This window comes from Rhagoletis zephyria, unplaced genomic scaffold, assembly GCF_001687245.7.
Source record: "Rhagoletis zephyria isolate East Lansing unplaced genomic scaffold, Rhagoletis_zephyria_1.1 Rzeph_scaffold_02490, whole genome shotgun sequence".
Taxonomy (NCBI): domain Eukaryota; kingdom Metazoa; phylum Arthropoda; class Insecta; order Diptera; family Tephritidae; genus Rhagoletis; species Rhagoletis zephyria.
Window position 1 is genome coordinate 19,964 of NW_016159574.1, and position 51,505 is coordinate 71,468.

The following is a 51,505-nucleotide window of genomic DNA, read 5'->3' on the forward strand; positions in this document are numbered from 1 at the left end:
CAATTTCTTCCAAACTTGGCACAGTTGTTGGCCTTGGTGCAGCATACTAAACGGCCGAAAATTTAAAAAATCGGACAATCACCACGCCCATATCCCATATGACGGTAATTTAGAGAAATACAAAATCTTCGTAAATCAGTAAATATTAAAGCTAATTTATTCAAAATTTATGCTTGCATTATTCTTTACCAAGAACTACGTTTATGGTAAAATTTTGGAAAATGGGCGTGGCACCGCCCACTTATGATCACATATATGTATATCGGTAACCGTTCTACCAATTTGTACCAAACTCGGTATTTTTATTGTGCTTGCCACATAAAAGCAAAACGTTGAAAATTATTGAAATCGGACTAAAATTACGGCCGCTTTTCATATAACGGTAAATTTCAGAAATGCTTGAAACTGCAATATTGCGAAATTTAAGGACGCTAATTTACTCAAAATTGATACACCCCGGCTTACCATCTAGCGGTAGCTTTCGGAAAGGTGAAAAAACATATATTTAATACTTGCGCCGGGTATTTAATGTTCGGCTCCACCCGAACTTAGACTTTCTTACTTGTTATTTTTTATTTTATTTTTAAATTTAAGATAACTGTTTGTATTTAAATTTATTGCTATTATATTTTTACGTTAGATTTAGGATAAGTCTGTATCAGACGATTTTGGGTTTTAATTTTGTAATTGAAAGCTGATGATGTACTGCAAAAGACTGAGTCTTACAGGTACAACCTTATTTCTTAAATAAATAAATAAAATTTAGTGAAAGGGGAAAAAACGAGATTTAATATGTGCGCCGGGTATATAAAGTTCGGCTCCGCCCGAAATTATTCTTTTTTACATGTTAAAGTTGGTTTTCGAAAAATCAAAGCGAATATTTGGTTCGTATGCTTGGGTACCCCAATTTTGACAATCACTTATAATTTCGTAAGATATCTCCATAGCAGGATGGTAGACATCTTCGGGCAAAACTTTGTTAATCGTATCGAAATTATCTGGTAATTTTAAATACAAAAAAAAGCTAAAAATCCGTCAAAAAAATTCTCAAAAAGCTGGATTTCCCGCTTCCTGCAATTTCTCATTTCCTGCAGCTAATAGACTTCGAAAAAAGCCAGATTTGACGGGAAAAGAGCTAAATTGGTAGTCCGGCTCTTACGCATTTATTCATTTGTTTTGTTGTTTGTGTATATCAATCAGGGCTGCCAACTATACTTAGCTATGAAGTGCCATATTGAGGATAAAAAAGTGCCAAAATGTGCCAAATAGAAAAATAAAATTACCAAAAAAGGTGCCATTCTTTTTAATTCTTCCCATTTAGCAATAAGATTAGGAAAAGTCCAATGCCAAAGTAAGATAAACCAGTTGTATACACTATAGAAATTAGACAATTTTAGTTGAGAAAAGGAAGTACACGCAAAGGATTTCACAAAAATTATTGAAATATAACTATTTTGTGCCAAATTGAAAAATTAAGTGCTATTTGAAGTAAAATAGGGCCAAAAATGGCACGGTTTGAGCGAAGTTGGCAACCCTGATATCAATGCCGGCCACACAAATACTAAAGCATCTGCATACATATGTAAGTGTGCGTGTCAAGCGTGTGTGAAGCGAAACCATAAATTCGTGCTTAGACATCGTTAGCGTTGATGTAAAAACACGAATGCAAAACTGCACAATGTGCACGGCTTGGCCGGCATTGGTGTATATGTCCGCTGTTCGCTAACTCCACTAAACACGAATAAGTAAGCAAAACTAAAATCAAAAAAGTATGCTCTCTGATTTCTTTATTTTTTGCCTTTTTGTTTTGTTGCCCACAATATTTGTATTTCCCGCTACCACGAAAGAGAAGTCAGGCCAGGGCCGCTTTTGAAGCAACGACGCCCGGGCGTAAATAAAACGATCCCCTCTTTCAATAATTTTCAACGTTTTGCTTTTATGTGGCAAGCACAATAACCATACCGAGTTTGGTACAAATTGGTAGAACGGTTACCGAGATACATATATGTGATCATAAGTGGGCGATGCCCGCCCATTTTCCAAAATTTTATCACAAACGTATTTCTTGGTAAAGAATTGTTGCAAGCATCAATTCTGAATAAATTATCTCTAATGTTTACTGATTTATCGAAGACTTCGTATTTCTCTAAATTACCGTTATATGGGATGTGGGCGTGGTGATTGCCCGATTTTAAAAATTTTCGGCCATTTGGTATGCTGTACCAAGGCCAACAACTGCGCTAAGTTTGGATGAAATTGATGCAGCGGTTACCAAGATATACACATGTAGCCAGAAGTGGGCGTGGAGTGAATAATCTTCAGTAGTTACTAAAATACCGCAGTTTTCGTTTTTCTGAAAAGGCTAAATGGGAGGTAGGCGTGGCTGTTGTCCGATTTTGCCTATTTTCAATACATTCGTTTTTCATATAACGGTATATTTCAGAAATTCTTGAAACTTCAATATTTTGAAATTTAAGGACGCTAATTTACTCAAAATTGATACGCCCCGGCTTACCGTGTGGCGGTAGCTTTCGGAAAGGTGAAAAACATATACAGTGAAACCCGCTTAAGTACCCACCGCTTAAGTACCTAACCCGCTTAAGTAACCAACAGTTTTGGACACCGTGAGTTTTTTAATTTAATCTGAAGAAAATCCCTCTCTTAAGTACCTTCCCGCTTATTTACTAAGTACCTAAATTTTTCGTCCCCCATTTACCATTTTACTTATAATTTTCCTCTTTTAAGTATTCTTTTAAAATTTCTTAAAATATTTTCATATTTCGAAATTCAGTGGCAGCGCTGCACAATCGACATTAATTGCCACCGTCAGTGTAAAAACATTCAAGTTTCAAGTGGCTAAAAATTACCGTAGATTTTTTAGAATTTTGAAATTTTGATGAAAATTTGGTGAATTTTCAGTGCTCTACAAAATTTTAAGCTGAGGTTTATATGGTATATGGTAGGGAATAAAGTCTGTTTTAATTGAAAAATCTTAAAAATTAATAAATATAAGCGGCAAACAATATCATTTTGAATTTGGTCCAAACTGTATGAACATATGTATAAATAAATATGTATAATCAATGACTTTAAATAATAGAATTATTGTAAAAATTATATAACATTGCTTTATCTACTTTTTTAATAAAGTTTTTCTTTATGTGTTTATACTTTTAAATAATGCTACGATCTTGGTTTTAAAGTACGTATACTTCAAATGTTGATGTCATATTCAACAAGAAGATGTTACTTCATCAATAATTGTGTTCGTTTAAGTACCCGCATTGAGGTACTTAAGCGGGTTCTTTTAACCCTCTAGTAGGCAGAACCGCCTCCAGACGGTCGTTAACTAAACACCTTTTAAGTGCACCTATAATAAGTTTTTTCTATATTCGTAAGGCACGATCTTTAGACAAAAATCGTACCCTTACGGCGAAGCAAATTTTAATCCGTTATGTCAATCCGTTTTCTTTTAATCGGCAGTTGAATTACAGATTTTGAAAACACGGTTAAAATTAATTATTTCTTGCTATTTAGTAATTTCGTAATTAAAGAAATTTTTTCTTTTGAAAAATTTTTTTATATAAAAAAATTCGGTGGATTTCGTTGTTAAAAGCACCGTATCTTAATATAAGTTTTATAATTATGTCACCATTCGAAATGGAGAAAATTGCTTTCGAACACAGACCGTCTACAGACCGTCTGCAGACGGCATTGCCGGTTCGTAGGTCAACATTGTGTAAGAGAAAGCTGAAAATATGTGTAAGTATATCGGCGAGCCCGTCTCCAGACGGTTTTAGGTTTTCTCCCCTGTAGGAAAAAGTTACTGTCACAGATTGAAATGGACATCAGTTTTGGATTTCTCGTGCTAAAATCACCCATTCCTGAATTTTTCAACTCATACAAAAATTTGCCTACTAGAGGGTTAAGTACCCAACCCGCCTAAGTACCTCAAAAATCTGAAATTTTTCGTGAGGCACTTAAGCGGGTTTTACTGTATTTAATAACCTAGAATTTCTTACTTGTTAATTTTTATTATAATCTGTTTTTGTTATTTTATAGCTTTATAACAATTATATTCAACAATTTTTATTGAGCTTGAGGCCGTTTATAATGAAAAACTTATTGTGGAAAAGAAACAATAATTTGAAAAAAATGGTAGAAGTGATAGCTATTTCGAAAATCACCACATTTCCTCAACAGACTTCTTTAAGTAGGATTCGAACTAAAGAACTGCAAAATTCAACATTTTCTGTAAAAATGCCTTTTCCAAAAATGTCATGCATTGCTGTCATGTCAACTGAAACAAGGTGTTTTGCCATGTCATTCCATCTCAAACATACTGTTTTAGCATGTCGTTGCTACTTAGCTAATCTGTTGTTCGCTGTTGTGCCACTGTAGCATATTTTCAATACTGTTTGATCCTGCCTTAGATTAAAAAATATACAGGTTTAGACAATAGACAATTAGACATTAGACAATTATTTAATGCATCTTACTACAATAGGTGCTTAAAAAATTTACAAAATATCTTCCCGTATATAAAATGTAATTAATAATGTTGACTATGTCGCATATGTTGCTTGTGCATAGATTTGATGCATGATTTGATTTCAATTATTCGACAGTGTGTTCATATGTTATTGTGAAACATGTATGAGCGACATAATATGAACTGGCACTTGCGTGATGTGAGACATGTCGCTATGTTTCATAGTTCAACATTTGCAGGCATTTAATTCGAACCGACGATCCCACTGACTCAGCCATTTGCCTACGCACTGTGCTTGTAAATTATCGTTGCTTTTTTCCCACATTTTTCATTTGTTAAGCCAACACAATCAAGCGCAGCTATTCCGCTGCAATTTGCACTTGATCATGTGGTTGTTGGTTTTGTTGGTTTTTGTTAATAATTCTATTTTTAGAATGTTTAACTTTTAGGTGTGCTCGTCCTTAAGTTATTTGTTTTTGTTATTTTATGGCTTTATAAAAATTATAGTCAACAATTTTTATTGAGCTTGAGACCGTTTTTAATAAAAAACTAATTGTGGAAAAGCAACAATAATTTGAAAAAATGGAAGAAGTGATAGCTATTTTGGAAATCTCCACATTTCCTCGTCAGACTTTTTTCAGTATGTTTCGAACCGACGATCTCACTGACTCAGCCAGTTGCCTACGTACTGTGGTAAGTTCGCCTTGTAAATTATCGTTGCTTTTATCCCCACATTTTTCATTTGTTAAGCCAACACAACCAAGCGCAGCTATTCCGCTGCAATTTACGCATGATCATGTGGTTGTTGGTTTTGTTGGTTTTTGTTAATAATCCTATTTTTGGAATGTTTAACTTTTAGGTGTGCTCGTCCTTTAGTTATTTGTTTTTTGTTATTTTATGGCTTTATAACAATTACATTCAACAATTTTTATTTAGCTTGAGCCCTAGTATAATCAAAATTTTCAAATATCATTTACAAAAGGTTTACTTTGAGTGCTTTGGCTAGAGAAAATTTTTCGATGGTTTTGGACAAGTCAATCTGAGTGGCAATCTCGTGTTCGACAGATAAGAAGCTAAAGCGTTTAATCTCTCTTGGTAAATAATAGATATATTAATTAAGTACGTCTTGATGGGCTTCAGTTTCGAAAAACTTCGGTACCGGCTGACAACAGTCACTGGCAAAGTCAACAAATCCTGAAATCCAAACATTAGGAAATATATCAATGACATTTTTCTTGACGATAAATTGAAGAATTTCGAGTGGCAGTTTGATGGCTGAAGGTTTAATATGCCGTATTTGTTTTAACCAGGGACCAAAAATAACTGTTATCTCGAACTTACAAACTGAAAACTTTGCCCGAATTCTGAAATTTAAAAAAAAGGTTTCGTGACAATAATTTATTTATTTATTTATTTATTTAGTCAACAGAAATTATTAAATTAGATAAAAATTATTATTTTTTTCGCCAATAAGAGTTATAACCCAAGGTTTATTTTTACGTTGTTGTTGTAGCGGCTACAACAACCCCGCCCAAATCGGCTGATATCTCAGTCGCAGCCCCAAGAAGCGTGCAGCCTCTTTGGGGTCGGTCCATAGGGACGACGCCGTTAGGGTTGTGAGGTTTTCCGGGCATGCGAAGAGATGTTTCGAGTCGTGCGTGGTCTCTTCGCATGCCGGACATTCGTTCGGCACATCCGCATTTAGCCTACTCAGGTAGGAGTTTAGCCTGCTGCAGTAGCCAGAGCGAAGTTGGAGCTCCGTCGCGTCAATGTCCGGTGGTTGTGTGCCTAGAACGGCATTCACAGGTCTTGAGTCTACATAACTCGAGACTGCGTCCCTGTGAATGCCGTTCAGGGCCTGTCTGTGAGCTGACGGGTCCAGAGGCTATTTAATGACCTCTGGACTTCGTCCGTCAGTTCATATAGATGCCTCCTGACGTGCCTCGTCGAGGGCTCCTCTGCAAGCAGTTGTCTATTTGGGTGGCCACATCTGTGGCTCCCAACCAGAAACTGCTTGCAGAGCATCGTGTTGTGCTCCCTAATTGGGCGCATTTTCGCCTCATCGTGGAGGTGGTGTTCCAGTGACATCAGGAGGCATCCGGTCGCTGTCCTAAGTGCTGTGTTTTGTACCGTCTGTAGCTTCGTCCACTTCGTCCTGCTAGTCCCCGGCGACCACACTGGTTCTGCGTAGTTTAAAACCGGCCGGCCTATTGCCTTGTATGTTGCCAGCAACGTTTCTTTGTCTTTGCCCCAAGTACTGCCGGCTAGCGACTTGAGGACCTTGTTGCGGCTCTGTAGTTTATTGACAATAGCGGTTGCGTGCGCAGAGAAGGAGAGCAGGCTGTCGAATGTTACTCCGAGTATTTTAGGATTATTCACAGTCGGAATTGGTGTGTCATCGACGTGAATTCCTAGCGGTAGCCTGACCTCCTTCGTCCGGGTTGTGAACAGGGTCGCAGAGGATTTCGTAGGGGAGAGGGCTAGACACTTTGCAGTGAAGAAGCGAGAAAGTTCAGAGAGATATCCGTTTACTTTCGAACACAGGTCATCAATTCCATTCCCAGTCGCCATGATCGAGCAATCGTCGGCGTAAGAGACAATCGAGACTCCCTCTGGTGGTTGAGGGAGCTTTGAAATGTAATATTTTTTACGTTGTTTTATAACGGTTATTCCCCAACGTTTAGTTTTTACGTTGCTTGATAACAGTTATTATTATTATTATCATTATCCAATGTTTATTTTTTACGTTGTCTGATAAACGTTGTAAGGTAAGAATGTTGACGAAAACGGAGATGGAGAAGATAAAGATGATAAAAATAAAATAAGAGGAGTGACATATCTGTAATTACACAACGTTGGGTAATAACTGACATAAAGCAACGTAAAAAATAAACGTTGGGAAATAACTCTTATTGGCGAAGGAAAACGTATTTTTCTCATTTCATAACAGTTATGGAACAACGTCTTTCCCTGGTTTTAACTTTTCATAAAGCTCCGATCCATTTATGTCCGAATCCTCTTCAAATGTAAGACGGTAGAAAAGTGTCATCTTCGATTGAATCTATAGACTCTAGCGATTGTGAGTAAGAAGAAAAATCGTGTAAGAAATCTTATAGATTTTCGTGCGTTTACAACTGCTCAAATCTTTTCTTGACAGCAACCAGGGCAGTGTCAACTAGAATGACAAACTCAGTTCTAGTTAAATAGATTTTCTGGTGTGAAAGATGCAAACTCATCTTTAGTGTTCTTCTAGTACCGCCTTTTACTCGATTCCTCTACTCTTTAAAACTATCGAGGAAAAGTATCGATGCTACAAATGTATCAAAGATAAGTATTGGATGCCTACTCGTATCGAACTAATTAGGTCTGTTCGATTAGTGCACTAAAAGTGTATAACAGTGCAGTGTATAACAACGTCTGTCATTTACCGCAAGAAAATACATGCTAAACCCCAAGAACGCTCCTCATCGAACGCTTTTTCCTGCACTAGAGTACTCTCGGCGAACAAATTTTTCCTCCACTGAAACCTCCCCGAGGATGCCGACTGGAAATGGATACTCCACAGCCCTTGACCGTGGTACGGAGGTTTCCCTCAATTCAGGTTGTTAAGCGGGCCGTGCCTATTGGACGACGTTTGCAGTCGGGGGTAGCGTATTTCTACGGTACCTCAGTGACACCGGATCGTAAAAAATCCAGTGAGTAAAAAATCTTACAAAAACTCATAACTAAGGGACACGACTTACAAGGACTCCACAGACAGTACCTGGGACAACCAAATACAGGACTCACTTACCCTGGACACGACCAGCAAGGACTGCACGGACAGACCTCGAATGGTTGGCCCGAGCCTCGCCACGGAGGAGGAGCTCTTCCTATCCAGTCAGAAGAATTTGACGCCAGATGGCGGAGCCAGTACTGTGTGCCAAGGCGCAGCCAAATATCAGACCATCGACGTCGAAGGCATTTCGTGAAAAGCGATACCGGCGGGCTCTATCTATCCTCGGTAGGATAGAGCGGAATGAGACCAAAGGGATCGTGCACCCGAAGGACGCCGGAGACAAAATTCGTTTTCAGGCGGTGGTGGATCAGTACTGGCTGTACCAGGCCAACCAACACAAGGATGCGGAAAGCGGAATAGGTCCCAGGATGAGGTCAAAGGAGCCTCAAAAAAGGGGAGGTGAGGACCAACTCTCAAAGGTTTTCCTGGAGAAGTGCTTGGCGAGCATCAGTGATCAGTGTTGCCAGAACTTTTTGGACGAACCGACTAAATTGGCAAATAAAACCGGCTAAAAACGGCTTAAATGTTTCAATTAAATTTCACATGTTTTATTTAAATAAATCACGAGTAAAAAAACTATTTCTTGGAGAGAAGTTACAAATTCGAGCCGAAAAAAATTTTGCCAGCAAGAATTTGCAATTAGGAAAAACATATGATTGTGGCACATGGTTTGATTTTTGGTCGACGATAATTTGAATAAACAAGTTCATTAAATTTAAAGATTTACAAACTGGAGCGATTTTAAAATGAAAAATGTATGTTAATATTTGTTTACTTAATTAATTTAGTTAATTCCAATGATTTGAAGGGTACTCGGCAAAAAAAAAAACTGTATTCTTAATCGGAATGCAATCTCAACCAGAGTCGATATAGTAAACCCGACAAAGGAATTGAAACGTATGTTGAAGAAAGTCGGACTGACAACATATATACACGTAGATCCTGTTTTTTGCCCCTCTGAAAGAATTTTAAAAATAACCGTGGACACTAGCTGGCAGAAAAACTTGCAAATTTGCGTTCGTACAGAAAATTTCAAGTTTCTCTACATGAGAGAAAATTTGGGAAATTTTTGACGAACAAACCTATTGTCTTTCCTACAAGGCGGTTTCAGACTAACTGATTCTCAATACACTCAAATAGAAACCAATACACATAAAAAACGCTGTAAAAATTTCCCTTAAATTTGAAGGCAGTAAAACAACGACTTTAAGTTAACATCAACCGAGGCCATATGTTGACAAGGGATGCAAAATCATAGTTACACAAAAGAACTAGTCAGATTTTTCAGAAATCCCTTCAATTCTAATGTAAATTATGATGACCGGTCATATGACCGGCAGATGTCTCGTAGGATTCCCAGAGAGTTTTGCTTTACATAGAATTTTGTGCTCTTTTATTTTCATTTTGACTTACTTCAGTGTTGGTTCCTTTAATTCAAGATGACATTCGGTTTTTGGAATTTAAATAATTTCTCAGCAAAAAAGGTTGTTTAAAAAAATACATATGTGTACATAGTGCTTGAAAATATCAATTTTTCCCTTACCTTAAACCTTTGGGAGTGCGCAAATATTATGTTTTGTAATTTAAGCAGAATTGAATATGCGCTATCTGGGAAGACAATATCTACATATAATATTTATTCTGTTTGTTGGCACTATATCCAAACACAAACGCATCTTAAGTGTCTTAACAGTGAAACAATTTCTTATTTTCTAAGTTTGCGAATAAAACTTCACACTTAAAATTAAGACATTTATAACAAACATTTTATGAAGAAAATCCCTTCTTCGTTTAAAATAAAAATAAGCGAAATCGGCCCAATTTCATACAACCCTGCCTGACATGAAAATTTTCTCCACGATAAGGCTAGTAGCCATTTCTAACAGATTTTGGGTCGCTTAGTCAAAAATGGAAACATATATACATATTTGAAATTTAAGAAAACAAGGCAAATAGCAAAATCGGCTAAAAACGGCTCATTTTTTTCTGCAAAACGGCTAACAAATCGGCTGCCGGCTAAATCGAAATTTCTCTGGCTGTTTGCTATCGCAACCGGCTAAATCTAGCCGGAAAACGGCTAAAATGGCAACACTGTCAGTGATGCTTGGGAGAGTTTGAGGCTCAAGCTCATCACTGCCAGTAACATTTTCGGGAGGCCGAAAGCTGGCAACTGGTTCCCACGTGTGGGGATGGATAGCGGGGCGCTGCTAAAATACCAACGTACACACAACCGCGAAATTCGGATGGACGACTGGGTGATCCTTAAGGCTGAGGAGTCACAAACAACCAGCATGTACTTCTTACTCCTCATTGGTGAGGATAGCATAGACCCTTTGGAAAAGGGCGACTGTCTCCTTCGCTTTGGTATCCGGCGAGCCAAAGTCGAAATTTTCCGGGCGAACATTGCTGAATAAGAAGAGCCTGACGTGGTCGACGATGCAAATAAGCTGCTGGAAGGCATGCTGCTCGCCGACCCAACTGCTGACTCGAACTGAAAATTGGTCTGAAGGTTGTCCAGATTAACCTCCAGCACTCGAAGCTGGCCACGGACAACCTTTCCGTCTTCCTGGTGGAGGAAGATTTCCACAGCGCAATCATTCAGGAGCCCTGGGTATGGAACACCGAGTTTAAGGGGCTGCACCTGAATAAATACGAGGTTTTCTACAAGAAATCGGACGGTAAGCCTAGACCTTGTGTTATGGTTAAATCTCAATACCATACTTTTCTCATCCCTATGAGACTCGAAGCGGCTGGTAGTTGAAGCATGGTCATCGCCTCGTGCTACATGCCACACAACGAGGACGCACCGCCGGAGGTGGTTCGTAGTGTAGTAGAGAATTTTCAATCGGATAATCTACTTGTCGGATGCGATTGCAACTCCTAATTATTTGTAATCGGGGTAGCACTCCAACGCTCAATTTTCCTTGGACTAATACCTTTAGGGAGTGGTAAGAATTGCTTGATATAACACGAAGTAACGATTGTGGTAGTAGAGGTGGCATTGAGGTAGACAACTGGAGGGTATCTGATCGGAAATAATTTTTTGATCATAGGTACATATTGTTCAACTTGTCGGTTAGCCAGAATGTTTCCCTTCCTTTTCGTAACCCAAAGAGAGCAAACTGGCAGCGGTTCGCCAGTGTGGTCAGTAACAAACGTGGGAAATATAACTTTAGTAATTTAACGACTGTGGAAGATATAAAAACCCAGTGGAACAAATTCGTATAGGCTATGGGCTCGGCCTTTAAAGTCTCCTGACCCGTAAGCTTCGGCCTGAAGATAAAAAGAGCTTGAGAATTTTCAAGAAGGTAATTCGCAAAGCAAAATAAGAATCCTGTAGGGATTTCCGCTTTTCTATAGAATCAACGAAAGGATCCGCCAGAATGGGGAGGATCCTATCCAAGGAACACAGCAATCCTTCCTTCCTAAAAAAGGAAGATGGAGGATGGACCAATAGTTCTAAGGGGACATTAGAACTCCTTCTTCGTACCCATTTTCCAGGCTGTAACCCAAACAATGTCTCAGGGGTAGATAGCAACGTAGCGGCAACATCTATTAATGTCGCCAACGAAATTATCACGCGGGAGAAGATTGAAGGGCAATTAACAGCTTCTTTCCGTACAAATCTCAACTATGTTCTGTCTACTTGGAAAAGTGTTAAAGTAGTTTTCATTCCCAACGTAGACATGAGAGGGCACATGGTGCCTAAAGACTTCGGACCCATCAGTCTCTCGTCTTTTGTACTGAAAACTTTCGAGCGGCTACTGGACATGCATATTCGTTCAAAACTAGGCAACGAAGCATTGTCTACTGCACAGCATGCTTGCCTAAAAGGGCGTTCCACAGAATCTGCGCTCCATGAGGTCATACACAAGGTAGAGTCATCGCTGGAAAACAAGCAATATACGTTGGCGGCCTTCCTGGACATAGAAGGGGCGTTCTACAACCTTAGCCTGGAGGCGATAGAGCAGTTACTCAGAAACCTGCGGATTGAGAATATCCTGGTAAACTGGATCTCTACCATGCTTCGTACAAGGATTGTAACCGCTAAGCTAGGCACCAGCGTAGTCATCAGTCATCCAAAACGGGAGACTCCTCAAGGCGGGGTACTGTCGCCGCTGCTGTGGCTTTGCGTACTAAACAACATCCTTCTAACAGATCTATTCTGCGCTGATAATAAAAATTTTGTAACCGGTAAATAAAGTTCCTGTAAATTTGTAAACCCTTTTCGCATTAGTGTACTCTTGTAACCGGTAAATTTTTTAACATCTAATAATCTGATAACAAAGTTTTTCCCCGTGAAATATGCAATGACAGGATTTCCACAATTCTTCAAACAGCTGCGGGCTCGAATACCGAATAACTATTATTCGCTACTAGGAGAAAGATTCCTAATTTTACCCTACCTTCCTTAAATGGGCATACTCTTTCTCTTTCCCCTTACGCTAAGTATTTGGGAGTCCTTCTCACACCGTAAACAAACAGGAAAATGAACACAGAGCACTGAGTAGAAAAGGCCTATTGTGCTCTGTATTCCTGCAAGAAAATGCTGTGTGGTACCTACGACCTGATCTTATGCTATGGATGTATAAGGCGGTGATTCGTCCAATTATTGCATACGGTTCGCAGTTTAGGTGGAATGCCGTAGAGATGAACTACATACGGCACAATGTTAGGTAGGGTTGGTCATCTTGCCGTGGCGACGGGGCTTAAATGGTGTCATGGTATAATTCACAGCGTGAATCGTCATGCCTCCATAAACTAAGAGGGAAGGCTGGTATTGTAGCCTTCGGCAATATTCCTTAACAATCCGAGCTGGAGTGTTGTGGTACTTCTGAAGGTTGAAATGTTAGGATTACCGTACCAACACTACCCAAGCCAAGATGTGTAGGCAACCGTGCTGACGGATGAATAGCCAGCGGGCAGTTAAAAATGGCTGGTCGCGAACGATCCCCTCCGATGCTCGGGCAAGGTCGGTTGTAGAAGCGCCTTTTCAACGCATCCCGGAGCTGCGGACGAGTGACGAACCCCTTCCGGATTACTCGTGGGACCATATATGGAGAACTAAAATAAAAACACAAAACATAAACAACAACAACAGAACAGCAGCAAAAGACACTCGGGGAAGATGCGACGCTGTCAGAGGAGGAAAGACTGCTGAAATCTCCTAAGAAACCCCAAAACCCGCAGCGATTTCCACTGGTGGTGCCAGCCAATGTACCTCAGAAGGAAAGGCTGTTAGCAGCAGCAGAACGGAAGGTGCCAACCATAGTACCGCCGTTTTGCAAATAGATAACTTTAGTACCGGTAGTGCCAGCCATAGCACACCGGAAGAAAAGCCGACCTGTAGCAAGGACGCGGCTGTTGCCAGCAGCAACCATCCGCTAAAGAAGAAGAAACCCTCAAACGCGTTTATGAGACAACGCTATCAGAAATCTCTGTATATGCTCGACAAAATGGTATGTTGAGCAGAGTCAGAGAACTTAACTTCTGAGTTACTCTGGTAGAGCAAGCAAACGATCACCTGATTCTTATTGGAATTGAATAAGAAACTACAGTTGAGGATAACAGCGGAGATTGAGTAAGCGGTATGACCATTCTTGTTGGATCGTTTTCTAATCAGTACATTGTGGCAATTGGATTACGAAGGCCGTACAACGAGAAGTAGCGACACCAATATATTTTATTAATAAATTTAATTTATATTAATAAAAATAGTTTTATTCACTGGCGCCCAACGTGGGGCTCGGGAAGTTTAAGAATAATTGAAATTAATATTCTCGTCGGAGGAAAAAAAACCTCCAAGAACTTATTAATTTGGCTGAACGCTGCAAACGCTGAACGCTGAAATAATAGCTGCTGACCTTTTCTGACATTGGAAGGAGGAGACTTAATAGAACCGCCAGGCAACGGTGTTATTGATCGACACGTCTACCAAATGCGATATTGAAGAACAAAACTTAAACAACGGAAATTAATACGGCATATTTTTGTGCTGCTGCAAAAAAATCGGTGGAGTACAGCACTTTAACCTGAGATTGAACGGTGTAACCTTGGTTGATATCTAAAGGGCATAGTAACTACTCACATAAAATATCACTTTAATTGAGTACAACATTAACAAACAAAAGAATAATTAATTTAAAAAAGGAGATTAAATAGGTAAGTGATATGCTCAGTTATTTTACGATATACTAAAATAATTCAAAAAATCATTAGCCTATTTCAATACATACATTTGTGAATTTTTATTGATTTTTTTCCCTCTTGAACTGTTTTCCCAGTTTTTTTTTAAACCTGTTAAACATTCGCTTATGCAAAAGAAACCCTTTTAAAAACCGCGTGTTATACGTAAAGTTTATGTGCGACTTTGACACGTTAGTTTTAGAGGACGAAAGCGAAGTAAGTATGGACCCTAATGAGTTGACGGCTATAGTTACTGCAGCGATTTCGGCTGCACTAAAATCCCAGAAAGAAGATTTTGATAAAAAATTAGAACAAATCACAAAAAAGTTTGCTACTACATTGTCTGAGAATGTAGAACCATTTGAAGAGGTTAGAATTGTAGGAAATGTACAATGTGACGAAACTCTTGACCTTGTCAAATCGCTACCCGAGTTTGACGGCAAACAAGAGCATTATGTTTCATGGAGGCAGGCTGCGCACACGGCCTACAAACTCTATGAGAGGTATGAGGGAAGCACAAGGCATTACCAAGCGGTGGCAATAATTCGGAACAAAATTAGGGGTCCGGCAGACAATGTTCTAGCTTCATTCAATACTGTGCTAAATTTCAGGGCTATTATAGCTAGGCTAGATTCTACCTATGCAGATAAACGGCCAATTTATTTAATTGAGCAGGAGCTTAGTACTTTACGGCAGGGGAATTTGACGGTTATACAATTTTATGATGAAGTGGAGAGAAAGCTCACACTTCTTACGAATAAAACCATAATGACCTACGAGGGCAATTTAGCGAACTCCATAAATGAAAAATACAGAACGGATGCGTTACGCGTTTTTATTTCTGGCCTCAGAAAACCCCTTTGTGACATTTTATTTTCTACAAGGCCAACTGACTTGCCGTCTGCTTTGGCACTTGCTCAGGAGCTAGAAGCGAATCATGAACGCTACACCTTCGCGACACTTTTTTCGAAGCGTTTTGACGATAATAGCAGAAGCCAACCTTCCGACAGAAGGTCTCTTGAAAACAACAATAGTCAGTTGGAATATTTGAATACCCATAAGAATCCACATTTCCAGCATAATTACAATAGGCAACAAAAACGTAGTTTTACTCAAAACGGTACGCAGGAAAGACCTGAACCAATGGAAATAGATCCATCAACGTCTCGCTTTCGTCGTCCATCAAACTTTGAGCTCAAAAATTCGGCGAACGATACCTTAGATCAAACCAAAACCAATAATTTCAAGGGTCTAGGCAAAGACAATTTCCTCAAAATACTGGTACACGGTTAAAAATTTCGGTTTTAATTTTAAACTTTTTGGACTACATATATGACCAAACTAAATTCAGTTTCAAATACAAACCTTCCAAGTTTATAAAAAAGAGAGCACATATGTTGGGTTTAGAATTTAAACAATTCGGTTTAAATGTTAAACCCAAACATTTTCACAATTAGGAATAAAAAAAAAAACAATCTTAAATTTCATGCTCCGTCTGGTTGGGATTGAACCCGGACAGCCTTGGTAGCAACCAATTGTATCAAGCATCTTTGCACACTCAGCTACAGCCACGCATGTAAATGTGCTTTCATATGTTGAGTTTGAATCAACACCACAATTCGCTGTGCAAACATATTCTATTTCGGTTTAGATTTTAAACCAAAGTTTCTATATTTGAAACCTAGAAACTAGAATTAAAACATTTTGGTTTGATTTTTAAACCACGAACTTTTTGGGCTAAAATTTAAACCAGAATATATTAAAAATTGCGTAAAACTATTGACTGGTTTAAAAAGTAGACTATAAAAGTTTAAAAAAGGCAGTAGTCCCAGCGCGGTTTAAAAATTAAACCCAAATTTTTGACCGTGTAACCTAGGACAACAAACTAAGCGTCGCTCTGATTTTGACAGAAATACCGGGCTTAAAATGCAAAGAATTAACCATATTACCCAAGATAGGGCTGATAAAATTTCTTACGACGACTTGGTAAAGAGCGAAGTTGAGGATATTGAGGAAGAGATACATTTTTTAGGGAAAGGTCACTGCTGCCTTGGGTAAGCAGAACAATTGGAGATGAGAAAAGAATTATAAAAATGTTAATTGATATTGGAGGATGGTTCCGTGCGCAGAAGTGGAAAACTTTTGACTGCCATTCACCTGGGAGTGGTCAGAAGCGATTCTTGTGCGTACGGTTCAAATCGCAGCTCACAGCGTCCGGATATTTATATCCACGTATCCTCTGGGTAGCAACCAAACACCCGTTTGGGAGCGAGCTAAAGTGAGAAGGCGTAAAACTTCGCGTGCGCTGGGTTTGGGTCCCGCCACGTTAAAACCCCGCCCAATGAAAAATTCCAACAAGCCTCGGATGAGACCCCCTTTTTCTGATGACGACCACGGCAAACGTATAAAGGACTATGATTTAAGGGTATGCACCTGGAATATCCGGACCCTTAATGGGGAAGGTGCCTCTGCCCGGCTGGTTGATGTCCTCGGGAAGACAAAGGCTGACATCACCGCCATCCAAGAAATGCGATGGACGGGGCAAGGTAAAGTAAGCGTGAAGCCTTGCGACGTCTACTACAGTTGCCACGTAAAGGAGCGCAAATTCGGTGTTGGATTCGTGGTAGGAGAGAGACTCCGTCGCCGAGTACTGGCGTTCACCCCGGTGGACGAACGTCTAGCCACAATCCGCATCAAAGCTAGATTCTTCAACATCTCGCTCATCTGCGCCCATGCCCCGACGGAAGAGAAGGATGAGGCGTCCAAGGATCTCTTCTATGAGCGCTTGGAACGTACATATGAGCGCTGCCCCCGACACGATGTCAAAATCGTGCTTGGCGATTTTAATGCCAAGGTGGGCAAGGAAGGGATCTTTGGCGCCACTGTCGGAAAATTCAGCCTCCACGACGAAACGTCCGATAACGGACTGAGGCTGATCGACTTCGCCGGGGCCCGAAATATGGTAATATGTAGTACTAGGTTCCAGCATAAGAACATCCACCAAGCTACATGGCTGTCTCCAGATCGAAAAACGAGAAACCAAATCGATCATGTTGTGATAGACGGAAGGCATGCTTCAAGCGTTTTGGACGTACGTACACTCCGAGGGCCAAACATCGACTCGGACCACTATCTTGTTGTAGCCAAGATACGCACCCGCCTCTGTGCAGCAAAAAATGTGCGCCCAACAATGCAAGGAAAGCTTAACGTCGAAAAGCTGCAATCACAACAGACGGCCAATTTATTCGCCACTCGACTCACACACCTGCTCTCTGAGAGCACTCTTCAACAATCCGACGTACGCGAGCAGTGGAACCACATTTCCCGATCATTAAGTACCGCCGCCGAAGAAGTAGTTGGATTTCAGCGAGCCCGAAAGAACAACTGGTACGATGAGGAATGTCAAGAAGCCGCAGAGAAAAAAGATGCCGCCTACAGGGCCACGCTGCGATCGGGCGCAACGCGAGCCATGTGGGACCGTTATAGGGAACTGAAGAAGGAAGCGAGACGTATTTGCCGCAATAAGAAGAGAGAGGCCGAAATACGTGAGTGCGAAGAGCTTGAGATGCTGGCCGACAGGAAGAACGCCCGAAAATTCTACCAGAGGGTTAGGCGACTTACGGAAGGTTTCAAGACCGGGGCGAACTCCTGTAAGAACAACAATGGCGACCTAGTGACCGATGTCCAGAATATACTTAAATTGTGGAGGGAACACTTTTATAATCTACTGAATGGTAGCAGCGCTGAAAGTAGTGAAGAAGACGAACCCGAGTCCCCAGTCGATGATGATGGAGTAGCTGTCCCACCGCCTGACTATGACGAGGTACGAATAGCGATTACGCGGCTGAAAAACAACAAAGCTGCTGGAGCTGACGGCCTGCCAGCCGAGCTATTCAAGTACGGCGGCGAGGAGCTGATGAGGTGCATGCATCAGCTCGTATGCAGAATATGGTCAGATGAACGCATGCCCGACGACTGGAATTTAAGTGTGCTCTGCCCAATCCACAAGAAAGGCGACCCCGCCATTCGCGCCAACTACCGCGGAATTAGCCTTCTAAGCATAGGTTACAAGGTCTTATCGAGCGTATTGTGCGAAAGACTGAAGCCCACCGTCAACGAGCTGATTGGACCTTATCAGTGTGGCTTTAGGCCTGGAAAATCCACCATAGATCAGGTATTCACAATACGCCAAATCTTGGAAAAGACCCGCGAGAATAGGATCGACACACACCATCTATTTGTCGATTTCAAAGCCGCTTTCGACAGCACGAAGAGAAGTTGCCTTTATGCCGCGATGTCTGAATTTGGTATCCCCGCGAAACTAATACGGCTGTGTAAAATGACGTTGAGCAATACCACCAGCTCCGTCAGAATAGGGAAGGACCTCTCCGAGCCGTTTGATACCAAACGAGGTTTCAGACAAGGGGACTCCCTTTCGTGTGATTTCTTTAATCTTATGTTGGAGAAGATAATAAGAGCCGCAGAACTGAACCGCTCAGGCACAATACTTTATAAGAGCGTACAATTGCTGGCGTATGCCGACGACATCGATATTATCGGTAAAAACAAGGGCTACGTCTGTTCTGCCTTCTCGGGATTGGATAGAGAAGCAAAGCGAATGGGTCTGGTGGTGAACGAGGACAAAACGAAGTATCTCCTGTCAGCACACAAACAGTCAGAGCATACGCGTCTTGGCACCCACGTCACTGTTGACAGTTACAAGTTTGAAAAAGTAGACGACTTCGTTTATTTGGGAACCAGCATTAACACCAATAATAATGTCAGCCTTGAAATCCAACGGAGAATCACTCTTGCCAACAAGTGCTACTTTGGGCTGAGTAGGCAATTGAGAAGTAAAGTCCTCTCTCGTCGTACAAAGATCACACTCTATAAGTCACTCATCATGCCTGTGCTGGTGTATGGCGCGGAAGCATGGACAATGAAAGCATCTGATGAGGCGGCTCTTGGAGTTTTCGAGAGAAAGATTCTGCGAAAGATTTACGGACCTTTACGCGTTGGTGATGGCGAATATCGCAGACGATTTAACGATGAGCTGTATGAGCTTTACAACGATATAGACATAGTGCAGCGAATTAAAATTCAGCGGGTCCGCTGGCTTGGCCATGTCGTTCGGATGGACAGAAACGCTCCTGCTCTGAAAGTATTCAACGCGGGCCGCGATGCTGGTAACAGAGGAAGAGGAAGGCCTCCTCTGCGTTGGAAAGACCAGGTGGAGAAGGACTTGGCTTCACTTGGCATTTCCAATTGGCGTCAGTTAGCACAGAAGAGAAATGACAGGCGTGTTTTGGACTCGGCCAAAATCGCTTAGGCGGTTACAGCGCCAATTAAGAAGAAGAAGAAGAATTGATACAGGGGCTTCAAAAAGTTATATAAAACCCTTTAAGGAGCTAAAAGGAATCGTACCTTTAGCCAAACCATTTTTAGTTAAGTCAATTCATGGCGAAACTAAAGTAAGTGAAAAATGAAAAGTACATTTATTTGGAATAAGTTCTGATTTTGTTATTTTGTCAACTTTAATAAATTTTGATGCGATAATTGGGCTTGACTTGCTAACGCAGGTTAATGCCATTGTGGACCTGAAAAAAGGTATTGTTACCCACGACTTTGGTATAGAAAAGTTATTATTTTCTGAATGTGAAAACATAAATATTATACAAATTAAACATGAAAGCGTACCGCTCGCAGTGAAAGATGAGTTTTTAAAAATGATACGTAAACGATCAAACGCGTTTGCTGATCCAAATGAGTCTTTACCATATAACACTAATATAGTCGCAACCATTCGTACAAAACACGAAGAGCCCATATACTCTAAGTTATACCCTTATCCATTAGGTGTAGCAGATTTTGTGAAAAAGGGAATAAAAGAACTTTTGCATAATGGCATTATTAGACCCTCTAGATCTCCCTATAATAATCCAATTTTGGTGGTAGACAAAAAAGGCTTCGATGAGTTAGGGAAGAGGAAAAACGCTTGGTGGTAGATTTCAGAAAGTTAAATGAAGCTACCATCGATGACAAGTATCCAATACCTAATGTAACATCGATCTTGTCTAACATGGGTCAGTCGCAATATTTTTCAACACTTGGCTTAAAATCGGGCTTTCACCAAATCGGACTCACAGAGCGAGATAGGGAGAAAACAGCATTTTCCGTAAGCAATGGCAAATATGAATTTTGCAGACTGCCATTCGGTTTAAAAAACGCCCCTAGCATATTCCAGAGGGCCATAGACGACGTGCTACGGGAACGAATAGGCAAAAGCTGTTATGTTTACGTAGACGACGTCATAATATTTTCGCAAACAAAAGAGCAACACGTTGAGGACGTAAACTGGGTTTTAAAGAGCTTATATGATGCCAATATGAAGGTATCAGTAGAAAAGTCTCAGTTCTTTAAAAACGAAATCGAGTATCTCGGGTTTATAACATTAGATTCAATGCAATACCAAGCTTTTGATACTTAGAAGCGTATTTTAATATCCGAAGATATAATGCTCGCCTACCGCGATTTCGAAAAACCTTTTGATTTGACAACCGATGCCTCTAACCATGGTCTGGGTGCTGTTTTGTCTCAGGATGGCAGGCCAATCACCATGATATCTAGAACCTTGAAAGGTAATGAGCTTAATTACGCAACAAACGAAAGGGAGCTCCTGGCCATAGTATGGGCATTAAAAAATCTCAGAAACTATCTCTATGGTGTAAAGCACTTGAACATATTCACAGACCACCAACCGCTAACATTTGCAGTTTCCGATAGAAACTCGAATGCAAAATTCAAGCGTTGGAGGGCATTTATTGATGAGCATAACGCAAAATTGCACTACAAACCAGGAAAGGAGAACAATGTCGCAGATGCTTTGTCGCGTCAGCAGGTTAACTTGGTGGAACAGGAGTCGAATTCCGATTGTGCAACAATTCATAGTGAACGATCTTTGACGTATACCATAGAGGCAGTCGAAAAACCCATAAACTGTTTCCAAAACCAGATTATTATTGAAGAAGCTGAGAACGCATCTAAACGAACTTTTATTGTATTTGGAAATAGGACCAGACATGTTATTCAATTTTGTGACAAAAACACTCTGTTTGGAGCTATTCAAGACCTTGTAAACACAAACGTAGTTAATGCAATTCATTGCAGCTTGGCTATTCTAGCCCATATCCAACACGATCTTGTACAATTATTTCCAAATACCAAGTTTAAATATGCTAAGAAATTTGTGTATGATATCTTTGACCCAAATGATCAGATGGAAATAATAATAACGGAACATAATCGCGCTCACCGCGCAGCACAAGAAAATGTAAAACAAATTTTAAACGATTACGTTTTTCCAAAACTGGAAAAGAAAGCAAAAGAAGCGGTAGGAAACTGCAAAATCTGTTCAAAATCAAAATATAATAGACATCATCAAAGGCATAAAATAGCTGAAACACCAATCCCCTCATATTTAGGAGAAATATTGCACATTGATATATTTTCAACGGATTCAAAATTTTTTTTAACTTGTTTGGACAAATTTTCCAAATTTGCAGTTGTGCAAACTGTACAATCTAGAACTATTGTAGATATAAAGCCCCAGCTCATGCAACTTTTGAACATATTCCCTAATGCTAAAACCATTTATTGTGATAATGAGAAGTCATTGTTAATGCTCCACCCCTCCACAGTGCATCTAACGGGCAGGTGGAACGGTTCCACAGCACATTGATAGAGATTGCTAGATGCATTAAATTGGAAAGGAGCATTGAGGACACGCAGGATTTAATTTTATTGGCGACTATCGAATATAATAAAACAATTCATTCGGTAACCAACAAAAGGCCAATTGATATATTTCGACCTATGACCGAAAATACAAATATTAGCACGGAAATACCGGCACGTTTAAAGCACTCACAGCAACTAGAGCTAAATACCCATAACAAAAAAAGAATTGAACGTAAATTTCATGCAGGCGACAAGGTACTGGTAAAAAGAAACACCAGACTTGGTAATAAATTAACCCCCCTTTATGATGAACAGATAATAGAAAAAGACTTGGGAACTACAGTTCTTATTAAAGGTAGGGTGGTTCACAAAGATAATTTGAAATAGGTATAATTTTTACCTGAATCAGAAACACAAAATTTGTATTTATTATTAAATTATTAAGATAAGTGTGCTTTATCCTGTCTAAAGCCATAAAGAAAATTTCAAATCAATGGCACTAAGCTGAGCATTTCACATTTTTGTTTTCATTTAAAAATCATTTAGTATTTCATTTAAAAAAGTTTAGTACACATTTGGTACTCAACAATTCAGTTTTTCCACAAATAGTGTAAGCGATATGTAATCTAGTAAGTAAGGAAAATTGTATGAAACCTCTACCGCTTACTCCACTCACTTATGATTTAAAGCAATATACTCAATGCATACGGGTATATCATTAAGAGATCTCACGGCGTGACGTAAGAAACTTTGTTAGCTGCATCGTAAATTATTATTATTTTATTGGCCACATTGAGCTGCTACTCCCTCATACGCATTGGAGGCACGATGTCCTATCAGATTGTGGATTTAAATTTTGCAACACAATAGCAAAGCACTGCTATTACAACAACAACAACAACATGTCACAATAAATATATTATTTGTAAAGACAAATCAACACACAAGATATCCAGGACCGAGGACGTCCCTCTTTAAGAAGGGGAGGAGTTAAGCCACAATAGTCCAGCAGCCACCCTCGTAATTATTTCTGTTCATTAATGTACTCATTAACACCTAACAGCATCGCCAACACTTGCAAAGCAAGAGTAAGTTGATTGCTGGGAGAGCGATCTGTCTGTATGACAACCTAGAGCCAGCTAGCAGTTACTTCATTCCTAAGCTAATAATGAAGTTTAACATTTGCGGTTAACAAGTGAGAGAGTTGTTTGACTGGTATGTTGAGCAGAGTCAGAGAACTTAACTTCTGAGTTACTCTGGTAGAGCAAGCAAACGATCACCTGATTCTTATTGGAATTGAATAAGAAACTACAGTTGAGGATAACAGCGGAGATTGAGTAAGCGGTATGACCATTCTTGTTGGATCGTTTTCTAATCAGTACATTGTGGCAATTGGATTACGAAGGCTGTACAAGGAGAAGTAGCGACACCAATATATTTTATTAATAAATTTAATTTATATTAATAAAAAGAGTTTTATTCACTTGTAGATGAACGCGATGAGGAAGACAAGCGTAGATATATGGGCATGGTGGAAGAGTACTAGAGATTCCAGACGGAACGTACCGACGCTATGGCAACTAGCGAGGCCCAAAAGAAGAACCCCTCGCAGAATAAGAGCAGCAAAGGGGCTCAATGAAAACGCCTAAAGCAAGCTAATGTAGCGGAGTCCGCAACATCCACAAAACATAGCTACTTCAGCGACGTAGCGAGAGACCACCTGCAGACTTCAATCATCTATGAAGGAAGCAGAACACCGCTAGCAGTGCAGCAAAAATGGGTGGAGATCGATGTGAAGCTGTCGAGTCTCGTGATGGACCACGCCTTCGACAACCTCGAAGGTGTTCACCCAGAGTTCGACTCGGCGGAATCCCTAAGGGGATACCGGGTCATAAAATGCGCGGACCAGTTCTCCTTGGATTTCCTCGCTGTTGCAAAGATTAGTGACGCATTCGAGGGCTTGAAGCTCAAGCTCATACCAGCCAGGGACATCCCTAGGAGGCCGCGTGCGCGCATTTGGTTACCTCCGATAGCCGAACCTGGCGAAAAGTTGCTGCGGTGTATAAAGCTGCATAACAAGCATATCCCAGCATGGGAGCTCATCAAGGTTGAAGAGCCGAGAAAACCCACTAAAAAGCCAATACTCCTCGCGATTTGCGACGAATCCTTGGAGGCCCTAGCAAAGGCCGACAATAAGATTAGTTTTGGTATAAGGAAACCCAAAGTAAAGGTATTCCTTGGCGAGGTTAGCCCAGTAGACGAGGATCCGGGCGTCGAGGGTGCAGCTGAGCTCCTCATGTGCGTTAAACTGAACGATGAACCGGATCAGTAAAGTAGTGCAAATAAATCTGCAGCATGCGAAGTATGCTACAGATAGCCTACTCGTTCTTCTCAGCGAGGAGGAAATTGACATCGGCTTAATACAGGAGCCGTGTGTCAGGAACGACGTAGTCATGGGCCTTAATATTAACAACTATAATCTCTTCTACAAGGGCGAGGTTGGTAAATCACGGGCGTGCATTCTTATCAAGAAAGGTATAAATGCATTCCTTTGGTCTCATTTCAGTACAGCAGACACAACTGTAGTTAAGGTGAAGACGGCGGGACAGCAGAGCATCATATTGGTGTCATCATACATGTCCCATGATCGAGAGAGTCCTCCACCTGAAATCAAAGCCTTAATAGATCGGAACACCAGACAAGCCAGGGTTATTGGTTGTGATGCAAATTCCAGGAACCCTGTCTGGGGCAGCACAGTGGAAAACGAGCGAGGTGAGTCCCTCCTACACTATGTACTAAATACCAATCTGAGTATATGTAATAGAGGCAATAGATCAACCTTTATTTTCCCAAGTTTGGACTGGTTTTCTGGATGGGAGGAGGTATTGGACCTAACACTATTATCTCAGAATAATGGCGTTACCGTTGAGAATTGGAGAGTTTCCGATAGGCCATCGATGTCCGATCACTGCTGGATACTCTTTAAACTACGCGGTTTATCCTACACCCCCTCCAGATACAGAAACCCACGGAGAACCAATTGGGTGAAATATGATAAAATTCTAACTGAGGAAATAGCCAATGTTAATGTGAGAGGAAATACAACCTCATCAGATGAGATAGAACGAAACGTAAGAAATTTAGAGAGGGCGATGACCAAATCCTATAAAAAGTCAACCCCATGGAGTGTCATGTAAAAGAAATCCCCGCCCTGGTGGAATGGGGAGCTTAAAGCTCTTAGGAATAGTGTTAGAAAACTTTTTAACGAGTGCTTTAGGTCCAAGAAATGTGACCCTTACAAAAAAGCCTTAACATCATACAAAAAAGAACTGAGGAAAGCAAAAGCTAATTCCTGGCAAGCCTATTACTCCTTAATAGAGAATATCAGAGACTCGGCTAGGTTAAGCAAGATACTCTCAAAGTAGCTCACCAATTTATTCCTTATTAAAGGGACAAGCACACCTATCAGGGACCTGGTATCAACAATAAGCATAGAGAAGATCAAATATGCAATAAATAGTTTCTCTGCATTTAAATCCCCAGGCCCGGATGGTATTATACCGGCCATGTTACAACAATCAAAGGAGCGAATAGCGCCGCTTCTTCTAAATCTTTATAGAGCCTGTATTAGTATAAACTATATCCCCCTGAGTTGGCGACGAGTCACAGTGATGTTCGTCCCAAACCGGGTTGGAAGAACCATGAAACGGTAAAGGAGTTTAGACCCCTAAGCCTGACTTCCTTTGTTCTTAAAACACTGGAGAGGTTGATAGACATATACATAAGATCGCTAAATATTGGGAAAATAAATTATATCAACAGCGCAACACGCTTACATCAAAGGCAAATCGACGGAGTCAGCTTTGCATACTGTGGTGAGATATATAGAAAAGTCACTACACTTCAAGGAATATACTTTAGCAGCTTCCCTAGATATAGAGGGTGCCTTCAACAACAATGAAGTTGACACCATCATAAAATCGCTTATGGTGATTGGTGTGGATGGCGGTATATGGTTGGATATGCTCTATGCTGGAAAGCAGAATCATTCAGGTCAAAAGCGGAGACAAAATAGTAACTAGATATGTGAGCAGAGGTACTCCTCAGGGAGGCGTACTCTCACCACTATTGTGGGTGGTAGCGTTGAACTACATATTGCTGGAAGTCAATAGAGGAGGGGTTACAGTAGCGGCATATGCTGCCGATGCAGTGATAGCAGTCACAGGCCCCTTACTTTCTACTGTAAGTGAAATCTTAGAGGGGGCACTGGGTAAACTACACACATGAGCTAAATGTAGTGGCCTTTAACCCTAGAAAAACCGAGTTATTACTGTTAACAAATAGAAATAAGATACCCCAATTTAGACTTCCTTCCATAGGCGGAAAGGTAATCCCCCTATAATCCAATGAAAAATATCTGGGAATAATCCTAGACACTAAGCTAAACTGGAAACTTATCCTGGAAAAACGGAAAGAGAGAGCTTATATCGCATATTATACTTGCAAAAGAATCTCAAATTTGCATAACATAGTAAATTGCATAAATATATAAAACTAAGTACTTATCGAGGTAGATTATTATAAAACGAATGGAAATCTTTGTGTATATATTGCTTTAACGTTTGAAGGTTGTTGTATTTAGATTGATCAATTTTTATTGCACCAAGGTACAGTAGCTCCGTTTCGTATTGCTGTAATAACAGAACTCGTTTTTGTGGCAATGATGTCCAGCAGTCGGTATGACGCCACTTGAATTTGACTTCAACATTTACATAAAGCAATCATCTGATACTGCTTACTGGTGCTTCCCCAGGTTTTTTACCTGCCCTTATAGTTGTAAAGTTACCAGGAACACTCTCATAATTTAAAAAAAGTGTATACTCTAAATAATTAACAATATAAGGATGTGATGGCCTCGCCTGTCGCATACGACTTATGTAGTCCATTGGTGAATTTATCGGTGGATTGAATACAATTTCTAATGTAGAGTGGGCGCTGTCTACCTCCATACTTTTTACCTTTGTTAATTGTTGAATTCCGATTGCAAGCGATCAAATTAAATAGTAGAATCTATGTAGTATAAGTGGTATGTGCATACATATGTATGTATGTATTTAGTTGGTTTAAAATTATTTTTTACATCGAAATCAAAGCACACTCATCTGCGATCAAAAACAGTTATAAGCAAGTAAGCGTATACCCGTTTTTTCAGAGTATTTATAGTACTGCGAACACATAGCTGGTTTTGATCAGTTCTAAACCAAAAGAGATATAAGAAAACGACAAATGCAGAAATGTGGGCAACAGATAGTGTTAATAAAATATACAATAAAAAAAAATTACAAAAATCACATAACTGTTTTTGTTGGCGCAGCGACGATATGTATATATGTTACCAATAACGTAATTACATATAACGAAAAGTGACAGGTATTTGGAAACTAAAAATATTTTTGCTAATGTTTTCCACAAAAGTCTTGAAACAGCATTTCGTTAGCCTTGAAACAGAATTTATTTGGCATATATTTTTCGAATATTTTGTGAATGCAGCACATAAATATTCAGCTGTAACATCACACATTCACTGAATGTTTTTCGATAACTTTGTACTTTGTGCTCGGGAATTTTACCCCACAAAATGTGTTTCAAACATTCCTAGGCAGGAAAACTTGATGAAAATATCCGGCTACTTTTAAAGCACGAGTGGGATTCAACGGATTATTATCAGACTTGGATTTCGATTAAGAACAATGCAGTGAATAGCAACGGAACGAGCTGAATTGCAAAGCGTACCCTTCCATCTTTGAGATCTTCTTTACATTTACAACATTCTCCTGGTAGGCATCTTATTTGGAGTTTCTCACGTTGAAGGCACAATCCCTCAAATAGTCAGCAATAATTGTTTTGGCGTACATCTCTTCGCAAAATTTGAAAATTACCTGCACACCCAGCACATTGGACAGCTGTGTGCACTTTTTGTTGGTTTTGGAATCCATATACGCAAACAAAGTTTGAAATTTTAGCGCAAAATTATAACTTCAGAAACAATCTACATATCGGGCTGAATGGAAGATCGACCTATGTCGGCAGCCAGTTCGAAAACGCCCTCTGTCAGAACATTTTTCAACAATGCCCTATTGCAGAATTTGGTTGAAGAATGCCCTATTTTACAATTTGATTGAAAAATGCCCTATCTCAGAATTTAGCTTAAAAACGCCCTATCTTAGCAAATTTTCAATGTATTTTCGTTTGAGATAAGACGTTTTTGAACCGGATTCTGAAATAGGGTGTTCTTCAACCAAGTTCTGAGATAGGGTATTTTTCAATATAATTCTGAAATAGGGCATTCTTCAATAAAATTCTGAAGTAGGGCGTTCCTGAAAGTTTTCTGAGATAGGTCGATCTTCCAATCAGCCATCGATATGTGCTCCTCGATTCGAATTACAAGCATCCAGATTTAAAAATAAAAACTGGTTCATAGGCATGTCATTTTTATGAGCTGTTAAGGCACCAAAATTCCGAATACGGGACAAATACAGGACACTAAAAGAAATGCAGAACAATTGGCGTCCCGTATGAAATAAATGAATTACCCGGAAAAAGGACGAAAAAACGGACTGTCCCGTATAATACAGGACGGATGGTCACCGTAGTAATCAGTAGCGTACTTATGGCGAAAATTGGCAGATATTGGAAAAGGTGGCGTGGCACCTCCCATACAAACTTCTCATATCGCCTATCTCTGGAACCGCCTTATAACTACTAACGTCCCAAATTTGAAAAATCTACATATGTTATCAATACCGTACTTTCAGCAGAAAAGGGAAAGGCATTGGAAAAGAGGGCGTATCAACTCCCATACAAACGTAAATTCTCATATCGCTTATCGCTGGAACCGCTTAAGCCAACGTCCTGAAATTTGACACGGCTATATATGTTATTAATACCGTGCACACGACGGAAAGTGATAATAGAAACTCTTTGACTAGTATTGTTTATATTTCTTTTTTTATTTAATAATTAATACTTTTTTATAAATGAATGGTCACCGCGAATAACAATGTAAGCGACATAATTATAAGTTTCCAGGAATGGAAAAAAACGTTTTTGATGACGCACATAAAGNCGAAAAATTCTGTAGAATTAAAAAAAAAATAAATATTTTGTTGCACCAGGACGAATAAATGTTGAAAATGTNGTTTCGGTGCAACAGTCTCCACCAAGAAACTTGTCCGTAAATTAAAATATATATCAGTATATCTATTTCAAGTCAAAAAAAGATTTACAATATGTTAATGATGGAAAAACGTTTTATATCCTAATTCCAATGGATGAAAACACGTTTTTCCAGTAAGCGTTGCATCTTTGCTGGTGGCGCTTACAACCTTTTTCAACAAATTAATGTAATAAATATAGCAATAAGAGGTCTTTGATTGCTCATCATAGGTTATTTTATAAAAAATGGAGAAATGCTTTTGAATAGTCTTTAGTTTGAAGGTTGAACACTGAAGAGAACTAGCGCAGTTGATAATCTGCTGAATGCAAAAACAAATTTGATATTAGCACAGCTCTTTCACTTACAACGTTTTTCCACATTAGCGTTTCTGGTAATACTTTTTTAATACCACTTTCCCATTTCTTCCTGAATATTCTTCCCCACTATTTCTTAGCCCCTTATTTTTCATATCTCTCCAATTTTCGAAATTTACTTTACGTTTTTTGCCATTACTGCACTTTTGCATTACGCTTGTTAATTCTAAATTGGCCATGGTCACATGCACTTAAAACGTTTTTCCACTCACTACTGACTTTGGAGCGTAGGTTAATGTCTGAAACTGATGGAAATTGAGAAATTTCGCGACATTATAATACGCGAGAGTATTTTAACGGTAATCTGCGAAAAAATAGTTTTGAGTAAATTGGCGCTTACAACGTTATTCGCGGCGACTATTCAAATGTCTAGCTCATTACACCGTGCGACAAAAACCAAAAATTTTTTATACCTTTTTAAGACACACGAAAAAATCCAATATATTCACAAAACTAGGAGCCAAATATAGTATTACTGCGTTTTTAATTTTTCTCTCTGACGTCAGGATTTTTTTTAAAGGAAATTTCCAGGATATGATTGAATAAAAAAATTATTTAAAAGATTTGGTGCATTGTAGAGTAACAATATGGGTATCAGTTAAAACGAAAAATTCTGTAGAATTAAAAAAAAAATAAATATTTTGTTGCACCAGGACGAATAAATGTTGAAAATGTCCTTTTAAAACTTTATCCTTGAATATCCTTGGAAATTTCCAATATTTATTTTTCAAAAAATATATGTCAAGGACTAATATGTTAACTACCACATCCTCTAATTTCGTCCTTCTAACTTTATTAGTTTTATGTTTTTTGTTATTTTTATGGCCTTATAACAATTATATTCAACAATTTTTATTGAGCTCGAGGCCGTTTATTAATGAAAATTTATTGTGGAAAAGCAACAATAATTTGCAAAAATTGTAGAAGTGATAGCTATTTCATTTTAGGTGACACTGCCCTAGTTTCTGTCAAGAAAAGATTTGAGCAGTTGTAAACTCACGAAAATCTATAGGATTTCTTACACGATTTTTCTTCTTACTCACAATCGCAAGAGTCTATAGATTCAATCGAAGATGACACTTTTTTACCGTCTTACATTTGAACAGGATTCGGACGTAAATGGATCGGAGCTTTATGAAAAGTTAAAACCAGGGTAAGACGTTGTTCCATAACTGTTATGAGATGAGAAAAATACGTTTTCCTTCGCCAATAAGAGTTATTTCCCAACGTTTATTTTTTACGTTGCTTTATGACAGTTATAACCCAACGTTGTGTAATTACAGATATGTCACTCCTCTTATTTTATTTTTATCATCTTTATCTTCTCCATCTCCGTTTTCGTCAATATTCTTACCTTACAACGTTTATCAGACAACGTAAAAAATAAACATAGGATAATAACTGTTATCAAGCAACGAAAAAAATAAACGTTGGGGAATAACTGTTATAAAACAACGTAAAAAATAAACCTTGGGTTATAACTCTTATTGGCGAAAAAAATAATAATTTTTGTCTAATTTAATAGTTTCTGTTGAATGAATAAAAAAATAAATAAATAAATTATTGTTATGAAAATTTTTTTTTTCAATTTCAGAATTCGGGCAACGTTTTCAGTTTGTAAGTTCGAGATAACAGTTATTTTTGGTCCCTGGTTAAAACAAATACGGCATATTAAACCTGCAGCCATCAAACTGCCACTCGAAATTCTTCAATTTATCGTCAAGAAAAATGTCATTGATGCATTTCCTAGTGTTTCGATTTCAGGATTTGTTGACTTTGCCAGTGACTGTTGCCAGCGGGTACCGAAGTTTTTCGAAACTGAAGCCCATCAAGACGTCCTGTATTAATATATTATTTACCAAGAGAGATTAAACGCTTTAGCTTATCTGTCGAACACGAGATAGCCACTCAGATTGACTTGTCCAAAACCATCGAAAAATTTTCTCTAGCCAAAGCACTCAAAGTAAACATTTTGTAAATGATATTTGAAAATTTTGATTTTACTAGGCCTCAAGCTAAATAAAAATTGTTGGACATAATTGTTATAAAGCCATAAAATAACAAAAACAAATAACTTAAGGATGAGCACACCTAAAATTTAACATTCTAAAAATAGGACTATTAACAAAAACCAACAACCACATAATCAAGTATAAATTGCAGCGGAATACTGCGCTTGGTTGTGTTGGCTTAACAAATGAAAAATGTGGGGAAACAAGCAACGATAATTTACAAGGCGAACTTAGCACAGTGCGTAGGCAACTGAGTCAGTGGGATCGTCGGTTCGAATCCTACTGAACGAAGTCTGATCAGGAAATGTGGTNCATTCTAAAAATAGGACTATTAACAAAAACCAACAACCACATAATCAAGTATAAATTGCAGCGGAATACTGCGCTTGGTTGTGTTGGCTTAACAAATGAAAAATGTGGGGAAACAAGCAACGATAATTTACAAGGCGAACTTAGCACAGTGCGTAGGCAACTGAGTCAGTGGGATCGTCGGTTCGAATCCTACTGAAAGAAGTCTGATGAGGAAATGTGGTGATTTCCGAAATAGCTATCACTTCCACCAGTAGTAGTACTCTATTACGAACATTGAAACTTAACTGCCCAAGTAGATCTGAGCAGTCAATTGTACCGGAAATTATATCGTATATAAACATTAAATTTTGAACGAATCGTCTAACTTCGAGCGATAGAACATTGATGAGCATGCACCTAGCATTTTATGGTGGCAAGGGATTATCAAACTGAAGTGGTTGAAGAGCAAAACGAAGAAACCTGCGTTGAACTCTTTCAATTCTAAAAGAGTGTGAGGAATACATCGGATTCCAGATGACTGAGGCATACTCCAACTTCGATCGCACTAAAGAATTATATAAGATTTTTCTTGTGTAAGGGTCTTTGAAATCACTGGAATAGCGTCGCAGAAAAGCTAAGTTAGCATAAGCCTTCTGAATAATAAAATTAATGTGGTTGCCGAACGTAAAGGACGAGTCAAAAATAACTCCAAGATCCCGAAATTCTTTAACAGAGGCAAGAGGTGTATTTGAGACAGAATAGGTCGAGGAATGCACATTCAAAGACTTGGAGAGCANAATAGCGTCGCAGAAAAGCTAAGTTAGCATAAGCCTTCTGAATAATAAAATTAATGTGGTTGCCGAACGTAAAGGACGAGTCAAAAATAACTCCAAGATCCCGAAATTCTTTAACAGAGGCAAGAGGTGTATTTGAGACAGAATAGGTCGAGGAATGCACATTCAAAGACTTGGAGAGCACCATCTGACACCATTTACTGGTGTTGAGACGCAGTTTATTTTGGAGAGCCCAATCAGTAAGAGCGTTCAAGTCTTCCTGCAACAACTATGAATCCGATAAACAGGAGATTTTACGGAAGAGTTTCAAGTCATCTGCATAGAGTAAATAATTTGAATGTTTAAAGCGTAGACCAACATCATTGATAAAGAGGATAAATAGAATAGGACCAAGCATACTGCCTTGGGGCACACCAGAAGTTGCCACAAACGTATAGGATTTAGTATTTTCAATTTCAACAAATGAGGTTCTGCCATGATAGAAAAGTTGAATGAAAACCCAAATTTGCGAGCTTCAACAGAAGTATTTTGTGCGAGACCGTGTCAAAAGCTTTCAAAAAATCGGTGAAAATGGTGTCAACTTGACACCCACTTTTAAACGCGGAAACACAAAACTGAGAAAAAACAGCTAGATTCGTAACCGTTGACCGTCCATGACCCATGCTGACATGGGTCTATTATTCCTTTAATAGCAAAGGCTAGCTTATCTTTAACTGCTGTCTCAAAGAGTTTGGAGCATGTCGACAATTTAGATATTGGCCTGTAATTTGATACTTCGTTCTTATTACCAGACTTGAAAATTGGAGTTATAGATGCCAACATCCAACGGTCAATAAATATGCCAGTAGATCGCGAAGTATTGAATATATGGCTTAATGGTAAACATAATGGAAAGCCGCACTTTTTAATTAAAAAGGAAGACAACCCGTAACTGTCCTTCTTCAAGGTGGATTTTAAGGAGGAAGGTCCATTCATGATATCTAATTAAGTTACAGCCAGGACCCCAAAATCTAGGGATTTGGGTGCGTCAGTACAAAAAGGATTGCCATAATTATCGATTCAACAACAAAAATTGGATTTGAAAAAATCGGCAAAGGGGTTTACCGAGTCAACCAAACTCTCTGAACAAGTACCATTAAGCTTCACACAGGTTGGAACATTAGAACAGCCTCTTTTCGATCGAACATTATTCCAGAAAAGTTTTGGATTTGCTTAAAGCTCTTCCTCATATCGAGAAATATATTTATTATATAGGAATTTGTCAAGAACATTGAATTCAGACATATAATAAATATATTTATCTTTAAATGAGATATTGTTGGTAGCTTTATATAATTTAAAATATTTGTTCCTTTGATTTTTCAATTTTTTTAACTTCGTGGCGTACCAGGGAAGTTTGTGAACTTTGACCGGGAGAAAAGAGAGATTCCTGCTAAATATCTGAAACAACTTAAATAGGAATGCATCGAAACATTCCGAGACACCTTTAGAGTAGAAAAATGACTTCCAATCAACTTCAAATATTTCTGTGTTAAGCGAGTCGAAATTAGCATCCTTGAAATTATAAGATCGAACATTAGACTAATATTTACCTTAGACACTAGGTCAAAAAATTCTAATGATAAAGACAGGGGTACATGATGCATATCTGATTTACAAATAGGAAAAGTACACTCAGTCAGATGAGAGATTAAATTATCATCAATAAAGATAAGATCTTAAATATATTTTTTAGCTGGTTTACAAATGAATTAATCTGACTAAAGTTTAAGCTAGAAAGACTATCTAAAAAGTTAATTTCATGAGCATAATTAACATTAGTTGGAGTAAGGATAACGTCATTTAGTAGACATGACCATACAATTTTATTTATATTGAAGTCACCTAAAACGCAAAAGTGACTATTTTCATCATGTTCAAAAATGTCAATAATATTATTTACATGAGCGGAGTACAATGAATCGATACTACTAGGCGGAATATAGGATACACAAATAAATAATTTACCAAATGTGCCGCGGATGCAAACGCAAATCTGATCAAGTAGAGTGTCACTATTAGAAAACTGAACAAACGACGACAGGAGGGAATTCCTTACGGCAACCAACACGCCACCTCCTTTTTGACACCCAGTTTTGATAGGATCTCTATCCTTACGACAGGTATGTTACAAATTCTGATCAAAAAATTCCGCGTCGAAAAAGTTATCATTAAGCCAAGTCTCAACAATGACTTAAACCTCATATTCACAGCGTGATGTGCTTAAAAATACATCTTTAGCTTTAGTTCGCATACCCGAAATATTTTGATAGTAAATACTTAAACCATTATTTACGCTACGATTAACATGCTTAGTTAAAGTTTGACAATTTGACCCGTTCTTTTCTGAAGAAAACGGAAAGGCCTTAATTTTACATCGGATGGCCATATCGAAGAGTCAAGCAGCTTATTATAAATTGAAGGCGAGATACCAAGTTTGAAATTACATCTTGATAAAGAGCCTGAATCTACATCTTTCTTTATTAATTTAAAACAACGAATTAGGGATGGAGAGATATTTGCATTTTTCGAAACATATTCGACAATATCACCAGCCTCTACCGTCGACTTAAATGAAGATATATGTAACCATTTCAGTCGAACAGCTACAGCAAGATTTGCATTAGCATTACTTCCAACAACAACTACAGGCGCATTGCGATGTTTGTTCAAATTGGTGGTGTTATCAGAGGCAGATATCTGACCATCAGAGGCCGCAGGCGCTTTACGATAATTGTTCTCATTATCATATACAGATTCCTGACCCCCAGAAGCAGCAACGTCAGCGTACGAAATAGCAAAATTTTCATTACTAAATGCATCGGAAGTGGCCGGAACTTCAACATTAGTTTCACTCCCAAAAGCACGAAAATCATTGGCTTGATTAGTGGGCGAAGCAGCAGCCACACCTGACCTCAACGTCAACGTCGACTTCGAAATCAAGACATCATCACTTGGCAGAGCATTTGAGCTCGACGCTACGAGATGAGAAATCTCAACTTGCGAATCATTTATACATGAAGGCACATCAACCAAGAGAGACTGATTAGTTGTTTCAGTCAAACCTTTGTTTAAAAAAAAAGATAAAAAAATTTTACAATTCTCTTTATTAGATAATGATAGTTACAATATGGGTGTATCCAGCGGAAGGTCCACCACGACAAAAAAAATAAAAGTTTTATATCTAACGTATTTACGGGCCGATTTGTCTGCTTTTTAAAATATATACTGACTATGTAAGTAGAATCATATTTGCATAAAATGGTCTTCCTAGGTGGTGCCAAGGTCGAGATATTTCGAAAAACCGTATTTATGGTCCGATTTGGTTCGAATTTGGCGTATGTGGTTGAAACATAATAAATCATAGATTTCCAATAAATTGACCCTGAATTGGCGCTTAAGTCAAAATATAAAGTATATTCTACATAAAATACATGTTTTATTTGCGTTAAAAATTAATTTAAAAGCAATATTAACAAAAATATAACGATGGAAATTTATGTCACGTGACGCCACGTCACGTCACGTTTCACGCTTGGGGTTGAAAAGAGAATTGAAACAATTTGCATTAATTCAAAAAACTCTAAAAACAACTAGAATTGCTCCAAATCATATTAAAATAAGTTTCATGAAATTAGCCATCCACAATTCGCAGAGTTTTGCGATTTTGTAAGAAAAGAAAAAATCAACTTCCATTTTTTGTCACGTAACGACCCTCCCTTTAAATTTTTATATTTCAGGACCAAGCAGTTCGATTGATTTCATTTTTCGGTTAAATATAGAGCTAATTATGTGCTATACAATGGCCCAAGAAAGTTAAAGAAAACAAATGGTATTCCTTTTTTGTATCACATTGAAATCGTACGACTGTCACGTGCGCCACCATGGGAATGCCCATATGCATAAATGAAGATACTGGAATCATTACACTGTACATCACTCCGCTGGGTATTGGACCAAACCAATTTTTTTTAAGAGATTATGTCATAGGTAAAAAAGTAATTGCTCCGTTTTTCGAAGTTAGCCTCCGAAATGGAGATATAGGCCTTCGAAGTTCGAAATAGGATCTTTGGTACTTTTTTTACTATTACGTGTGAATAAATAAAAAACTAAAACTACAGTCGTAAACCGCCTTTTGCTCTTATGTAAATGGTTTATAACCTTTTTTTGCAAACTTACATTACAGGTGCTATAAGGGGGCAAAGGTCGGGTCTTCGAAAAATTAAAAACCTTATATTTCAAACAATTTTGAACTGATTTTTTAAAATTTTGTATCGTTGCAAACGTGATTAGACCCCCTTCTTCTCTTCTGTTATGCATATTTGTATACTTTGTATGTAAAAAAATGAGAAAAAAAAAATTCAAAAGGAAAAAAATTACTTTTTTATAAAAAAAATATTAAAAAAGAACAACTACTAACCGATTTTTAAAAAATTGATATCGTTGTTAACGCAATCAAATCGTCGCTAGAATAAAGAAACAATGTAAATGCCACATACACTATTATTCGATAATTGCACCATTGGATAGACAATCCTTTAATCTATTAGAAAAATCTTTAGTTTTCTTAAATATCTCTTTGGCTCACTAATTTATTCCCGAAAAATGAAATGGAATTTGTATGGTTTGTAATGGTTTATAAAAACTTCCAATTCGTTTTTCTCAAAACTATACTTTTCATGTTACATTATTTCATTATTCCAGCGACGAAATCTTCTTTCTTTTGATATGCGTATATAAAAATTTGAGAAAAAACACTTAAAAGGAAAAAATACCTTTCTTATAAAAAAAATTTTACAAAGAAATTACCAACCGATTTTTATGAATTTGGTATTGTTGTAAAGGCAATTGAACCCCCTTTCTTCTGGTGTGCATATTTGTATACCTTGTATATAAAAATTTGAGAAGAAACACTTGAAAGGAAAAATACCTTTTTTTATAAAGAAAAATATTTTAAATAAAAAAATACTAACCGATTTTTAAAAAATTGGTATCGTTGTAAAGGCTACCAGAAACTTATACTTTCTTAAACCCAAAAATTTCGTTTTATATACACAAAAAATAGTGTAATCAAAAACATTTTTTCCCTCTATATAAACTCCTGCCCCCTTGATGAAAGGCTGGCTACGCCCTTGTATACCAAACAATTAAAGTATTTAAACCGTAGGTATATCATACGGTCAGTTTGTTCTTTTAGAGCGCATACATGGTTCCATAATAATGATTCCAGTATTTTCATTTATGTATATTGTAACTATCAATATCTTATAAAGAGAAGTGTAAACTTTTTTATCTACAACTAATAAAGTTAGAAGAACGAAATTCGAGGATGTGGTAGTTAACATATTAGTCCTTGACATATCCTTTTCTCAAAAATAAATATTGGAAATTTGCAAGGATATTCAAGGATAAAGTTTTAAAATGACATTTTCAATTCTTATTCGTCCTGGTGCACTCAAAAATTAAATATTTATTCTATTCTACAGACTTTTTCGTTTTAATTGATACCCATACTGTTATTCTACAATGCACTGCATCTTTTGAATGATTTTTTTATTCAATCATATTCTAGAAATTTCAAAGTCCTTTTAAAAAAATCCTGACGTCAGAGAGAAAAACTAAAAACGCAGTTTTACTATATTTGGCCCCAAGTTTTGTGAATATATTGAATTTTTCGTGTGTAAAATTGACTGTCGTACGGTGTTATACATATAACACAGCACAATAGTAAATTTTAAACACAAATATCAATATATTCGCGAAACCATGTAAATCAGTAATTCAAAAATGATTTAAAAAATTCAGAGAAATGTGCTTAGAGGAGAAGTGTGGTATCAAATTAAAGAGGAAATCCTTTAGAATTTAAACAGGTTAAGGGTTTTGGTGCAGAGAGACTGGTAAGTGTTAAAAATGTCCTTTTAAAATTTTATCCTTCGCAATGTTTGTTTTTGAAAAAATTATAAGTTAAGGACTTATGTAAACTCGATAACATCCTCGAATTTTGCCCTTCTAACTTTATCAGTTTAAAAAATTACCTATTCGTCTTTGTGAATCACAAAAACTAAAATTTTTTTTAATTCTAAATAAATTTTCTCTTGCATTTGGTGCCCATATTTTTATTCTACCTTGCATTGAATTTTTTAAATAATTTTTGGAATTAATCATATCTTTAAAATTACAAAGCCCTTTAAAAATGCCACTTTAAATAAAAAAGTAGGTTTCAGATCCATTTATTTATTATTCATTTTCTGGTAGGAAAGCTTCTCAAACAATATAGAAGCAATTTTTTCGACTTAAGTAATGAATATCTAAATCCTGGGACTAATCCCGGGATCCCGGGGTTGTGATAACGACATCCCGAAAATCCCCGGGGTCGGAAAAAGCTGAAAAATTAATATTCCTAATCTATATACATATATCTAGATAGGCATGCATCATTCGACTGGAAACCATTTTCTTTCTAAATCGCATTGAGCGATTGTTACTTTCTTCTTAATTTTTGGGAAAGGGTAAAATTTTTGTGAAAATTTTGAATATTTGTTTTTTTAATTGTGCAAAAAGCTTGAAATTTTAATTTTTATGAGCTTTAATATAGATTGTCCCATCTACATACATACGTAAATATATACATAAAATGGAAGCTGTTTTTGTTGTTCGGACTAAACTCAAAAACCACTGGATAGAGTTCAGTCAAATTGTCGAGGGTTATACCTTTCACATATGGTCCTATTATAGACTAACTACTAGAAAACTCACTTAGTGGCACTGGAGTTGAGTCATTTATAAGAGTCGTATGTATTGACCGATTTCGTTAAAATTCGCAATGTGAGCCACCTGTATGATGAATTCGTTTGCTAAAACCGGACCCGCTGGGTGGCGCTGGAGTCGAGATATCTAGAAAATCCTTATTTTTATACAACCTGGTTGAAATTCATAATGCGTATTCATTTAATGATAACCAATGGATTTGCAAAAAATGGTCCCAATGGATGGCGCTGCAGCCGAAATATATAGGATCCACGAATTGTAAAATGGAGAATTAACAAGGAAAGATCACGGTAGGTATATCAGTTGCTTCATTTGAACGATATTCAAGAGATCACACGACTAATTTAGCCAACGTACGGGAAAACTTTTCATCCTGTGGCACAGCGAGGATTCTTGGCCCAACTATAACAGAAAACGCACATCTGTGCTCTTGAGTTTCCTTATTAGGGCATTTTGATGACTTACGCATCGGACCAATGTTGTATGTAGTTGCAAGATCATAGAAAAATATTGAGCATGCTTGGCAGAGATCTCACTGGTGGAAATAAGACCATCGGCAAAGCTCATGACATCGAAAGTGTTAAGTATTTAATATGGCATAAAAGCGCTACTACTTTTGGCATTCATATGAGGAGAATCCTGCTCTTAAGTCGTTTCAATTTCTTTACTTTACAGATCATTTAACGCATTGGTCCACGCAAAAGTTTTTATTAGGCGCCGCGAAGCAAGCGGGCATTGGGCAGTACTATATATGTACGTAAGCTCCATTGTTTTATACACTTTTTAAAATAGTGGTTAATATCCTTAAGTAGGGTTAATGATGAATTTCTACTAAGCATTAAATGACAAAAATTTTACTGATAATGTTGGGCCTTACGTTCATAAAAATTGCCGATAGTGCGATTCATGAAACATCGCAAAGTGGCGCTTTTGGTGAAATGGCAACTTTGCGAACAAAATTGTATGAACGACCAATCGCAGCTCCGGAAGGCAAATGTTAATTTTTTTCAAAATGCTGCACATAAGTGAAAAAGAAACGTTTTTACCATTACATACATTGGCATACATTTCTTGTCATTTTTTTTTTCGAAAGTATTTACGATTTGTTAAATCTGGATATTGAAATCGTTATGAAAAATGTACACTGAGGGCAAACAATTTTAGAATTAACAAAACAAGCTAAATTAAAAAAAAATCGTATATGAAAGAGCACCAACCCAACTCATTTAAATTTGAGTATGTACGTTATAAAATATGTCGTTGTGAAGTGCACAGATGCTTTTTCGTAATTAAGAAGGAAAAAAAGTTAATTTTATGTTTCGCTGATGGTAATTGAACCCGGACCCTCTTGGCAGCAACCAATTGTATCAAGCGTCTTTGCACACTCAGCTACAGCCATACATGTAAACGTGTTTTCAAATGTTAAGTTTTCCTGCAAAAAATGCGACTAATCCGGGATGACTCCGGGAGCAATCGCAACCCTGCAAAAAATGGGACTAATCCGGGATGACTCCGGAAGCAATCGCAAAGGAGCATGCGACTAATACCACTTTTGATCTATTATTTGATATACGGAATGAACTGTTCGCTTTTGTTCGAGCATGTCCTATGAAGGGACTAATTTTTCACCTTTATACCCGAACGGGTATAAAAAGCTACTAGTCACTTGAAAAAAAATATAAAAATTTGCGCCACCTGAGATTCGAACCGGGGTGCTCAGTTTTGTTAGGCGAATACTCTATCTTTGTCCCAACGCCGCACATGAAATTTCATTGACTAAGTGCGTACATATCATTAAATCGTTAATAGTACCGGTTAGAGATGAGTCGGGGACTATCTGATCTCCAATTATATCCGTAAGGGATGAGTCGAGACTAATTGATCTCCAATAGCACCCGTATGAGACTAGTTGCGACTAATGAATGCCCAATTGTACCCGATTGAGAGTAATCTCGGAATACTCTCTTTAGAAATTAGTCGCACAATTTTTTGTTGAATCAACATCACAGCGCGCGATTAGTGCATTTGTACAGATAAACATGTGCAACAAACATGTGCATGTACCATGTATGTGTGTATGTGTTGTCACTGCTGTGAATGCTTTGTATACATATACTTTCTTAATTACATATCCAAAAGCATCCGAGACGTGCAAAACGCCATCCGTGCAGTAAAAAATGCTTAATTTTAATACGGGCGTATTTGAATTGAATATTTCCATTATATGTACGTAGTGTATGTATAATAGAAATATTCAATTTTGAACACTTTTCACTTGATTTAAATACGAGCATTTTTAAACGGTGATCAAATAAAAAAATTTCATTTTTACAACGCGTTGTTTTCTCAGTGTATGTAGGCTTTAAAAATTACGACAGAAGTTTGGTCAGATCGCCGTGTTTTGTTTCTTTGTAAAAATTAAGTAAAATACGTTATTTGACCAAATATATGAATCTTGGGAGATCGATTTATTTTTAGACGATCTCTTTCAGCATCGGTTATTTTTATTTCGATTCAAATCGATTCAAAATTATCTGGCATCTCTACTACTAACAAGAAATGTGAGTATGAAGCCGTGCTCCCATTTTCACTTACTCTTACGATTTTCGTTTTAGTAAAATTCGTATGTTTTTATTTTTGGGTTCTCCTGAATTCGCAACCATTTGTTATCGATAAGTTCCATTTTCCACTTCATTTCCAGCATCCTTAAAACCCATCCCTTGAAGGTATGCAACAATTATCGCACATGTATCGTACGCACCAAATCGTAAATCTTCGTTGCTTCGATAAATTTTCGTTGTCCAAAAATGAGATTGTATAATAAATAGTAAATTAAACAAATAAAATCAACATAAAAATTTAATTTTACGACGCCAAAAATATCGCAAAATATAATGGGCATAGTTAAAAATAAATTTAAACTAAGCTAGCTTGCTATTTATCAACCTTATGCTAGAACCCGAATTTTCGTAATTCGTAATTACGTGCTAGACAACGTAAGGGTATTAACACCACCGTTGAATAAGCGTGTTTGTGCGATTTTGTTAAAACATATATATATGTATGTACGTATGATACTGAGTTATTTAAATTGATATAAATTATTGCGTAATAAAATGAAATAAATAATTATTTAGTATTTCCGGATTTATTGGATATTGGAAAATAAATATATGTACTTATGTAAGTTTTAATTTTGCGAGTGCATAACTTGGCGGGTTCACATTTCCTCGCGCCCCGCGCCACGCAGCGATCGCGACCCCCCGTCCCGCTGCCTTGCCGCCCCCACAACCCGGGCTGCCAACTTGGCTCAAACCGTGCCATTTTTGGGCCTATTTTACACCAAATGGCACTTAATTTTACAATTTGGCACAAAGTGCCAAAATGGCACTTTTAAAAAATAGTAATATTTGAATTAGGGCTGTGCGATTAATTGATTACTCAAAATTTTAATTAATAATAAAGTAAATAACTCAGTTATTCGATTAATTAGAAGTTATGATTACTCAAAAGTTCAGTTACTCGAGTAATCAAGATTTTTGATTAACCAAAAACAAAAATATTTGAGTAATTTGCTTTAGATTAATCAACATTTCGAGTAAAATGAGTAATCAACATTTCAACTCTTTACATATGTATAAAGGAGTTAAAGTTCCTTGACACTTTGAAAACAACGTTTCTGTTTTCAAAAATTAAAACGAAAATTTTTTTTCATATACAGAATGTAAAAAAGAAAATAAGCATTTTCCAAAGCAAACTCTTTTAACGAGCAAAATTATTTTTTTTGAGTAATCATATTTCAAGTAACTCGATTAATCATCGTTTTGAGTAATCAAAATCTTGATTACTCGAGTAATTGATTAACCGAACAATTGATTAACCAACTTGCTCGAGTAATCGAATAATCGCACAGCCCTAATTTGAATACATTTTTGTGAAATTCTTTGAATGAACTTCTTTTCTCAACTAAAATTTTCAAAAGTTGTACACAAAAAGAGAAATTGAAAATCAAAAAGACACCAAATTTCCGAGAATTATTAAATTGGGGAACATTTTCATTATCAAGAAGTTTTATTGAGTTCACATGCAACAAATTGATTAGCATGCAGTTTTATCAAATTCATATGCCAAAAGTAATTATTTATTTATTTACTTATTTATTTATTTATTTAGAAATCAATAAACAATCGTTCTTACTGACTACTTACTGCTAAGGAACTAACCATTTATAAAAGACTAAGGTAATCTATAAATCAATTTAATTGAGCAGAAAAGCACAGTTTAGATAGCGAAAAATCAAAGTCAATAGAGTTCGAGACCTCATTGAGTTCACGAGGAGAACGGGCTATAGGTGCATTACACGCATAGTTAGTTCTGAATCTGTCTGGATGGAATGGAAATTTACTACGTAAAGGCCTGAAAGGGACAGAAAAGTTAATCCTTTCCAAAAGAGAAGAACAGTCAGTTTCTCCTATAATAATGCCAAAAAAAAAGACAGCGACAAAATCGATCTTCTATTTTCTAGCGGTTTAAGATTAATTAGAAGCAATCGGGACTTATAGGTCGGGACGGGGTCAGGGAAATTCAGGGAAGAGAGAGCAAACTTTAGAAAATTTTTTTGTATACGCTCAATTTTGTCAATGGAAAATTGGTGGTAGGGTCTCCAATTAAACGCAGCGTATTCCAAAATAGAACGGACAAAGGCAGTAAATAGCAGCTTACGGGTATACGGGTCCGTAAAGTTTGAGCTACTTCTTCTTATGAAGCCAAGAACGGAGTACGCTTTAGATAGTATAAAGTCTATATGACTTAAAAATGTAAAACGCGCATCAAAAACAACACCTAGATCCTTGATTTCTTCAACAGGTTTAAGTATATTATCCGCGATTCTATAACATGTAGGAAACATGTTAGGTGTTTTCGAATAGGTGAGCTTGAAGCATTTGTTAATGTTAAGCGATAGACTAGGGACACTGCACCAACTAACTAATTTATCAACATCGGCCTGAAGTTTGTGTAAATCTTCCGAGTTAGAAGTAACAGAATATATTTTTAAATCATCAGTGTATAGAAGGAAGTTAGCAAAAGAAAAACAGCTACTGATATCGTTAATAAATAAAATGAAAAGCAAGGGACCCAGTATACTCCATTGCGGTACCCCTGAGGACGCAATAAAGGGTGTAGAGGTGACACCATTAACAGAAACTACACAATGTCTATTACTTAAGTAAGAACGCAGCCAGCTTAAAAATACTTAATGGAAGCCTAGATATTCCAGCTTATTTAATAAAAATGTATGCGATACTTTATCGGACGCTTTTGAAAAATCTGTATAGATGCAATCGACTTGATACCCTGCTGAGAACGCTGCAATACAGTATTCAGTAAAAACAGCTAAATTGGAAACTGTTGACCTGCCTGTAACAAAACCATGCTGGTATGGTGAACTTATACTTCTAGTAGCAAAATACATATTTTCTTTGACAATACTTTCAAACAGTTTGGAAACTGTCGAGAGCTTCGAAATTGGTCTGTAATTACGGACATCATTTTTTTACCACTTTTGAAAAATGGAGTAACAACTGTACTTTTCAAATCATCGATAAAAATACCGGAGGCTAACGATCTGTTAAAAATTAACTTGAGAGGCAGAGTGAGAGCAGAACAACGTTTGAGAAGCACAACTGAAAGTCCATCATCATCCGTTTTTGTGGAGGGTTTAAGGGCTAAAATACCCTTCTCAATATCTTCCACTGACAGACTTAAACAGCCAAGGTTCAGGGACGAGGTTTCTTTAAAAGAGCGAGAGCAGTTGGAGTCAGATTCATCACTAACAAAGTTTGATTTAAAGAAATCAGCAAACAGGTTCACCAATTCCGAAGCACGGGTAGCTAGTTTATCGTCCAGAAAGACAGCAGATGGAACTCCAGAACTAGACTTCCTGGTTTTAATGTATTGCCAAAAAAAACTTAGGGCTAGATTTAATACTGCATTCTACACTTAAAATATAATTCTTATATATAAATTTGTTCAAACAATTGAACTTTTTTGAGTNGACGCTTTTGAAAAATCTGTATAGATGCAATCGACTTGATACCCTGCTGAGAACGCTGCAATACAGTATTCAGTAAAAACAGCTAAATTGGAAACTGTTGACCTGCCTGTAACAAAACCATGCTGGTATGGTGAACTTATACTTCTAGTAGCAAAATACATATTTTCTTTGACAATACTTTCAAACAGTTTGGAAACTGTCGAGAGCTTCGAAATTGGTCTGTAATTACGGACATCATTTTTTTACCACTTTTGAAAAATGGAGTAACAACTGTACTTTTCAAATCATCGATAAAAATACCGGAGGCTAACGATCTGTTAAAAATTAACTTGAGAGGCAGAGTGAGAGCAGAACAACGTTTGAGAAGCACAACTGAAAGTCCATCATCATCCGTTTTTGTGGAGGGTTTAAGGGCTAAAATACCCTTCTCAATATCTTCCACTGACAGACTTAAACAGCCAAGGTTCAGGGACGAGGTTTCTTTAAAAGAGCGAGAGCAGTTGGAGTCAGATTCATCACTAACAAAGTTTGATTTAAAGAAATCAGCAAACAGGTTCACCAATTCCGAAGCACGGGTAGCTAGTTTATCGTCCAGAAAGACAGCAGATGGAACTCCAGAACTAGACTTCCTGGTTTTAATGTATTGCCAAAAAAAACTTAGGGCTAGATTTAATACTGCATTCTACACTTAAAATATAATTCTTATATATAAATTTGTTCAAACAATTGAACTTTTTTGAGTAATGTTGATACATTGCATAAGCATCCTCTTTGTTGTGTTTTTTAAGCTTCTTAAAGAATTTATTACGCTTATTTTTAAGACTTCACGTGTGTATCACGGAAGCTTGTACTGCATTCTTTTAATTAAAGGGATATTTGGGCGACAGATCTCAACCACTTGCGATTTAAAAATAGAAAAACATTGGGCAACATCCGAATTTATGAACAATTTTTCCCAGTCAACTTCAATTAAAGAGTTATCAACCCGAGAAAACTCACATTTATTATAGTTAAGTCCAAGTTTTTCCTTTTGAACGCTTGTATTGAATTCATAAGCGTTAACACCCAATTTAAAATTCACCTTCCTAAAGGAAGAAATATCTGCACCCTTTTTGATGAGCTTGAAGCAGGAAAGATTATCTTTATCAATGCCAGTATTTCTTGCAACCAAAAACAGTATATTTTCTTCAGTAACACTGGGCTTAAATGAAGACAAATGTAACCATCTTCTTGAAGCTAATACATCCAGATCTTTGCTACGATTCCGGCCGAATACAACGTTCCGCTTAGCCTTTTTCTTTTTGCGATTCTTATTTTGTACTGATTCCCACTGTGCTTCAGTGAGAGAACCAGCAGAAACTGTAGCAGAAGACATAGGTTTCGACGAAGAAGAAGAAGCATTAGGCATATGTTTGTGATTATCGCTCATAATTGGCATATCAGTCGCAGAAGTCAAACTGCCGTATATGCCAGTGGCAGCGGCAGCCGCCTGTGAATATGTATTAGCTGAGGCAGCAGCGGCGTAAGTAAGCAAGCCAATGGTCTGAGTTGTAGCTACGGACGTACAGTTGGAAGCCGGCAGAGTTGGATCTGGATAAACAAAAGAAGAATTGTTGTTGTCGGCACAAACATAGACACGATGACTATTAAGAAAGCCGGTGTTCACGGCAGCGGCAGCGCTATCAGAAGCAACAGCATGAGTAAGAGAGCCACTAGTCTCAGTTGTAGAGTTTGAAGCTGAAGAATTAGATGAAGTCGTGTTGTTATTGGCGAAAGCATCGGCGCGAAGAGTTTTAATTTCAGCAGTGAGCACATTTATCGACGACACTAGCTCACCAATACAAAGATTACTCTGCAGTGAGTGAAGCTCAGCTTGAAGCGATTCAGTTTTTTTTATAAGACGCCGCTTATCACCAAGCAACTCTTAGACCATAGCAATAACGCGCATTTCCCTCTCTAAGAGTGACAATCTCAGCAAACAGTTGCTGTAGAGTTAATTGTTGTTTAGCATCATTTAAATGAACTATTTTACCGGAATCTTTCACAATTTGAAGAGACGGAGCAGTTTTAGCAGTCGATTTTTGTATTCGGCTAGCATTTGCATTTTTGTTGTGCTGAGAGACAACATTGTTGGGAGAAGTAAACGATTCGCTAGTGCAAGTACCGACGACACTGTCATTGTTTATAATCACAGAGTTCGAATTAGCTGCAGGTTCAGCAAAAACACCTTCATCCAAAGCAACGGAAGACGGAAGCGAGCGCATGGTCTATTTGAGTTCAAATAATAAACATAGGCTGGTTTCAAGCCAACACAAAGCAAATGAAAAAACTCGTTGCATTTTGAGCATTGCACTTTTGGTTTAGTGCGATCAACCTTTTGTTTGCAAAAGCAAGGCATTGCTAATGTTATTATTATTATTCAATGCTGAAAGCAACTCAATCCAATTAATGTTACAAAGAGTCACTGTCTCATTATATGATTTTTAACCATAATAATATATATAAAATTCACTTTAAACGCAGAAAAAAAGTCAAAAATAGCAGAGCTGTAAAAAACGCGTCCGAACTTCACAACGACTTTTTAAAAGCAAATATTGTAACTAGAATATTAGCTTCATTTTAAATTGAATAAATGATTTTAGGCAGTCTGATTCGAGAGCCCAAACCAAATTGTTGTCTTCTTTTAATCGTGTAAAACTATTTTTTAAAAACGCCCGGATGCCCGGAATACATTTGAATGGCGCAGTCGGTAGGATTCATGTAAGTAAAACGAAATAAAGCAAATATCGTGATCAAGGATCCAGTGATTCGAACCGCGTTCGGAAAAAATCGTTTAAAAATATATCCTGTACAAATAATTCCCAATTTAATCCTGCGAATATGTAGCGAACGATAAGACGTTGACCAGACTCTCCAGGATATAATAAGAATAATTAAAATAAATCATAAATTGACTGTTTTGAAAAAACTATAGTAAATACCACAAAAGGTGCAGTGAACGCTATTCAATGAATAAGCAAAAGCCACAAAAAGTGCAGTAAACGCCTTATAGTTAAAACAGTCCAGGATACATAAAAACAAAATAAAGTGCAGTGGTTTCCATCGAATATAGAGCAGAAAACGTTCAAAGTGCTGTGCAAGTAAACACAGAGTAAATAAAGTGTTACACCAAAGCTAATAATTTGAACATCACGATTTCTTCAAAGAGACAACAAATCTTCGACCAAAGGAGAATGGCTAACGAACAGATTCAAATGCCCGCCGTAGACTTAGTGGAGGAGCTGGCAAGAAGAGAACACCAGCTAGAACAAATGCGGCAAGCCTATCTGGAACTATGGAGCAGAACGGAAGACAACAACAGCAGCAGACATAATCTTATGAAAACTGTGAACCTATTTTCACAGGAACGGGGGAAATAACGGTCAACTCATTCTTCAGCAGCATAGAATACTTATTATCCACAATAAATAATAATGAACTACAGAAGAAGGTGGTTAGATCAATTTTCTACTGGACTAACCAACGACAGGCGAAAAACGTAATAATAAACATCCCACAGCCGGACATTTGGCAGCTAATTAAGGAGACTTTAAAATTACGGTACCGACCAGACGTCGAGCCTCACCACTTATATAGAAAGGTAGCCAACCTAAAGGTAAGCTCAGTGAACGAATTAATGATAGAAGTGCAAAATATTAAATATAAAGCGGACGAACTGACAGTTTACTACAGGGGTAACCACTACATCGACTTAAGCAACATGGGCTGTTTACTAGTAAACACAATAAAAGAAATGACACAAGGTGTATTACTAGACAAGATTTATGACGAAGGAAACTTGAACAATGTAATAAAAATAATGACGAGTAGAAGATTTGAGGATAGTTGCATTAGACCACTGTATAGGAAGTTTATAACAAAGGGATATAATTCAACAGATAAATGGAATAATAAATATCCCGATAGAGGTCAGAAATGCAAACAAAATTTTGATAAGAATCAAAGCTCAGCACAAGGTGCAAACATCAAGGGAATCCAAATGATGCTAGATATAATATGTCAGGGCAATCTAGGCAGAATTTTAGCGGAAGATATAATAACAATTATAGGCAGAGAATTCAGGTAATTTCCAACGACAACAAACTACTGGAAATCCTAAACAAAATTCCGGTCAAAACCGTCAGAATCAACCTATACAAAATCAAGTGAAACCGATGGAAATTGATAACGTCGAAACTTCTAACAGACCTCAATTGGCAGGAAGCCCTCGGAACTGCTCGGGTAGGCAAAGCCAGGAAGGATCTGAAAAAAATAATGACAAGAAAGAAGAAGCGAATAATAGTATTTTTTTTATTAGGGAGCCTTGGAATGCTTACCCAAAATAAAATTGAGGATTAGTGATACAAGTTATGTAGCGCTTATTGATACAGGAGCAAGTTTAAGCCTGATCAATAGCGAAATAAGAGATTTTCCAAAAATTAAACTAACCAACCCACTAATATTTAGTACGCTTACAAGCGAAGACACTATTAACTACGAAGTGCACACATTAGCACCAGAAGAATTTAACTTACCTAGCAACGCCAGAGCAAAATGGAAATCCACTCCGCTCACAGGACGAAAGTACGATTTTATAATAGATATACTTAATTTTCTCAATGCTCAGATAGACATTGAAAAAAGAAAGATAATTTTAAATCAAAGAGATTTTTTTTTTTAATAATCCGTATAAATTAAATCAAATTTGTACTTTGGAAACTACAGATCTGAATTTAGAAAGGTTAGCATTAGATCATCTCAATGCGGAAGAACATAAAGAGGTTACTAAATTATTAAAACGATTTAATAGGTTATTGTTGTTATTTCCGATCGGTTTGTGTATACTTAATAAATTTCCTAGATAGGCTAGTCCGATCTGATTATCTTTAGTGCAAATAAAACAAGTTTATTCCACTATTACAGCCCAACGTTCGACTAAACTTATTAGCGTCACCAGGGGCGCGTTGTTTATTTTTGTCTGTTACAGCCACAAAATACAAAATATAAAGGAACATTAAAAGCAGAAAAAACACAAACAAGAACATACATAAATACATGTATGTATTCACATATACATATAGTTTGATGACAATAATATATGTAATCAAACAATTCTAACTCGATACAAGACAACACTCACAGTATTAACACTTAAACATTTTAAAAACTTAATTGCTAAAAATCCAATACCATGTTGTGTGGTAGTTTAGTCGAGACTGAAAACTTTTTAATTAATTTTGTAAATATAAACTATAAGCTGCGGCAATGTCATCAGTATGTTCCTTTTTATCTATTGTTTTTTTTCTCTTTTCTCCATTGTTCTTAGACTTTCCAGCGTGTACCCAGTTCTTTCCCTTTTCTCTTGGTCTATTATTTTAGTGTTTTTAAAATCAGTTGTGTGTCCACTAGTTACTATGTGTTGCTCTAGTGCTGTGTTTGTTTTCGTTTTTTTATATCTGCTTCGTGTTCTGCTAGCCGGGTACCTAGAGCTCGCTTAGTTGTTCCAATGTACACCTTGTCACAGGCTTCATTTTCTTTGCCTTTACATTGAATTTCATACACAACATTGCTTTTCTGTTGGGAGTCAATTGGGCTTTTTGTTATACCCGAGCGCACTTGTGCACAAGGGTATTATAACTTTGTTCACATAACGGTTGTTTGTAACAGGCAAAACGAATCGAGATAGATATAGACAAATGTATACATAAATGATCAGAATGAAAA

General features: G+C 37.5%; 1 protein-coding gene across 1 annotated transcript; it reads left to right on the plus strand.

Moving 5' to 3' along the window:
• Positions 1 to 24,006: 24,006 nt before the first annotated feature.
• On the plus strand, positions 24,007 to 24,525 carry LOC108367007 (uncharacterized). The gene has a single exon (XM_017621523.1). The coding sequence runs from the start codon at positions 24,007 to 24,009 to the stop codon at positions 24,523 to 24,525; it is 519 nt and encodes a 172-aa protein (XP_017477012.1).
• The last annotated feature ends 26,980 nt before the right edge of the window (positions 24,526 to 51,505 follow it).

Bases quoted from the DNA above. Each gene is read 5' to 3' on its own strand.
- LOC108367007 (XM_017621523.1), top strand. From the start codon at position 24,007: ATGGACCACGCCTTCGACAACCTCGAAGGTGTTCACCCAGAGTTCGAC.